The sequence below is a fragment of the Barbatula barbatula genome, assembly GCF_947034865.1.
Source record: "Barbatula barbatula genome assembly, chromosome: 5".
Lineage (NCBI taxonomy): Eukaryota > Metazoa > Chordata > Actinopteri > Cypriniformes > Nemacheilidae > Barbatula > Barbatula barbatula.
Genome location: NC_136769.1, coordinates 13,667,446 through 13,721,983, shown reverse-complemented (window position 1 = coordinate 13,721,983; position 54,538 = coordinate 13,667,446). Strand labels below are relative to the sequence as shown.

General features: G+C 38.0%; 5 protein-coding genes and 1 long non-coding RNA gene across 9 annotated transcripts; 2 read left to right on the top strand and 4 right to left on the bottom strand.

Annotated features, from left to right (window-relative positions):
• Nucleotides 1-17,004: 17,004 nt before the first annotated feature.
• Nucleotides 17,005-18,485, bottom strand: timm29 (translocase of inner mitochondrial membrane 29; the record flags this gene model as incomplete). Its single annotated transcript, XM_079456181.1, has 2 exons — nucleotides 17,005-17,988; nucleotides 18,389-18,485. The coding sequence occupies 2 exons, from the start codon at nucleotides 18,483-18,485 to the stop codon at nucleotides 17,330-17,332; spliced, it is 756 nt and encodes a 251-aa protein (XP_079312307.1). The 3' UTR covers nucleotides 17,005-17,329.
• A 371-nt stretch (nucleotides 18,486-18,856) lies between these two features.
• yipf2 (Yip1 domain family, member 2) lies at nucleotides 18,857-24,075 on the top strand. Its single transcript, XM_079456180.1, has 9 exons — nucleotides 18,857-19,100; nucleotides 19,301-19,380; nucleotides 19,454-19,590; nucleotides 19,715-19,795; nucleotides 19,958-20,045; nucleotides 20,209-20,325; nucleotides 20,400-20,566; nucleotides 20,648-20,830; nucleotides 21,145-24,075. The coding sequence occupies exons 2-9, from the start codon at nucleotides 19,350-19,352 to the stop codon at nucleotides 21,226-21,228; spliced, it is 888 nt and encodes a 295-aa protein (XP_079312306.1). The 5' UTR covers nucleotides 18,857-19,100; nucleotides 19,301-19,349; the 3' UTR covers nucleotides 21,229-24,075.
• A 3,383-nt stretch (nucleotides 24,076-27,458) lies between these two features.
• Nucleotides 27,459-38,447, bottom strand: carm1 (coactivator-associated arginine methyltransferase 1). 2 transcript variants are annotated; one of them, XM_079457302.1, is made up of 16 exons: nucleotides 38,178-38,447; nucleotides 36,103-36,228; nucleotides 35,796-35,902; nucleotides 34,608-34,712; nucleotides 34,173-34,283; nucleotides 33,723-33,900; nucleotides 33,543-33,633; nucleotides 33,358-33,439; nucleotides 31,478-31,563; nucleotides 31,265-31,354; nucleotides 29,711-29,848; nucleotides 29,521-29,610; nucleotides 29,319-29,431; nucleotides 28,954-29,052; nucleotides 28,304-28,372; nucleotides 27,459-28,153 (listed from the first exon to the last, which is right to left on the bottom strand). In XM_079457302.1, exons 1-16 carry the CDS (start codon nucleotides 38,317-38,319, stop codon nucleotides 28,014-28,016), a joined length of 1,767 nt encoding a protein of 588 aa, XP_079313428.1. In that variant the 5' UTR covers nucleotides 38,320-38,447; the 3' UTR covers nucleotides 27,459-28,013. The 2 variants fall into 2 exon arrangements, with proteins under 2 accessions (XP_079313428.1, XP_079313429.1); XM_079457303.1 differs by having other exon boundaries at nucleotides 28,972-29,052; nucleotides 38,178-38,414.
• A 92-nt stretch (nucleotides 38,448-38,539) lies between these two features.
• LOC306894616 lies at nucleotides 38,540-40,077 on the bottom strand. The gene is made up of 3 exons (XR_013786713.1): nucleotides 40,045-40,077; nucleotides 39,768-39,911; nucleotides 38,540-39,548 (listed from the first exon to the last, which is right to left on the bottom strand). It is a non-coding gene; the product is annotated as an uncharacterized lncRNA (long non-coding RNA).
• Nucleotides 40,078-41,823: 1,746 nt separating this feature from the next.
• On the top strand, nucleotides 41,824-44,633 carry clpp (caseinolytic mitochondrial matrix peptidase proteolytic subunit). The gene is made up of 7 exons (XM_079457301.1): nucleotides 41,824-41,990; nucleotides 42,331-42,432; nucleotides 42,601-42,672; nucleotides 42,758-42,854; nucleotides 43,160-43,347; nucleotides 43,429-43,534; nucleotides 43,621-44,633. The coding sequence occupies exons 1-7, from the start codon at nucleotides 41,895-41,897 to the stop codon at nucleotides 43,845-43,847; spliced, it is 888 nt and encodes a 295-aa protein (XP_079313427.1). The 5' UTR covers nucleotides 41,824-41,894; the 3' UTR covers nucleotides 43,848-44,633.
• aldh3b1 (aldehyde dehydrogenase 3 family, member B1) lies at nucleotides 44,363-48,702 on the bottom strand. Of its 3 annotated transcripts, none has more exons than XM_079457298.1 (10): nucleotides 48,375-48,702; nucleotides 47,275-47,447; nucleotides 47,053-47,163; nucleotides 46,799-46,919; nucleotides 46,636-46,721; nucleotides 46,468-46,549; nucleotides 45,988-46,380; nucleotides 45,755-45,921; nucleotides 45,574-45,673; nucleotides 44,363-45,429 (listed from the first exon to the last, which is right to left on the bottom strand). In XM_079457298.1, the coding sequence occupies exons 2-10, from the start codon at nucleotides 47,434-47,436 to the stop codon at nucleotides 45,230-45,232; spliced, it is 1,422 nt and encodes a 473-aa protein (XP_079313424.1). In that variant the 5' UTR covers nucleotides 47,437-47,447; nucleotides 48,375-48,702; the 3' UTR covers nucleotides 44,363-45,229. The 3 variants fall into 3 exon arrangements, with proteins under 3 accessions (XP_079313424.1, XP_079313426.1, XP_079313425.1); XM_079457300.1 differs by lacking the exon at nucleotides 48,375-48,702 and adding an exon at nucleotides 47,947-47,978; XM_079457299.1 differs by lacking the exon at nucleotides 48,375-48,702 and adding an exon at nucleotides 47,882-47,974.
• Between the last annotated feature and the right edge of the window lie 5,836 nt (nucleotides 48,703-54,538).

Sequence of the window (54,538 nt, the reverse complement as noted above, 5' to 3'; positions counted from 1 at the left end):
CCCGAATCCATATCAGATACGGTGGAATAATAAGCAGGTAAGTGTGAATTTGCCTGGTGCTGGAATTTCATAAATTAACAATCTTTAAACTTGGGGTTATAGTTTATGATGATAACCGTGGTGTCATCATTTTCAAAATATGGCAATATAAGGGATATTAAATCTCCCAAAAACATGGTCGCTGCACTTAATAGTGCAAAATCCAGACTCAAAACACATCTGTTTAACTTTGCATTTGATTAATGTGCCACTGTGCCTCCGACTGTTTGTACTTTATTTTATTTATTATGTATTCAAAACTATATTTTATTTTATTTTTATTCTTAACTGGTTAATTTTTATTTTTCTTATTTCTTCTAAACTATGTTATTTTATTTTTTATTCTTAACTGGTTACTTTTATTTTTCTTATTTCTTAACTGTTTTATCAAATGGATATTTTTAATAAAACCATAAACCTTGCCTAATAAAACCTTGCCTAATAAAATAATTGTCAGGATCTATGGTGAGAATAACAAGACACCCTCTTTAGTGTGATGCTGCGAGATGAATGGAAACTCCTGAGTCAGTAGTACTTACGGGATAATGCAAGATTAGAGGGACTGATGTGAAGGATTTTGTTGTGACGATAAAGATGACTTTGTGTGGAATACGCACCAGAGACTTTCATTAACCACTAGTGGTGACAATAAAAGTGATTATATTAGTTTTATTTTATTCAATTGGTATACATTTATATATACACATATTTTATATATTATAAATGCTATACACTAATTGGATATATCAGAGTTTTAGCAGAAAGTCATTGCCTGAAGTGCTCTGTAAATATATTTTTCAGGCAACTCAAAAACACACAGCCCTCTTGTCAAAGCATCATAAAATTTAAAAAGCCATAAAAAGTCTTTGGGAGGAACAATGAATCAGTGGTAAGAGGCAGTGCTTTTAAATGGAAGGGGCGTCTTTGTGCAGTGTATTTGCCAGACACACTCTTTCATTTGCAAATGTTTGTTTTGTGGTGATTGTGGTGTTGTAAACACAGAGGTAGGCTGTGCCCACCCAGCGCCTTTGACTGGCTGTGACTCTTGGCACAACCCACACAGTGGTTTTCTGAGAAAAATCATCTCCTCTTATCATACTTTCAAATCCCACACAAAACCAGAGGAACTTCATTCTGTTTTCCAGTTTTATTTATTAGCTTGTCATGGCCACACCATTTGAGCTGTGGCGAACCATAAGATGACCAGACAATTTTGGGCCCGTTAACAGACAGAAGAGACATGCACCATGCAGGGATCCCATAGTGCTTTGAAGCTGGCTATCTGTGACACCAATTTGATGTCTTTTTATTATAGGATAACCTTTACTTAATATCACCTGTATGCAGAGAAGCAATCACACTTACCAAACACTTGAGCCTTCTTTGCCTCCATGATCAATTTATGAATCTCATTACAGTTAGACAATGTTACTGTCAATTCACTGTCTGTTTAAAGCAGACCTAATTTGGTCTAGGTCCGATTTATAAATGTGCATAATATGCATTTGTTGGTTGTTAATATGAATATGTTTAATTATGTAGCAAGTTTACTTGACAGGGTGAGTGGGTTCATGAAAGACCTGTGTACCTGTCTATTTAATACAACAACCTACTTTCAAAACATGCTTATATTGTACAGACAATTTGGAGTCATTCATATATGTAAAATAAACAGACAAACTTTTTGAAAAACCTAAAGAAAAAGTGCTGCAGTTTGTGTTTAATGGGCTGAAAAGACTTGTGCCACAGACTTATTAAAGCCTTCAGTATGAACATAATTTCCAGTGGCCCGTATCAAGAAGCTGGTTTGGGTTATTACCCAGGCGTTCAGTATGAGCATACCCTGAGTTTTCGGGCTCAAGAAAGTGGATTGGTTTTGAGCAGGTTTCGTCGCCATGGTAACTTAGGCTACATGGCTAACATGCTCCAGAGCAGGTTGTATTCTGGGTTAGAGATCGCAAACCAAACCTGGACCAATCAGCTGTGAGAACCTGAAGTATATCTGTAGTCACCCCCTTCATATCTCTAGCGCTCTTAATTAAAACAAGCTTAAAGTGATAGGGAAATATTTGGCTGCTAAGTGTTTATCTGTTGTATATTTACATTTATCGATTAGAATTCAAAACACATTCATATAATTATTATATGAGTTGATAATTAATATTTATAAATTAACATTAAACAAAGCATTTCAATTAATTAACTATATTCATATAAAAACAAACTTTAATATGTAAAGCATTTAAAGGTAATGAAGTATACCTATTATATTTTGTACCTATATTAATCATTTAAATTCAGTTGATTCTGTATTGCAGTAAATGCCTTCACAAACTTTTACTGCAGCAGTGTTCGTTCCTGCCTTGTAAATTTACATTTAGTCATTTAGCAGACTTAAAAGTGTTTTAATTCATGACATTCTTTCATAACGATCTCGTCATCTTCAACGGAAAAGTCAATGTAACTGGTGTTGCTTTCCATGTTCCGTCTAATTGGCTGTATGCACGCGCCTCACAATCTCTGGATCAAACCTGGGTTGACAGAGGAAGTTTATACCAAGCGTTGTGCTACAGCTAAACCTGATCTAAACCAGGTTTGTCTTGTTTGTCAACTCAAAACTTAATCTGCAAAAACCTTGCTTCATGATAAAGGGCACAGGCCTCTCAACGTTGCTATGGTTTTCACAGCATCACCTTTAAAATTGAATAAAATGCTAAATATTGACTCCTTTTTACTACTCAGGGCTTATGGTTTGCAGATTCATTAATGTAGGTCTAATCAGATTGCAGGGCCTGTGCCAAATTGTTTAGAAACAGACTGAAAGTGATACTTACTCACAATCAGTACATCTTTACCGAGAGAAAAAGATCAGCAGAATGTACATTTCATCCCTGTAGAATGCTAATAGCAATTACATAAAAGGCCACAAGGGGGATCTAGTATTTAAGTTTGGTGTCTGAACTAAATGTGCACTCATTGAAATGGAAATTGAGAATGGCAACTTATATAATATATATGCATTTATTTTAGAACTCCAAGAGTCAGTCCGATTTGTTAAACAATCAGAAAGCTGAAAGCTGAAAACATTTGGTCAAAATCATTGCAGTATCAAATCATCACAATTTCTGCTAGCAGTTTTTCACAAATTGCTTTAGAAAATCGAATAAAAATTTGTAAAACTGTGATCATGAATATAAGCTCTTTATAATTGCCTACAATCTAAAGAAATGCATTAAATATGCATTATATATGAGCAAAATATAAAAAGGAGAAACAGACTGAAGTGATAGTTCACCCAAAAATAAAAGATTCATCATAATTTATTAATTCTCATTCAAAACCTATGACTCTTCTGTAAAACACCACATATCTTATGTTGTGTTTGGCAGAAGAAAGTCATACAGATTTGGAATGGCATGAGGCTTAATCAATTATGCAAGCAATTTCATTTTTGGGTGAACTAGCCCTTTAAGTGCAATATTACAGCTCAAAGTAGTATCACACATAAAGTGCTTCTGCAGTATTGAAGATTCTAACACAAAAATAATACATAAAGCTCAAATTCGCACCATCGACAGCCATTTAACCTCATGCTGTTCGGGATCTTTATTTGGCTGGAGGCCTACAGATAAAACTGTAGTCAGATCCTTGGCAACTGATCCCAATCTTTATTCAACCCAAAGATCACCCGGATGAAAATGATAATGACCAGATTTTTATCTGCTTTGAATGAGACTCTGGCAAATGTAGAAGTTTAAACCATGTTAACCGAAGATAGGAAAGAAAAGTTTATTTGAAGGCTTGAAGTAGGACAAATGGAACAGAGAAAAACAGATGAAAGATAATGAACTGAGAAGCGAAAGATGCTCTTGATTATCAACATAGTTTGGTGTAGTGGCCTCAACGTGCGCAGACCGGATGGGGATGTTCTGCCTTTCATCCAAAGTGTTCTCTGAGGGGAGAGAGAGGAGATAAAAAGGCCTAGGGGAGCCTGTGAAGCTGGGCTAATCTGGAGCATCAGTGAGGAAATTGAGGCCTGCTGATTACCGTGCTGCCGCCTCTCTCTCATTATCTCTTTCCTCATTTAACAGCCCTTGGCCCTCAAAGCTCCTCAGCATGAGTGGGTGAAAAAACGTTTCAACTGCATGCTTATCACGCTCTCCGTTCTGTCACATCTTGCTTTTGGTACTGCCTTTAAAAAGATGGATGGATTGGACGCTGTTGTATTTGGTGAAGACACAGTATTTTAGTATCATCACATATACACGTATATATGTCATTTTTGACACTAACCAGTAGGTGGAGGTAAGTTACCGGAAAGATCAAAATCTCCTTGCATGGATGCCTTCGCTTTGGAGTCTAATTTCATTCTGTGAAAAGGAAAAGGAGGACCGTGAACCAGACAAACCATTAACTTGACTTATGACCTTCATTATTGACTGCATTACTTTGCATGCAGCTATAGTAATGCATCAAGAACACTTGGCATCTGGCGTTGCTGAAGTTACTATGCATGTTTGATCCATAAGACCACACGGGATTCAGAGCTGTGACCCACATCTACAACAACCCGATGCCTCAGGCGGGCACAGATGCTCCAAGATGCCCAGCCAAAAGCTAGGGGAGAGAGAGGATCAGAGGATGAAAGGGGGTGGGATTTGTGTGCTGACCGTGTCAAACAGGTGGTATCTTGGCTGTCAGGTAGTAATGCTTGGCCTACTCCATATCTTCAGTCTGTTTAGTTTGAAAAGCAGCCTGTTTAAAATCTCTCTTTGTTCTCGGTTTTGGAAATATGAGACATTTACAACATAAATATGGTCTGTGGTAGTTAACGTTAAAGGATCAAGAAGTCTGTGTTTAATGAACCCAAGCAATAGAAAATCTGAGCGATGTCATCTACATCATTCGCTTATTTACCTTAATAAGATACTGTAATTCAATTTCTTTAACCAGCTAAAACGTCACACTTCACAAATCACGGTCTGCAGTGTGTGACCCAGCCCAGTAAAGGATCAATAGCTAATTCACTTCCAGTCTTTAGCAATGTTTAATCTATTGACAACTTTAAATCAAAACTGACCCATCACGTTTATCAAGGAGTCAGGTGCTTTTCACTGTAAATGGTACTTTGTTAATGTAACAGATCATAATAAGCTATGATGTCATCAAATAATACAGAAGCCACAGTAACAAATCCATTGGGTTCATTCACATCCTGCTTGTCACAATAAAAGCCTATTAAATTATACAGTAAATAGCTGTGTAATAAAACGTTTTTATGACTGGTGACCTTTATTTTGTCTTCTAATCTTAACCCCAATGTTTGTGACATTTTACAGTCATGAGTGCTGAAATGACTGTACTTAACCAGCATAAAGAGACTATGGTTGGCGGAGTGTTGGCTATATTCTCTGCTGCTTGATGATAAGACCAGCCTCTTCATTTTTATGATGGCTGGATGTGTTGTTTAAAACGTCAGTCCATGCAGTGACAGGGAGATAAATGTCTTTTTCATTGATTGATTATTTTCTCTCTTCAGAAATGATTCCATCCTTGATTTATTGCAGCACCACAGAAGAAATGTGCTTCCTGTTTAATCCCTAAGTAAATTCTTGGGGTAAATACTTGAAGTTTAATTGATTACGATGGACTGTTGGGGATTTTGTTCTGGATTTTCCAGGATTCCTTGAAATTTATTTTTGCATAGTTAACAAAACAATGTACATTTTATATTAAGGGGCAAATATATGTTTTAGAGTTGACACAGATGTGGGTTAGACTGAGAAAGCAGGTTTGTTTAAAGTATAAAGCTTTTCCACTTATTGAATCGAGGACATAAATGCATAATTAGACTGCAATGCTTAAAAATGTTTATTATATGCCCGAATAGCCTTAGGTTCAAGGTGTACTTTATAAGAAATTCAGATGCTGTGTATTACCCCATTAAATTTCTGTTTAAAGATCTAACACATTGTTATCATGAACACTATGCATCTTATAATGAACAATAGGCATTGGAAGTAAAAATGTATTTAGATCTAAACCCTAAATACTCACATGCTTTTTCAGCAAGACAGAAACCAGCAAACGTGTAATTTTCTTTCAAGGAGATGAGTGCTTGCTTTTCAGCATGCATGCCCTTCTCCCCTACTGCATGCCACAGAGGCTTTAATTTCCCCAGTAATGATAGGGAAAGGTGACGCGCAAACAGTGAAGCTCCTGACAGAAGCGTTTGTGAAGACGCCTGGTTCGAGACTAATCGTCTATAGGTAAACACCTGCAGGTGCTGTTCAAGACTGGTTCATTTTACTAAGCGTTACTGAAACTGAGATTTAGAGCTTGTGTAACCTTCTACAGGCAAAGGTTGTGTAAAAATGACACTGCAGCTTTTATTTTGAATTTGAAGACAGTGGAAAAGTATAATTTACTCTGTATTTTCATTTTAATCGGTTGGATGAGAAAGTGATGATTAAAATGTTCTTTTAAATGACCTTGTCTTTCTCAATAAGTTTTCATGTCAGGAAACCTGACAATAACAAATTTTCAGATCTACTGTTTATATAAAACAGAACATTGCGTGGAAAATCAGCAAACCATAACTTACTGTGCAACAGGGAATGCTAATTTAGAGTTTAATATTAAGCAAACAATCTAGAAAAAAATTAAAAACTAGAGGATTTCTTGATGTTTATAGGCTTGAGTAATACCCAACGAATATTTCACAGACATATGATAACAAAGTGCTTAACACAAACCTGAACATTTGTGGTTCTTGCAAAACTCTTATGAAGACATTATACAAACATCACAAAATGTATTCTTAGTATTCTTTTCAACTGCGACATTTATACAAAAATAAAAGTGCTTCAATGCCATAGATTAGAAGAACCATTTTTGGCCTATGGTTCCATTAGGGACCTTCAAATCCAAAGAACATTTCTGAAGTGGGTTCTTTATACTTAAAAAGTTAAGAAACTAATGGTTCCAATTTCAGAATCTTTGATTGAATGATTCTTTGGGGAATTAAAAAGGGGTTTAAATGGCATGGCTGTGAAGAACCTTTTGTAGCAACTTTATTTTTAAGAGTGAATACCAAACATTATTTTAATTTTATTGTTTGAAATTTAAGTGTTTAAATGTTACATCTTTAATATATATTTTTTAAGTATAGCCTAGTTCTGAGCTTAGCTACTTCCATTTGAACAACAATGAGGTTTTACACTCATCTCAGGAGATTTGTTCGATTGGTTATGTTCAGCATAACATAACATTGGTTATGTATTTTGGTATATAGAAATTAAAAAGCTTTCAATTAAAACAGAATAGGAGAGGCTTTTAAGCATCATCTTAGGGCAACTCCCATCTATTACACCAATTAGCCCTTAACTGCTTAGCTAAAGCACCACAATGTGCTGCTCATATTCTGCCTCATCCAACATATTTCTTTGCAACAGTATACATAACATATTTTGTTACACAAAATCACGTGCCCAATGGCGATAAATCGTTGACAGATTATCTTTAAATACAGATCAATGTAGACGCTTTTAAATGATTGAATACGTGATGTAATGGCATCTACTATACTTCTTTAGTCTTGTATAAAAGTGAGCAGTTGCCTCTCAACCCTAGACAAAATAGTAGTCCCTTGAAAATAATGTGAAAATGACCAAAGAGCAGCCCCTCTTGGCAATTTGTTTCTAGTGCAATTTGTTTCTAATCTTCCAATCCATATAAGAAAATTCACAAGCATGATTTCTTTAATATCTTAATTGTTTCTCCTTAAGAGCATGCCTTCTGTGCTATGCTGTCCACATGAATTGCCTGGCTGTAGTCTACTTTAGTTTAATTTGTGTATTTTTTTATTTTATTACATTTTTTAAACATATAAAAAGCCATTGTGAGAACTGAGCTAAGAAAGAGCAACATCTAAACAATAATGTTCCTTTATGATAATAAGGTTCCTTTAGAAATTGGTATGAATGTTTCCTTTGTGCCGTATAAATGTGCCGCGATGCATGTTGAGATGACCCCCGCAAGCTGCCAGCGGTATGAATTATGACTGCGTGCCTGCGATGGATCGTCTGCACTGTGCTGTGATGCAGGTCTCTGGTGCGTGTGCAGACTGGGGATGACCAAATAACTGTTCATCATCAGCACAGACAGAAGTAACAGTCCCACAGGCCTGCCCAGATATCTGTCGAAATTTCTCTCTTTCTCTCTGCCACTCTCACCCACTGTCAAGCCATTGCTCTGTTGCCATGATAATGAATACAAATCTATCATCTGACTGTGTTCACAGGCACTTTGTTTCTAGTCTCCCTTTCAAAAAACTACTTTCCGGTTGTTGCACAAGAGTGACCTGCTTTTTGTCCTCCCAATTGCTCTCTTAACTTTCATGTGGTGCTCAATCACTATAAAACCCTGTTATGAATGTTTATTATTTTCCAGCTATATTTGCACAGTTACAATAATGCCTCCAGTTTTAGACAGTCACTTGTCGCTGACAAATGTTTCTATATGCGGTGGCCGAAAGGATTAGTGTCTAGAATTCACAGGAGGCTCATATTCCTTTACCCTTGTTGCCCCTCTCTGTGGTTTGACTTAAGCCTAGGCCAGCTCAGCAGTCAAGATCTATCAGTATTCATTCATTGTGTTGGAACCAAAGACAGTCATCAGAACTCAGAGATTACATCACTGTTTAAAAAGATGAGAGGTGTAGTTTGCACCTCTGTTACACCTGGGATTTTCCTCTACAGTCCATCATTTATCTATGGCACTCTGTTTTAATGTTCTCTGATGGTCTCCTATCAGAACAATTTTTGTTGTGTGTAATGTTAAGTGCTGGTCTTTTGTGTTCAACTGCTACCAACAAGTGGCACACCAGAAACGTATCTAATGGCAGGAGTGCTATGGTTTCCAGCCTTATCTGAGATATGGAGGATGTGTGTGATGACAGGACAAAGTGTCTCCGACCTTCCCTCACCTCCCTTATGTGCCTAATGCTCACACAAAGATATCAAGAGAGGATGATTAAAGAGGGCAAAAATGACCAAATGTAATAAACAGTGAGCAAAAAAAAAACAGTTCAGCTATTTTTCAATGGGGAATGTGACAAATAGGAGAAAATGCAGTAGAAAGAAAAATAGGGTCCCTCTGAGTCAGATATGGATACTATACAAGGAGATCTTAAGAAGAATTTAAGAGACCATTTCAAAATAATTTTCTGGTTTTCTTAATTGACTATTTATAGGTATGTGATTAAATAAAATGGTAACTTTTATTGCATTTGTGAACAAGTGAAAACATAGTGAATTCTAAATAAAAATGTTTTATTTTTGTTTTACTTACTTGCAGAAAATTGAAATGGTACAAACTGGTCAAAATAAAATAAAAAGTACATTTATAAAACACAATACTAAAGTCATACATTTTAGGATCTGTTCGTTAACTAATATATGATGGAATAGGCACACATTTCATTACATTATCTTAATCTTTTACATTGACTTTGTCATTCCTGAGGTTTCTGTTCAAATTTAACCCAGATTAGTTTCTTAATTTTTTCTGTGGCTGTATATGATAAAATGTATCCAAATAGCAAAAGTTTAAGATTTCTCTCCGTGCTTGTGGAGAATTTATTTTTGAGTGGAGACGTGATGTTTCTTATAGCACTGGTCAGCAGAAAGTCAACTCACATCTCTCTGTACTGTTTACACTGGAGTTGTCAATCAGTTCTGACACTCTTCTTTACTCTGCCTTTGGACCAATCAGGTCAATCCAATTACTCGCGTCACACTCTAATGGCTAACAGTCTCACTGGCCAACACAATTAACTACAGAGGTTATGATCTGATGAAACGGAGCATACAGAAGGAATGTGTTTTTGTTTCTGCAGAATCATTTCGATGGGAATGGATTTGGTTCCCTTTTTCTCGTAGATTTTTGTCCCTAAAACAAATGAGTTAATTAATTTAGTTCTGCTCTACATTTACTTATAAGCTTCTTTATTCAGTTGTCAAATTCAGTGTTGTTTTCTCTTTCTTGTTTGTGGTTGTGTTTCATAGAAATGCTTTGTAAACTCAGAGTCATGACAGTTTCCCTGGTGATCCACTTATGAGACTCGCCATTTTTAGCTTCATACACACTCGCCTGAGGAAGAACATTCTAGTGTGAGTAATGTTGACTTTCTCTTTGTCTGTGCAGATCTCACTGGCCAATGAGCTGATGGGTCGGGTTTGTTGGCTCAAGGGTCTTCCTCTGACACTGGGGCTTCTGAATCACTTGCATTACAAATGCTTTTGAATAGATGGTCCACTTTTTAGTATTATTCACCCACATCCCCATCAGTAAGGCTGAAAAACCCCTGTAATGACACCAAACCAGAAATGTATTCCTTTTTACCCATATTACAGTTTACTGAATTTCATTCAGCTTTATTCATTATATTTTAAGTGGCCTTTTCAAACTTTTCAAAACAGTACAGTAAATCCTGTGGGTGGAAAACCAACCCACTCTCTTTCATGAGAAACCTGAGCTTGTTTTCTATTATATTCATTTGGACAGTTTCCGGGGCAGTGAAAGAGAAATGTTCTTGATAAAGATACATGAGTGACTAATTTGTAAATCAAACACAATTAAGTCATCATTTCTGTTTCATGGGACGAACAAATCTTTCCAAATATCCCCTGGTGTCTACTTTGGGAATCACTGTTGTAATGGAAGATTTTTCTGAAATGGTAAAAACAACAAAAGATTCCCAATTCTTATTTCACATGCAGTTTATTGACCACCAATGATGTACACGCATTAAGTCACACATCAAATTATGAAATGTTTCACCACCCACAGCATTAAGTCAAATGAGCCGTAGTTCTCATTCATCGTCCGGCGAGTCAAACAGGCAAAACCCACCGACAGCAATGAATGTGAATCAGGACCCAGAGCTATGACAGTAGATGCAGAATACAGTCTCTCGCTCCACTAACCAGCTGGGAGAGCTTCAGTCACCACAGCAGCCATCTTGGCCCAGCTCAGCAACAAAATGGACTCACACATGGCAGTCACAAGGTCCGTGTGGTCAGGGTGTGTTCAAGAGACAGGGTACACTCAACACTCGATGGTTTCTCTGACGTGCAAACTCACCGACAGCGTTGAATGTTCACCGTAACTCGCCTTGGTTGTTGCCATTCCACATATTCCACATTTGGACAGGTGCATACAAAAAGACACCAGCACAGAGCATAGACAGTATATCGCATTTCATGAAGTTCTGAATTTGGAATAGTCAGCAGTCTTATGTTTGTTAACATTATCAATACTGTTGAGATGGAAGTTCTGGCATGAGCACGTGGGACTGAAGGTCTGGTCATAGGCTATGCGCAAACGAGCTCTGCGTGAAGTATAGCGTGAGCTTTGTGGGGTCTATTATCTGATCGTGGGGGAAGGGAATGGAAGCTAAGAGCGAGCGGGAACGGGGGGTCGCCGACTGGAGAGAAAGAGAAAAATGGAAGGGGGAAGGAGAAATGGAAGGAGAGGGTAGAGGATTGGAGGTGGTGAGTGCATGTCTGGGCAAGGGGGTGTTGATCGATTCCAGGCTCAGCATTTCCAGACAGACTGAATGGCAAAGGTCAAAGGGTCTCATTTCCTATGAAAGAGGGGCTGTCTGAAACGCACCTCGTCCGTTTGTGGGTCTGTCGGTTTGATGCGTTCGAAACTCTCTCACGTACACATGTGCAAACAGACAGTACGATGTGGAGATCCGGTGGCAAGTTTGGAAGATCTTTTTATGGAGTGAATTGACAGCTATTCTTTTTGAAAGGGGTGAGAAGTGGTTCTGGAGGCCTTCAACAATGATCACACACCCCGTGTGGTATGCACAAAATGAGACCACCTATAGGGGTTGGATCATTTGCTTTTGAAGCTTTGGCTATATTAGCAGGAAAAAGTAATGGGTTCATATTTGTCTAACCATCGCAATGAGAGATGCGGAAAAGAGGGGGAAGGGTCTGGAAGAAAAAATAAGGCTGCCATGACAGCCCCCTCCCCCACTTGGGACTTGAACTCATGACCCTCTAGTGAATGAGTTCATAGGAGGCACAGTCAGTTTTGTGGACCCTGCAAGTTTTCGGAAAAACTTTAAAAGAATAGCCAGAAACTGAATTTCTTGGTGTGAAATACGCATTAAAAGTCAAACTTATAAAACATTTTACAAGAATCATATTGTTTCCAACAGTATACATCTTCTCTTATAATAATTTTGACATCAAAATGACATAAGACATAAAAAGCGAGTTATTAAATTGTAGCATTACAGAAGTCATAATATACACCAACACACTGACTTGACATGTCTTTTGAAGAAAATAAACTTCGTCCTAGCTAAACTGGTAAGAGTTTGATGTGAAGTTTACATTGAAGTGTATGTGTGTGTCTCTGGTTGATCATGTCAAGAAAATACAAAAGCTGGCCTGTCATTATTGTTATTGATGGAGATGTCTGCAGTAATGTGGATGGCCCTACCCTTCCCCCCCACCCCCCGTCTGGGTGACTGAGTGTATGTCTACCTGCTCCAGACTAAATCAATATTTTAATCCAATTGCCATTCACTTCCATAGGGATTGATATCACCTCAAACACACACATGCATACACAAACCATTAGGAGACCATTATGTGAAATACATAGTGACACCCTCTTTCTTCACACTAATGTTTACATCAAACAATTAGTCAAAGTTGAAAACTGATTAGAGTTATAAAAATCACTAGAAAACTGTCCCACAGACTGAAACAAGCAAACACAGGCAAACCCAACACTTATGCATGCCTTTGCAGATAATATCACATTAAAAATCTCTTGCAGTGATGTCCGACTATAAGAAACACTTGTCACATTTGTCAAATCATATTTCTACCACATTCTAATAGCGGTCTCGTGCATGACAACGCTACCTAATGGAAAATCGAATCTCCTTCGAGCACTAAAAGTCCTCTTGCATGCACTCAAACAGTCACAGTAAATCACAGGGTATACGTTTAGGGAGGTGGCAGTGGTTTGAAAAGAAAAACACACTTACTATAGTGACTCTCAAAGAGAGCTTAGATGCATACACCCAGTCTGGCTTCAGCCGTTCTCTCTCTCTCTCTCTTTCTCTCTCTCTGCTCCCCTCCATATGTCGAGCTTGGTTGTTCCACCCCAGCATTCCTCCACCTCAATCTATCCCTCGCTTTCCCCTCTTTGTGTTTCTCTCTTATCTATTTTAAAACTCGTACTCACCTTACACAGTAACATCTCTTTGTCAATTCTACGCCTCCTCTTTCTATTCTCACCTCTTCGCTGGGCTCCTCGGCTTTCACGTCCCGATGTCTTACTCTCGCTGTGTCTCTGTCCTCTAGCTGCTGTTAACTTAACTGCAGACGCTCTGGTGTGTGGGAGAGAGAGAGAAGTGCAAACCGGGACACACAGGCTGTGTCAGTTTGAATGAAAATTGTGAATGCTCTCCGCTTCCTTCGCCTACCCACCCATCCACCCTCCCTCTCGCTCTCTTTCTCTCTCTCTCTCTCTCTCTCTCTCTCCCTCACTTTTTGCTTCCTTCCCTCCTCCTTCTTCCCCTCCCTACTCTCCTGCACACTCTTTCACTCACTCTCTTTTGGGTGTCTGTATTTCCTCCCATCTTCAAACATTTTCACACTCTAGACAGACATTTATATTTTTACACTCTCTCTCTCTCTCTCTCATCTCTCTCTCTCTCTTTCCTCCACATTTAAACACACTCACATTCATGCTTTCCTCACTGCGTGCCAGACATTTAACCCTTCGCTTTCTGTGAGCCACTACCCTAAAAATAGTTTTGTGCAGCTTTGTGCTTTAGGAGTTAATGAAATGAATATTAAGAATCCTTTGTTTTTTATTCTCACACATTTCCCATTTTGGATTAGAATGCTTTCATCTTTTTACATTAAATTAAAATGAAAGCTTTCAATCTAAAAGTGGTTTGTATGCTTGATTCACTATATTCCAAATCGTCACACAACAGCTTTGGGTGAATAACAGACCAGAATGTCACTACCCTTTTAAACTGTTAGTTAAACTGTAGATTTATTATATATTTTAAAGTTACTTACAACCCAGTAAGCAAACATATGTCTCCAATATGTCTGGCTCATCTGGAAAGCATCAGGTTTTAGTTATTGTGTACAAACATCATGATCAACATCTTAAAGAGAGACGATTCTAATTCCAGAAAGACATCTGCTGCCTCCTCACAACATCAAACATTTCAAACACACAGATCAGCAAACAATCTAAAAATTACATTTTCCAAATGAAAACACACACCAAATAGGCGTCTTGAGGCGAAGTACATGTGCTACCAGAGAAGAGTTGAATGAAAGACACATAGCTTTTTCCCCACAGACAGACCACTGAACTCAGACCACTTTTACAGGCTGCATTAACGGATCCAGTGTCTGGTCGTGCTGACGAGCCTTTAACCTCTTCCTCCCCCTTATTCTCCAAACCCATTCTCTCCATCCATAGTAAAATATTGATCAGACGTAATGGGAGGGGGTGGTGGAGTTATGGTCACTGGGGTCAGCGCTGCGGCTAGACTCCCTCACCCCTTACGAATGACCCCCACCCCCTCCCAGCTTGTCCTCGGCAAACCCTGAGTCCCCCCTAGTTCTACAGCATTACCACTGATCAGTCTCAGCCAGTATATCCATATGACATTGGCAGCAGAGGATGGATAGAGTGACAGTCAATAGTCAATAGAGGACAGGTTGAGGAAAGGTGGGGGAGGCTTTGTGTCGATAGAGTTCTGGTTCGAAGGATAAATGAGGAAGGAAAGGCTAACATAGTACATGCAAGACACTATTGAGCTTTCTTTTGAGGTTTTTCTTGTATGAAAAGGATTGTTTGATATACAGGATTTCTTAAAAAGATAGCACCCCCCCCCAAAATTTTACCATCTACTTATTTTAATGTCATTACAAATTGTATTATGGAGCACAAAATGAATGGTTACTTGGGCTGTCTGTCTTGTATGTATTTTAATATTTTTACATGCTTTTGTGTTCCACAGAAAAAATAGCTGTAAAAAATGACCGTAAAAAAACTTAAACACATAAAATAATACTATTTAATTTTTAAATAAAACATTGTGAAAACATTTGAAAGGTAAAATTATATGTTTTTCATATTATTTTACATTCATCTTGTAAATGTGCAATTAATGTAAAAAATACATGAAAATTCTGTAAAATAAAATTTAACATGAGCATGAGCAAACTAAACTGATGAAATTTCATTTTGCCACGAGCTATCCCTTTAAGTAAAATCTCTATGAAATAGAGGATAAAATCCAAGAGTAATAGTTTTACCATCTTCCCAATTGCTTTGCCTTTGGAAAAAACAAGTGTGAAAATAGCAACCCAAACACAAAACATTTTTTGATAAGTAAAATTAAATGTTTTTCATATTATATTAGGACCAGTGTGTAAATTTGCAGCTAATTTCAACCATTTAACATTTTTACTGTTTCAAAAATGAAAGATCATTTAAAATAAAACTGTAAAATTTAAACTACAGTTTTTACAGTGTAGATTTGTAACATGAGGGTGAGCAAACAAAACTGATGAATTTAAATTTTGCGAACTATCCCTTAAAGTAACCTTGAATTCAAAATAAAATCTTTCATACCATGAAATATAAAGTTAAAATCCAAGAGTATTGGTTTTACCATCCTCTGATCATTTTGCGTTTGGAAAAAAAACAAGCGAAAATATCAATCCTACCTGAAAACCATTTTGGACTTCCACTCCATTGCTTTCTTCTGCGTAGTTATCTCAGATCAGTGAGCTTGAAGGCAATACAACAGGCTGGGGACAGCACTTTAAAAGCATTGGGACGCAGCAGTGGAGAATGGCTCTTGTAGACATCAGTATACTGTTAGCAAAGCTCCTCCATTTTAGCAATCAAGCAACGTTTAGGTCCCTGTGGACACTCTGATGTAGAGTGGATCAGTGCATTATGAGGATCGAGGCACATCAGATACCACTGCCCGAGGCTATAGCAACATCCTCTGACCAGCTGAAAAATCTTTAGTAATTAGATAACAATGGTGTGATCATTTCAATATAAAACAGTAAGATTGAAGTTAAAAGGGGATCATTATGATTTTAGATGGTCTTTGCCCGAGGCAAGCCAGAGGTCTTCACTCATTAATGCTCATCTCAAGTGAGGTGCATTATTTCTGACAGGCGGTTTGTAAATGCACACTAATGACATTATTATTTCAACATTGACCCCGTCATTTACGTAGCAAGGTTAAGTTACACAGATAAGCCACATGTCAAATGGGCTCCCACACATTCATTAGTGTATGTTAAGTGCTTTACATCATTAAGTGCATACTCTACTTTACTTTCACTCTTTTACAGAGACAAGCGTTCGGGCATTTACTACAGCTGCAATCCCACAGTGTTCACATTCTTTATTGCAAGAGACCTGAATGAACAATCCTCTCCAGGAGCTGAGATACCAATCAGAAAAAAAGAGCAGAATGCAGCTTCACGAGCCGGCGAATCAATACCGCCCATCTTAGAAAGGACTGCAAGGGGAGAGAGCGAGAGACTAATGGAGGAAGACAAGCCAGAGAGGAAGAGTAAAGAGATTAATCTGAAAGAGGATTTCCCTTGAAAATGAATCAAAGTTCACCACTGACATAGCAGGTCATTTAGAGGTAATGCGATTAATGGAAATAATTAGCCTTGTAAACCTTTTGAACAGGCAGAAACCACTTGAATGGATACTTATCAAAAAACTCCAATGACCTTGTATGCAGATAAAATATATAGTTATCGAGTCGGTGCATCTGCAGCATTGAGGTTACAAATTAAATGTTTCTTTATGTGCCAACAGGCCACAGACTCAAAACACTCAACCAACACTTAGATATACCTCGAGGATGACCGTGTTTTTAATTTTCATTCAGACATTTTGACTAGCTTAACACAAAACTAGGTTACATCAGTATTCAGTTATGTGGCATAAATATTTCTCCATTTGAAGAACAGCATGTCTCAATTCTTGAAGTTTTAATTCCAAATATTTCAACATATTTAGCAGAAAATAAATAAATGATATACAATGTTATACATAATTTCTTTATTGACACATTTAAATACCACTATTTACTTTTAGTTTATTAGTCAGAGCAGATAACCCATGCAATCATGTTTGTTTTGGTTCAAATGCGAAGTGTTGTACTTAATAAAAAAAAGTGTCTCTACACAGTACTGTTCATTTGTTTTCCATTAACAGACGTCTCCACCTTTGTCTGTACACTGTCTGACGCACTGCTCTCCTCCTCCATCACCACCGCCTTCCATGAGTCCTGATGCAGTTTTTCATTCCTCTCCGTTATCTCGGGTGACGGTGGAACTATAGCCACCAGTGTGGGAGGCAGATGTCTGAACTCATCTTCGTTAATATCATAATCCTTCATTTTTCGATCAAGCACCCACCAGCGTCCCGCAAAGCCCACATCCAGTACCTGTTTGGGCAACTCCGCCCAGGGCACATAAATCGCAGAACACTGTGCTTCATATAGACTGGAAACAGGGTCGTAGTCTGTGTAATAAGTCAAAGAGGCAAAGCCAAGACTGGCATAGCGCAGTCTGCCCTCGTTTCGCAGTTTCACCAGGTTCTGGATGTGCCCATCTGAGGCGCCACTGCGTATCCATGGTGACAGGAGAGCCAGGCGGTTTGAAGTTTCAAGAAGGCAGGTCTCAAAGGAAGAATCATCGGGGTTGGTGTAATAACACGCATACATTCCTCCAAGCAGACCGAAGTAGACAGAGGCTTTGAGGGGTCGATCTCGGGCCCCCAACACCACCTCACGACAAGCCTCCTTATAATCACCTAAGAGACTGCGACACCACACACCTAAAGAGAGTATCAACAGCATATTGAGGGAATGTTCGTATACTTAAAAAATGGTCACATTAAAAATATTACATTCATTGCTGTTTAGCCAGAGGAGAACTGCCTCTCCAACAGAGACTGTATTATTATACGGTACCCCATCATCTTATTGAGTTTTATATGCCCTGCAAGTAGGATTTAATCAATAAATATTGTGATTTCTAAACCTAGACCTAGAAATGATCACAATAGTTAGCGCGCGTTAGTTAGATGCACAAAGATAAGACTAGATATAGGCTAGTTTCTACATTCAGATGACAGCTTCTCTGTTCTCTGCTATGTAACAACTACACGTACATAAGAACAACTTATCAGCAGTTATGTTGAAAACACAAATATTAAAACCGTCCTTTCATCTTACCGGCACGACTATTTGTCAGTCTTTGCCACCTCGTGCCCTTGGATGTCACTGCGGCAGCTGTAGAGCACCATCTCTTCATCAACCACGAGGCGGCCATGTTAGCAGATGACCTCGTGAAAATGCGACAGTTCATAGTTCACGGGAGAAGCAGGAAGAATGTTCAGCGAAATGACAGTTTCCAGCCGAGGCTCATTGTTACAATGCTTATTGACGAAACTGATGAGCCAACATGGCAAAAGGCACAGTACCGAGAATATTATTGTTCCGATAGGGAAACAGAATGTTGCCTTTCACGTTCCGCCATGAATTGTTGTTAACCACGACTTAGAAATGATTTAAGATCTCTCATATAAATATATAAGCACATCGACATGCCTATAAAGTATAAGCAAAAATACACTTCCTTTTCAAAAGTGTCACATAAAAACAACGAATAGAATTTTAGTTCCGCCTGTGGTCCGGTCACGTGATCCTGTTTTGACGCGCCGCCGGAACCGTTCAGGTGACGTGGAGTATGGAGAAGATAATGATAAATCCGTGTGTATTTAGACGGTATCAAATCTATCATAGCTGTTATCAGACCTGTTAAGACCTTTTGAATCTCAGTTCGTCAAAAATTCTGTTAAATATCATCAGTGCTGACTAAACGAGTATTTCTTCCTGGTAACTTGTAACGTCAACATTGACACACTGCACCGCACTGTAGCACCTGGTAAGTAAATGATACAGCTGTTACGAAAAAAATATTTTTGTTTATTTCGAGATTAAACAAAGACGTTCTAACGGATAAAAATACTTCAAAAAAATAAATTAAACATCATTTTAGTAACCATAGTTTAACTAAACAATGTAAAAATGTAACATGATCCCACTTCAGGAACAGTAGTTACGTAATTTCCTTTTTCCTTACAGACAGTATTCACATGACAACCCTTTGAGAGCTCTCCTGCAGTCTTTAGTCATGGCTAGTCCTGATGATTTAAAGTTTCAGGGTAAGCTTGTCAGTATGCCCCAATGTGTGTTTTTTAATGTGTCTCCATTAATCTCCGTTCTGTATCGTTCCAGAGTTTGAAGAGGCCACAGATCTGCTATCTTCAAATCCTGGAGCATCAACCTTCAGCATATCCAATACTGGAGCCTCCTCTGGAGATGTAAGACTCGACCTGTCAGATGATGAAGGGAACCAGCAGGAGAATTCAGAGGTGTGTTGCAAAACAAAGGGAATTTGTAAAAGAGTCGTATGTAGCAGTTTATTTAACATGCCTTTAAAACAGTATATTACAGTGTTATGTTGGTCAACCGATAGTTTGTTTATTGTACCCACAGCTGCTTGGAGGTGAAAAACAAACTGGTGGTTTTTGGACTTTCGAATACTATCAGTCATTCTTCAATATAGATACAGTTCAGGTACAGGAGTAAAAAGTTTCATACTGCATGAACTGAATGATGCATCATATGGCTTTCGCACGTGGCTTTCAGAAATCTTAGTTTGCTTGGTCGTTTTCTTGGAATTTCTGCGATCGCAGTGCTGTTTATTTATACTGTTCATGATGTTTCTGTGTATTTCAGGTTCTGGATAGGATAAAAGGCTCAGTTATACCTTTGCCAGGAAGAAACTTTGTCAGACACCACATTCGAAGTAGCCCTGATTTATATGGTAACGTGTCTTATTAGTATCCTTAATCTCACACAACATGGACATCCTTTTTTTTCGTTTTACGTTATTTACATTTATTCATTTAGAAGACTTGAATGCGTTTTACTTTGCTTAATAATCAATAAACTTTCTATTTTGTGTCCTGTTGTCACTCTTCTAACAGGTCCATTCTGGATCTGTGTGACTTTAGTGTTCTCAGTGGCGATCATGGGGAACCTCTCTACCTTTCTGAGCAAGATGGGAGACCCAGACTATCACTACAGACCTCAGTTCCACAGAGGTAATTTAGACTTTATTCAGTTGTAGACATTCTCATGTCTTTCAATTACTTAAAATGCTTTATTTCTACTTTAGTCTCAATAGCCGCAGTTACTGTGTTCCTCTATGCATGGCTGGTGCCTCTCGGAGTTTGGGGATTCCTGACGTGGCGTCAAAGTGTTGAGAGGCAGATCAGTGGATATACGTTTTTAGAGACTGTGTGTGTCTATGGATACTCCCTTTTCATATATATTCCTACCTCGGTAAGTCAAGGATAAAGTAAAAAAAAGTGTCCTCAAACTAAATCATATCAAACCAACAAGACAAACTCTTTCTGTTTTAAGATATTATGGACCATTCCCTTCAACTGGATGCAGTGGCTGTTGATTGTTGTTGCCATGGTGATCTCTGGGTCAGTGTTGGTCATCACTTTCTGGCCGGCTGTTCGTGATGACACCAAACTAACAGCTTTTGCAACCATGGCAGTTATAGTGTCACTTCATGCCCTTCTGGCTATTGGCTTTAAGGTAACAATCACTGATTTCTGAGGTGCTGAAAGAACATTCTGGGTTAAGTATACTTGATCGATACTTTTATTCATGATTTAGCAAACATGCTTTGTGTGAATGGGCCTTGGCTCAATACTGCAGACCTGTTTCCTGTGTATTTTTATTTGGTTCTGTGGTATTTGATAGCGTTGCACATATGCTTACAATAGAGTTCAAGTTGCGTCTTATCCAGAATGTTCCTTAAAATCAACTGAAGTATACACACTCCTTCCTTCTAACTCGAAATGGCATTTGATTATTTTTACACCGGATGTTTTCCTCTTGCATTCCAGATGTACTTCTTCCAAACGGCAACATACACAGGATCACCACACACCGCACAAAACATTACTCCAGCCTCTAATCACACAGCATAATCTCTCTGACAAAACTGAAGAATTGAGAGGACATTGAAATGCATGATGAATGTGTAGTAATTATGATCAATGAGCAGTGGAGTTCTTCGGGTTAGTGTGCTGACACAGCAAACAGATGTAAAGTTTTACCATTCTGCAACTAATCAAGCAGATGAAATAACTTCATTTAGATCAAGTAATATCACCATAATAATTTAAATATTAATTTTGTCTTGAGTTTCGAAGGTATTTCTTAATATTAAAAAGGTTTACCTTCTAGTATTTTCCTAGTGTTATTTACTTATATTCATTTGTTACCTTAAAGTATAAAAAATAAGAAAAGATGTCTTTCATTTAAATTTTCGTTTGGAATATGTAAACTGCAAGGAACCAAAATGGATGTGTACATTGATCTGACATTACTGTGAAGTGATAAGACATAAGGTTTGCCTTATAACCCCTGACTGCTTTCCTTAAGTTCCATAGTTACTTTCTCTCATGGCTCTGTAAATTGAGAGTAAAAGTATCTGTGTTCTATATTTCCCCTTTCTTTTTCAGTTTTGTGTTTTGACACTGTAAGGTGGTAAAATCTTAGCGAAGCACCACCAACTACTCACTGGCCTAAAGGCGGAGTACAAGTTGCGTTGGGAAGGCATGCGTTCCATCTTTCCGGCGCTCTGGTTGGGCAATATTATTTGACTCCAAAAGATAAAAAGAAAAACCTTGTTGAATGATATTGTTTGTAGTTTGGTTACACTGTTCTGGACTTGTGATTTGCGTGACACCTCATTGTTTATTGCTACAAATTGTAAACTATCAGATACGTAAGATTAACACCATTTCAAAGCTATTCCATTAATGCCAACGCCATTTTCAAGTCTATGTAGGAGTGTGCTGAGGTCAATGGTGTCATATGCAGTACTAAGGTCTAGCGGCACCAATAACGAGAAACAGCCACGGTCAGACACAAAAGCAGATAATTTGTAACTCTGATCAAAGCAGTCTCTGTACTGTGATGTGCTCTACATCCGGACTAGAATTCTTCATTGATGTCATTCCTTTGGAGGAATGGAACATAATTGAGTTGAAACTACTTTTTCAAGTGCATTAGAAATGCGAGGTAGATTTGATATAGGTCTGTGGTTAACTAGTTCTTTTGGGTCGAAATGTTTTTTTTTACAAGGAGCGTTATAACAGCAGTCACCTTGTATGCTTTAGGTACATATTCTATAGTCATCATCCTCATCAAAACTTTATTAAGGACATTCACGGTCCAGAGATACGCACAAACCTACATTCACATTATCATGTATTTACATATAAACTACAATGGCAATTCTTCCACAACTTAGAAAGAACCTGACTGAACTAAGTGCTGGATTCGTCAGCTTTGCAATTATACTATTCACAGAGTCTGTGAGTCTACACATACATCTCTACAACCCAGCAGAGCAGGTAGGCACATCAACACTGACAAACATATGGCTTGCACTGCTCCATCGTGGCACTCTGAGCAGCAGCCTCAAACCGTCATTATATGCCATATTACGTTTTTGCATACTGCTCTTTCTATATCGCTGCCACGAATGGGCTATGTACATACAGGGTACAATATGACTTAATGTTGTCTTCAAAGGACCTGAAAACATATTAAATCATACGACACTGTCTGCAAATATCCCTATCATCAGACAGGTCCTCAGTTATATAATGCCCCAAGTATTTAACCTCATCACATACTTTAAGAACAGAACCAGAAAGAGAGAAATCAGGAAATTACAATTTCAAGTCCTCTTTAGTACTAATGATCATAATGTTGCTTTTTTTTGCATTATATTGGATGTCATTGTCTATACGACATTGAGAGCAAATCATCAGTAACTGTTGAAGACCACCACTATATGAGAAAAAAATCACTAGATCGTCTGCATACATCAAGTGGTTAATGGTGGTGTTACCCAACCTACAGCCTGTTCCACAATTGTTTAGCATCTTTGATAAATCATTCAATTTAAATTTTAAAAAGAAAGGGAGATAAAATGCTTCCCTGCTTGACGCCATAACATACATTAAAAGTTTCAGATACATGATTACCCCATGTTACTTACATTAAAATATGATCATACCAAAAAGCCAGAATTCTTACCAGAGATTAAGGAACCCCTCGATTATATAGCTTGCAAAACAGTTTTTCAAATCTCTTTTAAAGCAAAAATACACATAGCTGTGCCATGTTTCGGCCAAACTGGTTATCAGAAGTCAGAAAAAACGGCTATAACTTATTAAATAACGTCCTCTCAAAAGCCTTGGATTAAGTACAGGCAATAGGCTGGTAATTATCCATGCTGTTTATCTTACCAGCTTTGTCTTTAATAATAGGCACCAACATAACAGAAAAAATTGCATCAGGACTAATAAACAAATGACAACCGAAGGACAAAGTTTTCTTGCAAATGTTAAATGTTCAGCAGATATCTTATCCCTACCACATGCCTTGTTACCTTTTAAGATCATAATTGCATCATAAACTTGTGATGAGACGGACACATCTTCAATATTATCAATATCACCCACCATAAAGGGGTTACTTTTAACACAATTAAACAACTTGATAATGGTTTTGCCACATCTGAGTAATTTCCTCTACCCCACCAACACCATTAATATAAGATGTTTTGCAAATATTCATTCTTTTAATTTCTTTCCAGAAATCATTGGCATTATTCCTTACCAGTGAATCAGCCCTCATTGTATTTCCGTTTCTCTTAATGAAACGTAGGGCATATTTTAAGTTTTCTTATACTCGAATAAAGGGCCATGTCTATGTCAACCTGACTCATCCTGAACATTAAAAGCCCTTCTAGCGTCAGCGTGGAACTCTTCAACGTATTCATTCCAACCTGGCTTAGCTTTGTATGTCTTGATCTTGTACAATGGCCTGCTTGAGGCGAGTAAGGACTCGACAATATTATCATACAAGGAACACAACTCAATGCTATGTTGTGGATTCTTACAGTTTAGATCCCTACATACAGCTGTGTCTTTTGGCAAATCAATATTACCCCGACGCATATCTGACTGTTCACTGAACTTTAAAATCCTCTTCCGTCAGGTTAGACCAATCTATTTTATCTACATACATATCATTATTCACAGGCAAAAGAGTAGGTAATCTGCCTAAATTCTCAGTTATAGATAAAGGCACATGATCAGTAGTGGCAAATTCATAATTAATCCTCATGGCCTCTAGTGAATCATGTGCGTCTGCTGTACAGATGCAGTGATCTAGCCATGAGGTATATGCCACGCCTCATAAGTATAACTGTTGGCAGGTAGATAGTCTTTACTAGATCAATTCATCCCATCATCAGAGCAAAAATGTATTAAATGGTGAGGAAATAAAGAGCAGTCATCAGAAATATCTGCATTCAGATCACCCACAACAAAAAACCATGTAAATGGATGGTCCTGTATAAAAGTGTCAGAGATGAGTTAATAAGAGGATCTATAATTTCTGGGAGCATCTCTTTTATTAGATTTGTAGCTATAGGGTTTAGCATGCATGTTGTTGATTTAGATGATTTAAGGCAGTTCACCGTGATCTACAGTAGAAAAGAATTGCAATTGCTTCTTAGCGGAGCTGTAGTTGGTTGTTTGATCAGCTAGTGTAACTTCTGGTTGCATAGTTATAATTTTTTTACAACACTATAAACTATATTCATTCATCAGATTCTCATCACTTAGTCTTGCGCCAGCCGTCTATACGCAGATCTCACAGTCACAGACTCATCAGTCCTAGTCCCTGCTAATGGTCACATGCAACTCGATGCTAAAACTTACCTTTTTGGTCAACTAAGACTATTAACACTTAATTAAAAGCAACAATTATTTCTAACCAGAGGTCATGACCACTCCACAGAGATAAAAATAGACCAATCTAACCTTCACTAGTGACATGTTTATATAATCATGCCATAGTTACCTATATACGCTTTCATGTTATAATAATCATAGTCTGAGACTTACCCTATTTAGATTGGTCAGATAACAAACGGAAACTTCCATTATTAGCCTCTAAGGTCACTTAACATAGTGCCAAGATGTTAGCCAGATCTCTAGAATTCTCAGCTGGCGTGTCTTTTTGTTACACCTAGACAGGATCCTAGTCCGTCACTAACCTGAACGGGGATTTGCAGTAGCTTCACCTAAATACCCAGACCAAAATACCCTTCCTCCACACAATTTACATTGTAAAGGACTCTGTCCTGGCTCTGATCAGGCCACAAATGGGCATACACGAAGCCCCCCCCCCCCTTAAAAGTGAGCAGAACATTTTTAAACCCTCAAAGCTGTTAAGATCTGCTCCAATGCTGTGGAAAAGAGACATTTCAAATAATACCAAACATGCTTATGAAGATTCTTTGTTCATATAAGATATGGTGTTTGTCAAATCCAATTCACGGGTGAGCTTTGAAGTGCTCCAAGTTGGAATGGAGAGAAAGAGGAGAGGGGGAGAAGAAAACAGATGTGAATGTGTTAGTTGGCAATCATCGTTCATTGTTGTATGCTGTCTGAGATGCAAACTCTGTAGGGTGTTCATTGTATTGGGTGAAGCTCTGCGTTTCTCAGGATGTACCGGCCTTACAACACTGTGGAATAAAATAATGATTGTCAGGGTAAACCACCTCTTCTTGACTTTAAATTGTTATTCATTCTCAGTCAGAACATTTTATTCCTTTGCTTCACCGAATGCATACATAAAAATCACCCTTTTCAGGTCACCCCAAATCATCCCTATATTCTCATATTGCTTCACACCTGCATATCTTTTATATTCAATTTTAAAGCTGCTTTTTATCCGTACAGCGAAAATGAACACTAACACTTGGCTGTCAATACAGATCATTTTCAAGGGCATAAAAGCATCATAAGAATCTGTTGTACAGCTTTTGAATAGACACAGCCACTTTTTGAGAAGAACAGGCTGAAATGAATTTTTATTGATTATTATTAAAAGATTATCATTACTTTGAAGACCTTCAGGGAATAACTGCTATTGGTATCCAATTCTCACACAAAACTATCATATAGCTTAAGATGACTTGAATATGGTTCAAAGCTTTATTATGGTACATTTGTGTCATTCTTGGTGTGTAACACAGACAGACTGTTGTCACAAAAAACAGCTTTGATGTTCTGAAAATATATTTTTGTTAACTAAAGACAAAACAGGTGTCAAACATCATGAGGTATGTAAACTAAAGTTTCTGTGTAAACCAATCAATAGATTCCTTTACTTTTCAGGAATCAGACAATACCCATTTGTGTGACTGGTTTACAAAACAGAAACACACAAAACAACTGCCACTATAAGTAGCCACACATTTTGGAACTTCTCCAACATTTAATTTGCTCCTTTTTGTCTGTCTTTTTTGTGAAATAAAAAGTGAATTCTACATATGAGCGGACATGATTGCTTTTATCTCATGATCGCTGCTGAATCAAACCAAATGAACTAAATGTATGTGACTGGAAGCAATGCATATGCATACAACTTCAAAGTCTTTGATGGGGCTATCATGTGCCCAGTGTGGGAGGGGAAGGATGGAGAGAGGGAAGAAACGGAGTTCTAGCTAGTCAAGTTGCTCATCTTCACCTTCCTTCAACAAGTCTTACAACACGTAGAAGTTGACAAGAAAGGGATCGGGGGTGTAAACTAAGATACTGCAATTCCAAACGGTTTCCTGCTGCAGTGGTCAGCATGTCCAAAGACATCCTACTGTATTCCTTCCCCCAGAGCCGAATATCCTTCCCAGCATTCCAGAGTCCACCTTGGCTGGTAGCAGAGGGTTTGGGGCTGGTCTTTTTTCCCTGAAATCTGTCCTTATAAATTGGCTGACTAAATTAATTTGCAGTCAATTTTTAAAGGGAGTCAGATTGGCGTCATTTTGGGGTAGGGGACTGACAAACCATGCCAGAGTCATTTTAGGAAATACCAAACAACAAAACAATCTGGGACTGCACTAGTTTAAAACACACTCGATGAACACAGTCAGAAATGGAATGAAAGTGAGACAATTTCTATCTATGCTATGGTCGTCTACAGGCAGGTTCCACCAGTACCGTGCTGGTAGCCGAAACAGCATCTACAGCATTTGTCCATCTCTTCTGGTGAACAATGGGAGGTTACAAACATCTAGGTGGTCGTCTAAAGCCCATGCTGAACGAATAGAGATGCTAAGGCCAGTTGATGTCGTGTGTAACATGAAACTGAAAGCTGTTTCAATTGATCATAAATTCACATCCAGTCATTGACAGCCTTTGTGCAGCTAAAAAGGTGTGAGTTTGTGAATTAAGAGGGAACGAGTGCACATGAACGCGTTCATAAAAAAAAAGTCTTGTCCCGTTTCTCCACCCGATTCCTTTTGCGTTGGGTGTCGAGTCTCTGTTTTGTGCTTCACAGCATGCTTGCAAACAAGTGCTGCCTCCTAGTGGCTGGTTGTGGAGCAGATGCCGTGTTGTTGGTGGGGAGGGAGTATTGAAGATGAACAGATACGCACCCTGCGTGATGACGTTATAGGGTTGTGGGACGGATATGTACAAATAAAACACCAGTGAGTGTAAGAGATAGAATTTAGAATATATATATACGTATACATGTATATCTATATATATAGAGAGAGGATAAAGTGATGGTCAAGAGACTGGTGAATTGGTTTTGGTATTTTAAATTTGGCTGCGGTTGGTTTGTAGAGGGGGCAGGGTAGGGGTCGGGGTTCTGGACATGCAGAGGCCATCCGTTGGCCTTAGCTCCCGTAGTGCATGGTGTTGCTGGGGATGGCCATAGGAGACGCCATGGAGATCGCTGGGCCACCCATGGTGAACTGGTTGGTGACGGGGTAATAAGGACTGCTGCTGCTGGGACCCTGCTGGGCAGTTGTGGCCCCTGAGGAGAGAAGAAAGCAAACATCCATGTTATGTCCATGACTGATCGGACCACACACTTACATTACACTGATATAAAAATCTACATAGAAAAGAGTTTTATTGTCGTGTTTATAAACAAAACTTGTACCATGAGAGCAGGTTGACTTACCCTGGACGATTCCTGTGCTCATGATGGATCCCATTCTGGAGTGAGTGTGATTCACAATCCCTGTGTTTACTGTCGGAAGAACAGAAAACCCACTTTAATTTACAGTGAACATGTATACAAATAGCTTATGTGACAGTTTGTGATTATAAATCAAACTCGAGCACTCAGTTTACGAACTCTGTAAAAGATTTTTAGAAGAATGACTATATTAAGGTGGTCATATCTTCCTTTAATGCATTCAGCTGATGACTGAAAGTTGCGGAAAGTTACTTTCAATACAAAAACCCTGAAGATATGACCCCTTTAATATCATTAAATATGTCTAAAGGGGGGTCACACACCGGACAAGAAGCACAGCACCACGGCATATTCCACATGTGTAAGCTCAAGTTCAAAGGGTACTTCTGATGCAAGATTTTAACTTAATTTGAAGCCATTTTCTGTATAGATTTTTGAATTTCTTGTGCATGTTATTTATATGGATTACTATGAAAGCTCAATTATTTCCCACATTCCTTACGTTCTCTCCATACTACTTAATTCAACTTGCCACCAGTGTGTGAACACTATCTTAGGGTTGCAAGATAAATCCAGAACGACGCAACACTGTACTTCTCATATGTGTGTAAGTGTGAGTGTAATATCCATACGTGCATGCGTATCTGTACCAATGGGGATGAGATTGTTGTGGGAGACTGTTGAGCCACTGCCCCCAATGACAGTGCTGAGGTCATAGGCTGCAGGCATCCCTGAAATAGAGTGAGAATGAGGAGACAGAACTCAACATATTACACAACAAAACAATCCACAATGAAGGGTTGCTCAGCTCCAGTAATGTAGGGCCACTGCAAAGTTTAGATTCTAATAAACACCCCATTATGCAATATCAATTCCAAACACTTTGTTAAGATCATCAGTAGTGTTTTGGGGTAAAGGAGGTAAAGCTGGCAGGCCAATAGCTCTTTCTGTAATTGGTAAAGATACTTTCTTTTGATGTACATGTGTGCTGATGTACCTGAAACACCCATGCCTTGGCTCATGCTGTAGGTACCCCCAGAATTCCACATGTTCTCTGAGGGAGAGCTATAGTGTGATCCTGGAGGTGGGGACGGCGTGGTGCCTGTGTACCTACACAACACAACACAACCCAATATAAGCAACACATGGCTACATCCTCTTATCATTTTCCTTGGACAAAAAACAACGCGTCTACTTGCCGGAAATAGGGATTCTTGAGATCAAGTAGATTACTGGACTTGGAGCCTGTCTGGTCCACTTGGGCAACAATACTAATGTCATAGCTTTGTCTGTGAGAGGAATCATGAAGGGAAAAGCAATTATTAAAAATGTTTTCGAAAAAGGGAAGGTGCCACCTTGAGGGTTAAAAGAAGAGGTGTGTGTCTTCACCTCTTGTTGGCAATTAAAACAACGGTGCCTGACATTGTGTCTCCTGCTTTAGTGAAGAGGGGCGACTGAAGCAGACAGCGAACCTGGTACCAGTGAGTCAGGGGTTCTGTGGGAGCTGTGGAGAGCCACACAGATATCCTGTACAGACACAGACAGACAAACACCACATTTCAATTCAATTGGCTTCAGTTCAGAAGCTGTAAATTTGTATGGTCACACAAATGGAGTTCATTCACATTTATACATTATAGATCACATAAGAATCTCAAAGTATCACACTTTTTACTGTTTTTTTACACTCTGAAAATGGTTTCCATTTGTAAAAATGTTGTATTACATGTGAAGACATGAAAAATATGCCAACTGCTCAAGTGCACTTAATTCTCCCACTCATTTAATTGCAAACAATGTTGGCCGTGACAGGATACAGAGACTAATGACAGGCCGAGGAGACACCTATTCAAGATTTACTGAGATGACAGAATGAAGGGCGTATTAACTACTACCAAACAGTTTTTTATAACAGTGGTCGTAACGGACAAATTAACTTCGGTGGTTGGGAAATATATTTGATTCATATTATATTTGCGTGTAGCCACCACATGACGACTGGAAGAGAGATATAGGCCTTTTTTTAAAACATGATATCCCAAATAAATGAGGATGAAACAGCCGTCCATGTTAATGCACAAATACATCAATGAAACGACACACTACAGCATATAAAACATTTAAATAAACATCAGTTAATAATGAAAACTTTAATAATATTCGAAAATTTAAATATGAAATAAAATAACTCTTGGTGCAGTGACAACTTCAGTCAGTCGCGTATTAACCCTTACTTAACAATTCCATTTAAAACAAACTATTTAAACATACCTTGGCTTTCCAATTGAGATTGCTATAAAAAGCTACTTTTTCCTACTCGTTGATGGGAAACTAACATGTTGACATTGTGCAGATTAAGATGTGTACAGCTGCACTAAATGGGCGTTCAGAAGATGTGCACAGGAATGCAAATGAGTAGATGTCTCTATACAACCGCGGCAACCTGGACGCATTCTGTCACCAAGCAAGCGAGTTATATCGGGATTTGATTTAATGTAACTGTTTATTTCACAACAAGATCCATTGCAGAACCCGCTGAATAACCTGGGTTTAGCCGTGAAGGCCCCAAAAGAAACACATGCCAATAATTTGTGTAAATGTAAAATCTTTTAAATAAAGCCATCCAAAAATGATAGACTACAAATGTCAATCCTTATCGCAACTGTCATATTTATTACACTTATATTTGTCACAGTAATGTGCACTACCGCCGCAGTAAATCATGAGTTGTTCCTTTAATACAATTAATCAAATTCGTTGTGGATTTGGTGAGTGCTTGGTTCGTAGATTTTTTTATCATAGAATTACTTCTGAGGCCAGAGACAATGTAAATGCCGTGCAAACTGAATTCCTGTTACACTTGGTCCACATTCAGACCCTGTAAAGGGGTCCAAGTTCTTAAAAACAATTTGAGTGTGAAAACAAGGATTTTTGGGAACTTACACTGATCCCACGAATGCCACATCAAACCAGAAAGCCAATCCGTGCACAAGGCCTGAATGCATCATGTGGAATTTAAAGGGAATTTCTATCCTGCAAAGACAAAAAAGGAGGAACAAATAAATACGACAAAGACTCAGCTGACAAACTTCCTGTTGTGGTAACTTTATATCTTACATAAATTATAAAAAATCATGCATTTGGTGAAATCCATACTTGTAAAGGTCCTCTTCTTTAGCTTCTAAAAAGTTGACTGTGTATTTGACTGATTTGGCCATCAAGATCCTGATATCAAAAGTGTCCTGAAAGGAATAAGATAAACAAGAAATATTAGGATAGCATAACAGAACACTCAGTTCTGCCCGTCTAGGATGATGAAGCAGTCAAATAAATCAGGATAATAAGCTGTTAGGCCTCCTGTCACGGGCTGAGTAACGTAGACTCAGTCCTAGCTCAGAGGGCTTTCCTGCCTTGGCTTGAACTCTGAAGGCTGCTTGTACAACAGCCCTTAAAGTCAGACTTGCTCAGCAGATCAATGTCCCAGCAGTGTAACACTATTACAGACATCACAAATGTCTGCACAGCTGACTACTGCTGGATGAACGACAGCTCACAAGGTGTAAACTAAACATTTTATATACAAAATGCAGTTCTTTTAGGCTCTTCTATTAGCTCACAGAAAGTGGAAAAATAACATGTCGTGAGATTAAAATAAACAACCAAGATTATATATAGCGCTGCCACTTTACTCGAAGTTCAACATTTGTAGAGTGCTTGTATATTTAAAAACATGCTAAATAAACTTTCCTTCACATGCGCACCTTAATAAGGTACCTCTCTTACCACACACAAACAGGGAGCTCAGAAACCCAGACCACAAAATACAACCTTTCATCCCAAGCATAAAGTCAAGCACACATATTTTACATATAGCCTTCTATTACACTTTCACTGAAACTCCAAAGAGTATGCTGCCCTTCTCATATTTACCATAAACAATCACTCTGCTCTCATTTGGTCTCTATGTACTGATATGCAACTTAAGTACGTAACTAAATCCTTCACGTATTTACACCGTTGCCCATTCTACATTCTCCAGTTATCTTTGCTCCTAAATCTCTTCTCTGTATTAAACTAAATCAGGGTTGTTTTACCTTTCAGACCCAGAGAGCACATAACACTGAACGTAGGGCTACGAGACATTGAAGAAATATGCAACGCAATAATACTTAAAGTTTCTATAAATATGATATACAGTATTTCACAGAAGTGAGTAACCCCCCCTCACATTTTCAAAAACAATTTTTCTAAATGTACTATTTATAGGTTTTGGTTTAGGAAAAATTATAAATTTTTGTTTCATTGTGTGAACGACTAAAAAGTTTTTTCCAGATTTCAAATAAAAATATGCAAGCGTTTATAGGTTTTTTCTTTGTGTGGGTTTTCATTGTTCAGCACCAATGCACAAGTTAATAGGTCATCTCAATCATTGTGAATGTTGTATGAAGTTTTGACAGAAACTACAGAAAATACACAGGTCATTCATACAATTTTGTGGACATTAATAAATGAAGATATTCGATATTGACACAAGGAAAGTGCAACTGCTGGCATCTAGAATGAGTTTTATCAGCATTTTATAGTTCATAGCAAAGGGCTCTCTCAACTTACAATTTACAGTTCGACAATGAATAGCACTTCATATACAGGTCGCAACCCTCAAAATCCTCTACAGAGCCCCGGCACATAAATCCCAATTTAACTCCTGGACACATTACATCCAGAAATGGTGATTAAAGGAAAATGTGCAATGGCCTGTTAATTTTCCACCATAGCTGTCAATTTATAGTATCTCAATGAGCTAAAATATCACAAAAACTAAATAACTACTTTGTTGTGTTCTCCACCCCCAGCAGTTCCTTTACTTGCATAAAAACTACACCCCATGCAGTTCCCTGCTTAAGATCAGTGTCTGTAAAAAATAAAATTAAGCTTGTGTTTTGGCTCTCTGCCTCATAAACATCACAAACCGTGGCTAACGATAAACAGCCAAAATCACACACCCAATAAACCAGTTATTGAATTTTCTTTCATACCACAATAGGCTGTCTGAAGTATTCATCCACTGCAGCTCCTCTCAGCGCAGACAAATCCACACCATGAAAAGACGGCTGGTACCTGAAAAACAGGAAAATCTTCTGTCAGCGTTGGCTCAAAAGACATCAGAAGGCCTAAAAACTATGCACACTACCAGTCTCCCGAATCTCCACAAAGTGCTCACCAGAAATTGGCTTTAGTGAACTGCTCCATGTAAAGCTGCTCGTCTGTGAAAGGGGCGAGGTGAACGTCTCCAATGGTAGGGAACATTTTGCCTGTAAACACAGCAGAGGTTAGAGACGGGCAGAACGCAAAATTTGTACAACTATATTTTATTGAATAAACCCTTGTTTCTCTCACATACCGTTGGGCTTGAGGAATTTCTTGGCATGCAGGTAACTTTCCAGCATTCTTTCATTAAACAGCATGTAGCCCATGGGCTCAGAGATGATAATGTCCACCTGCTCAGGCAGAGAAACCTCCTCCACTTTTCCAGGAATCACCAAAACACGCTCAGATAGCCTGTTACTGTTCACAAGAACCTGCGGATGCACGATAAATGTATATCATCACTGGTTTTAAAGAACGGAGGCTAAGTGTCATCTTATTACCCACATGTCTGTTATAAAGCTGAATGTCAAGATAAGCGATTACAAATTTATGCTAGCAGCTAAGCAATACAAATGGCCTGCAAAAGAAGTATTCTGTAACATTGGAACTTGCATCATCCACTCACCCTTCACCTTCTTAGTTTATTTATTTAATATTTGAGCCAATTTGATAATGTTTTTAGCTTTATGTGGATCTGTCATACCTCTGCATGTTGAGCCATGGTGCTGGCCTCCACAGCATAGATTTTACGAGCACCAGCCTGAGCAGCAAAAAACGACAGAATCCCAGAACCGCAACCTACGTCCAACACCACCTGAGAAAAATTGCAATCAAAATTGTTTGAGCTAGCCAATTTCAATTCAAAGTCCTCTCACAACTTTAAAAATGTTCATTTAAAAATGTAAACTCAAGTGCTTCTGGATTGTAGTGAGTGTTCAAATGTACAATATTTGGGTCTAAACAAGATTAAAGTGTCAAGATATCCTCAATTAATGAGGCTTTTAAAGAACAAGAACCCAATAAGCTACCCATAAAGAGCAACTCAGCAACTATTTAATTAAATATTTGTGCATTTGCAAATACATCTACAAGTGGAAGTTCGTTCAGAACAGCCGGAGATGTTTTAATGGTACAGTACTTTGTCTTTGAAATCAGTATGGTTCTGGAGGATGGCTCGTTGATATGTTCCAGTTCGGACGTAATCCTGCATCATGTTTTGTTGCTGAGAGAGGTAGCCATAAAACTGAAACAAAGATAACAAGTGTCAAATATTTCCCTTAGAATATTACCTTGTTTAGCAGACTGTCTGCATTTACATGAATCCATTAATAAGTTGTAAAAATTTTTCACTCTCGGAAACCTGAAGCAAACATAGGCTGTTTTCACACATTCTGTTCTGTTCTAACATAACGTGTCATCATCATTTTTTCAGAAAACAAATGTCTTTTAACAAATTAAGGTTATTGACCATTGCTGTGTGTTAAAATAGACAAGAATTGTAAAAATGGAAATAAGTTTTAATTGATGTTCATTTAGATATTCTCAAAAAACGATAGAACGAAGGAATCTTCAGACTTGACAAACATACAGTAGTACATGCATAAAAGTTTCTTCGGGTGTATTTTTTTTGCACTATTCAATCAAATGCGGATGCGTCTGAAGCAGTTCCTGTCTAATTGCAACCACAGGCCCACACACGTCAAAAAATCATCCCAATCGCCTCTTCTGTTGTGTATCTCCTCTTTGCCATGTTTTGATGGCAAATTTTATTAGAGCGCTCCACGAAAACAGCAGCTCCGTAACTACCCGTTCATATTCAACCAATGAAGCTCTCCAAGAAAACAATTCAGCGATTGGCTGACAGAACGCAAGACATTACCGTTATGGTACCGTTACATATATATACCATATATGTTCAAAAAGCACAGTTTGTCTTTTAGGAGCAATTCAAATTTTTGATAGCAAAAATGGTTGCAGTTATGGTAAAATGAATACGCCTGATAGAATGTGTAGTCGACGACACGTCCAGTTTAAAATGGTTAGATACAACCATTCTGATAAATCAAAACACACTTGGTTGGCTATTAAAAGCCATAAAAGGAATTCAAAAGAGTAAAATGTTGAATGAACTTCAACAAGTATCAAAATGTTGGTTTATTTTCATAGCATTCAACATAAATACACAGGTCCACAGTTGTTTGTCAGAGGTTGATCAAGTGGTCAATCACAAAGGCCATGTACGTTCTTGCGTTTCATCTGTGTCGATTCATCTGAACTGATTCATCAACTGATTACTTTGCATATGAATGTCAAAAGCCAAACACACCTGGAAATACTGTACAGCTGAGGACTCCTCGGTCCTCTCATTAAAGACAGATCTTTCGCCACCATGTCCACGACAATTCTTCAGGAGGTTATAGAACGACGAAAAATCTGTTCAACACAAACCCATTAGGAAACGGGACCACACTCTACATAGCATTTCCTTTTTATGAATTTCTTCAAAAGTACCATGCTTGCACATGACAAGTATTAAATGGTCTTATTCGTATTGTATACTACGACTTCTTAATATACAGAATCTGTTCTCATTTTAATTATGTTGTGCAAACAAACAGTATAAGAGTTTTTACCTGCTGGAGATGCAAACTGGAGGAGGACACTGTTACAGCCCAAAGTAACGATGAAGGATTGTTTCCCAACACGGCTGCATTCTGTCTCACTTGAAACTGAACACTTAAACACACACGTCTCCTCATCTGTTGAGAAAAACACACATGCACAGATGTCCATATTGACATGATAATGATTTTATAAAGTTGTTACAAACATGACTGTTGCCTGAAACACTTTTAATAGTGGTGCCTTCCCTTCACGAGACTACTGATTATGCTATTCAACAAAGGACCTTAATATTTGCAAAAAGTTTCAATTGAGTATTTTAAAACCAATGCCAACGACAGTGCACATTTAACGTCAACAGAATGCATATGCATATGGTTAATTATCACAGCCACATCACCTGATCATGTTTTCACAGATTTCAGGTGGTTACGTTATATCTTTAAGGTTGCTAGGGAACATCATCCTGCAAATCAAACTTCACAATGACCATTCAGAGAATTTTGCATTGGATGGTGCCACGCCACCTCCCCTTACCACCACCGCTACCGTAAACAGCAGTGCAGGATTTAGGGATTACGTCATTTATTTTCCCAGTTGTCGAGGGATTATTTTTTCATAGATTATGTTGGTCTTCATTTATATAATTGAGCTGAAAGCAATACAACCTCTAACACATCTGAAGAAAACAGCACAACAAAGGGCATGACTGGAGGATTGACAGTCTGAGATTTCGATATAGGATTAATGATTGGCATCCGGTGTCTCTAAATGAAAGATTTGCTCTTTGGGGTCCTACAAATCCTTTGAAACTAAACTACTTAACACCAAGGTAAAGAAACAACAGGTTTCCCTCAATTAAAAAGCGAAAGAGCAACAAAATTGTTTTTGCCATTGGCAGAACATGAAATCTGGAAGAGAAGCTCAATTACACCTCAATGTAACATTTGTGAGCTCATTCACGTGTGCTTATCATGCACAAAATATCCTCATCTGTCTAACCGGTATGCAATTTTTATTTCTTTTCAACATTGCTTTAGCATGTATAATCTGCAAAGCTAAGGAGTTGAGCAATAAAAACTTTTCAAAAGATATAAGTCCATTCAAACGCAGTTGCATCTGTTTGAGTGAAGACATTCATCTCATCCGCGGGGCATCAGCAGCATGGGCTCTGAACAAAAGCCCTGAGCGATGAATGAACATGCGGGACACTGGGGAGATGGAGGCGGGGGACCCGCTATTGTTCCCCGCAAAACAAAGATGAATGGCCAAACGGCGCTAGCATAAAAACACCGTATTTTCATTTCACACCAGTCTGACAATATAGTAATAGCATAGTACAGTGTAGTAAAGTGGAAAGGCGATGCATAACTGTGAGGCTGCGATGTGCGCAATTCATCAAGTAAACTCAACATCCATTCAACCCACCGACCAATAGACGTTAAATGAATGTAATGCAACGTAAAATTCTAAGCTTGCACAAAGAAAACATGTGCTGAATAACAGAGCTATCTTGAGATACCTCGAGCACTTTTTGAGCTTTATCGTAGGCTTTCATAGTAAGACTGAGGATCAGACTGCGGCTAACTTTATACGCGCCAATCCATATTCCCAATGCGTATCCCTGTCCTGCTACAAGTACGTCCGTAAAGAAACGTTACAACAACATCATCAACGGGACATGTGTTGACCTCTTTCTGAATATCAGACGGTAAAAACACAGTCCTCACTCATTGTTGAAATGTTACAGCTCGTGATAGTTAGCTGTGTGGCAGCTAACTGTAAGCAGCTTAACACACTACAAAGTGTTTATCGATGCTAACAGGCTACGATCAACGTGGTTTGTGCCGTGCGTGATCAAACCAGACCCCTGCCTCCAACAACTTCACGTTTAAGACAGCACAGGTTAGACTTAAAAGCAGCATTTGAGATAAGAACTTAAAACGTGCTGATCCAGCGTTCACGCGCGAACGGGCTGCTCAACATATATACACGCCGCACACACATCACCCTCATTTGGCTAAGCTAGGGTATCCCGCTCAGCTGAGGCCGGATACAAAGTCTTTAAAAGTCAGTATATACTCACTGTTTGAGAGGCTTATCAAAGCCGCATCTTGGGTGGTTTTAATCTCCAGTCGCAAGGGCTGCTGCTCTGAATGTCGCTGTATGTCTCCATTGGCGTCTCCGATGGAGAGGAGGCGCACGCCTGAGAACACGGACACCGCCATCTTCGATCTGGGGAGAGGCAAACCGGCAGCTCGCAGCGGCTCAGATCTCCCCTGGAGTCAGTGGTCAAGATAGGCCTGACTTACTACTGCCTCCACATGGCCACATCTTTTTTTTCCTAGCTCAGTTCAATCCCCAAGCGCAAAAACAATGCACACAAGTTTAGTAAAATCCTAGACAAATATAAAAACAGTGTAATAGATATTATGTAAGGAAACGTGTGAGATTGAAAACGTTTTATTGCAGGTGTAGAGCAGGCACAGCACAAATATAACAGGAGACGCATCTCTCCTAAGGCACAGATGTTCACAATGTTCAGAATTTACCAAACAGCTATGAAGTAGTAACCCATTACAAAAAAGTATCAACACAGCAAAATACAACCATTTTGTTGTTGCTTATTGTTACAACTGTAAATCTGTATAACAATATTACAACAATATATTACATTAACATACAATTTTTGATGACTGTTAGTTACTATGGCATATTGTAAAGCAAGTTGCTGTTATCATATTTTAGCTCTTTTTTGCAAAAAGGCAGATATTGGTCCTGTAAGCACGCAGAAAAAAAACAAGACATGCGTGAGGTAAACAGGGTGAAAAGGTTACATCCAGTGGTCGACTGATAAAGTTATAAAATGAAATAAACACACACGGTTAAAGAGTATAGGCAAAACAGACCAGCTGGTACACTTAGAATTATTCTTATTATACTTATTATTTGGTGTTCTAGTTCAAACAGTAAAGACAGAGAAAGGCAGCACCATTTAACCAACACAGGTACAATTCAAAACTTTTGTCTCTTTTGTTAACACTGTTATGTGTAACCTACGAAACTCCAAAACGATGCAGAAACAGACTAAGGAAAATACAGTTAGAGAAAGTAGTACCACTTACAATATTCAGAACAGTTTAATATATATATATATCAGAAAGACAGCATTGATCTTTATCAAAAAGAACCTGAGATTCAAGTTATATTTTTCCTTCAATACAGCTAACTGGTTTATACATTTAAATATCTTAATTACATGTTAATTAATTACAGATTCATGGCAACAACAGTCCACGTATAAGCCTAATTGGATTGTGAAAAAACATTGCTTCGTTCACTTTTTTCGTGTGTAATGATATTCAAATAGACTTGGCTATCCTGTCAAAGATTTTGCATATCAGCTGTCACTTTGCCAATGGTCCTTTATGCATGTTTGTAAAGAAGGGACAGTTCACTGGAAAATAAAAATGCTGTAGTCAGTAATTCACTCTCGAGTTGTTCCACCGAAGACAGAAAAATATATTGGAAAGAATGTCTAAAACCAAGCAGTTCTTGGCCACCATTGAGAAAATGTGATGGTAGTCAAAAGTGCCCCAGAACTGTTTGCTACATTCAAAATATATATTTTTTGTGTTCAACAGAACAAAATATTTTACAAAGCAATTTTTCCTACCATGGTAGTCAATGTTGTCCAATAACTGTCTGGTTACAAGGATTCTTCAAAATATAATGGGTAAACGAAGACAGAATTAACATTTTTGGGTGAACTGTCCCTTTGAACAGTTGAACTGAGCACTCTTATTTCCTCCTGTGTCTCCTAAAGTTGAATTACCATGAGCTTTAATGTTTGGACATGCATCTATGTTAAACAATATATTTGAATGGTTTTCTTCATTAATCACATTATTTAATGTGCGAGATTTCAAATAATGTTTTTTGCAAATATACACCTGTCACATGTAGTGTAAAAGTAGTGAAGATCCAGCTGTGCTGCGAAAAGCACCAAGTAATAGGATTTTGGGCACAATTCAACGTTGTAATGAAAAAAACTAAATGTAAAAGAGGAATGCTCAGAAGATTCTCCAGATTCTTTATGTTGACCCCTTGGGAAGAGAGAGAGAGATGTTCATATTCCTGTTCAGGATAAACAAAATAATTCCACAAAAATGTATCAGAGCTGACTGTTAATAATACCTCAGAACAGTGCACAAGATTTAGGGGGTCGGAAGGGGTTGTCGCTGGATGGCACCCCCATAAGAAGTGGGTCCTTATTGGCATTTTGCAAACAGAATGCTTTAAGATCAACTGCACTTTGAGAAACCTAAGGAAATAAAAACTTGTGGGTAAACAAGTGAACAACTTGCTCCGGTCTCATTTTCGCGTTAGACACTCAATAAACAGATAAAATGGTTTGAGGCGGATATATTTACTGGAAAGCATGACAGTCATAAGAATCACGGGGTATTTCTTTAATCCGTGGTTAATGTAAGAACAGATTCAAAAACTGTGTTTTGGGGACAGTGGTAATGTGGTTACTAATAAGGATTTGGATTTTTCGGGCAACAATTGCGCCACTGTCTCGCGATCAACAAAGAGTTCCACTGTCGCGCGCCTGAACGAGTTTTTATCTAGTAAGTTATAACTACACGAGGAATAGTTTTAAGCATTTGTGCTGTGGCATGAATATAATACACCACAAAATACAAAGATGCGGTAACATTACTACTGGTTGACAACGTTCAATGAATCAGTTTACAAGCAAGTTGTCATCCACAAACTTGCTTGCATGGCGTAGCCATGAAACCAGATGGCTAAAAACGACGGCGATTGAGGTCTTTACAGGCCACGACTGTCATGGAAAGCGAACAGTTGTAATCCATTACACTTTATTTGTATGAACTATGCTGTAAAAGCTCACATCAAACGTAGGATAGACAGTACACGGATTGTAGCAAGAAACAGAATGGCCAGAGACTGACACCAGTGAGCAAGAAACAAGTCTGTCAAGGCACACCCTGTTCACTGTTCGCAAACATTTCCGATCTTTTGGTTTATTTTCGTTAACTCACCTTAACTCTTGGGATGCTTGCTTCGAATCGCAGTTGCTTTACGGTTTTCTGCAGGAGCACCAGGCTGCTGTTTGCGCTGTTATTTGACATCTCTTCTGACAGAAAGGAGAAAGTTTTCAACAATGTCAAATCAAGAGTGACTTCGTATTGTAACAACCATCTCAATGGCGCCCCTGTCGTACGTGAAGCGTCATTGCGATCACCCGTTGCATTTCCTTATCGTTTCCTTACGTAAATAAACGAAATATAATTAAAGAAATCATATTACATTCCATAATAACGACAACCATTTTACAATACACTCGTTCTTTCTTCTCAAGATTAGAATAAATAAAATGTACACGCAGATATGCTAAAAAGACTAATGTAAACAAGTTCCTACGCGTTAATGCTATTAAATTATTATCATTGCTTTTTAGAATGCTTTTAATGCATCCATTAGATCTAAAGAATATTTTTTTATTGAACATATTGAACAAAATATACATATGCAATGGCACTGAAAGGTGTAAATAAACAAGCAAGGCGAAAGAAAAGCAAATACAAAGTAGCCTACCAAAAATTACATGTGTTCTGAGAAAATAGAAAAAAATGAAAGAAAGAAATGTTATAAGTGGGGGTCGCCTCAGTCCTAAAAATGTCTTATTATTTCGATCTAAGGAATACTTGACTTGAAGTGAATTGCGCCATCTAGCGCTCACGCGCAGTCTTCATACGTTGGGTTACATCATATGACAGCGGAGCTGCTTCACGGTCACGCTGCCGAAGATCACATCCGGGTGAACAGGGGTCGTAAGGGTTTGCTCAACAGAAACATGTTATTGCAAGTGAGTATTAAACTGCCTCCTGTACATAAAATATGAAATTATAAAATTGTGCTGATCATGTAACAAATCGAAACAACGTTCACTACAGTTGCAATGATGTTAACTGATCAAAATTCTAATTACAGTGCAACTATATATTTGCCAGCAAGTTTGCAGTTCAAATGGTTTAAATATTTGCCGCAAAATTTGAGTTTTCTACAGTTTTCCTTCTGCTAACACTTTACATAGTGTCAGAGTCTTATTTGATCTGTTTATGTGTAATTATAATGGTAGAGTATACTTAACACGTACAAAATGGGAGAGTTGCTGTCTTAACCATCGACCGTTGTTGTTTTTATAGAGGGTCTTACAATGTGGCGCTACTACACTCAAAGGGATCCGTTCCATTCACCAGACTGCGCTATGGAGAAGTCCTCTTATACCCATCGTCGTGGAGCAGACGGTAAGGGCAAATTGGTTGGTCTTGCTTTGTTTCAACCTAGTTAGTGGGGAGCTGTAGAGCCCTTATCATCTATAAAACAACATTTGATTGACTCGCGTAAATATAATAAATGATACATATGAAAGTTGAGAGCTACCTCAAGTCATCGCAACATCTGGTCTGTTTCAGGGACGAGGAGAGCGTGCATATGACATCTACTCAAGACTACTCAGAGAGAGAATCATTTGTGTTATGGGTCCAGTAAGTAAAATACTAGGAAAAACTGGATCAAAATGTGTGTGTTTCCCCTCATTGTGTAAATATTTTGTTTAATAATTTTATCTAGATTGATGACTCTGTGGCCTCTCTGGTTATTGCTCAGCTTCTTTTTCTCCAGTCGGAGAGCAATAATAAAGCTATTCACATGTACATCAACAGCCCTGGTGAGTGAGTCTTTTCACCAAAAAAGTTTGTCTACATCATCACTACTATTTTTATGACATATTGCTTATTTTGATGACATATCGCTTATTGCACCCTGAATTCTTTTTAAGTCGCTTTGGATAAAAGCGTCTGCTAAATGACTAAATGTAAATGTTATAGTAGTGTATGTGAAAAAAACTCAAAGTCTCCATATTGAAATGCTATAAAATGGACAATTATCTTCCGAAATTGATTTTCAAGATGAATTTTGATGCTTTGTTCACATGCCTTCTCCTTGTTGTCCTTTATTTTAAATCTATTATAGGTGGTGTAGTTACAGCTGGACTTGCAATCTACGACACTATGCAGTATATCTTAAATCCCATCTCTACCTGGTGCGTTGGCCAGGCTGCCAGTATGGGCAGTTTGCTCCTGGCATCAGGAACCGCGGGCATGAGGCATTCCCTGCCCAATGCCAGAATCATGGTGCACCAGCCTTCTGGAGGTGCAAGGGTAAGAATTAATTTAGGATCCACTTAACAGAAAATCATAACTATGCAAAAAATGAAAATAAATACATATCTATAACTACAGGGGCAAGCAACAGATATTGCAATCCAGGCAGAGGAGATTCTCAAGCTGAAAAGACAGATCAACATTATTTATTCAAAACACACAGGCCAGCCTTTGGAGACTATAAGTAACTGCCTTTTTAAGTTTTACGTGCAATTTTTTATGGGTTCCTGTCTTCATGAAATTTAAGTTTTGTTTGTTGTCCTCACGTAGACAGTGTGATGGAGAGAGACAGGTACATGAGTCCGATTGAAGCTCAGGATTTCGGGATCATCGACAAGGTCCTTGTTCATCCTCCACAGGCTGGCCAGGATGAGCCAGAACTTGTTCAAAAAGAACCCGCCAGTCCTGCGAGCACCTCCGCCTCCACTCAGCCACAAGCCTCAGAGCCAGGCCAACCTGGCAGCAACCCCACCTCCTCCTACAAACCTGAACCCTGAAATAGACTTCATGCAGGAGCAAACAACTGTGTTTCTGGTTCAGTGTTTCTGATGAGATGTATCCGAGAGGACAGTCTTCTGAACAAGCATCTGAACCCTGTGACCTGCCTTTTGTATTGATTAGTCTCACTAGGTCTATGCTTGCGAAACCGTACCGGAATCTGGACCTCACAAATGCAAATTAGAGGAACGTGGAAGACCTCATATGTTTTTCAAAAATATCTTTAGCAGGATGAGAATACAAGATTCCCGTGCAGGGTTTGATGTCTGTACTTGGAAAGTGTGTGTGCATATATTTATGTCACATAAATATAATATGGGTTGTTAATCTACTTTTCCGTTTTAATATAATCACTGTCAAAATTGTCAAGAAAACATTTTATAGATAATGATTCAAATAAATCATCTCATAAAAGTAGCTGCTTTCTCTATCAAGAAAAAATGTACTAAAATGTATAATATATTAAACAGAACTATTAAGATGATCACAAGATAAATAATTTACGGCTAGAAGTAGGATGTTTGTCAGACTTTATTTTTGTACTTTACCTTGGTGAAAATAACATAAAATACACACATACAATACTTCTTTATATTTTCAACAATAAAAAACACCATACTAACGGACCCGTATGGCATGTAGAACAAAGTAAAATATTACGTATCCAAACATAAATCTACAAATGCCAACTTTTATCCCTCTATGGACACAATGAAGCTTGAGTCGCCATTGGCTAGTACAATTTTTATTTTACTTGCCAGACATTACATAAAATGCATAAACGCAAATGAACACATACGCGATCTGAATTTTTCTTTGTTTCCATATTAATTTAATCAATCATTGCTTAGCAAATGCTAGTATTTTACATTACTTGCCAGACTTTTTAGAGGAAATGCATAAACAATGCAAATGAACAAAAGAAAATGCCATTTTCATCCAAAGTAAAGAAAGAAAACCATTTGATGTAATGCCCCAATTCTCTTCACACATCAAGACATTTAGTGCGTAAGAAAAGGCTACAGATGGCGCTCTTGGCTAAAAGAAGCCGTACTATCAAGGCAAGTTGATATGTAATGTTAGATAACACACTTGGACGATCCATTTATTGACTCTGATTCTGACAGTTCAGATGCTTACCTGTATATATTTTAATCAACAGAGTATTTACACATTAGCAGAATCATGAAAGATAAATTATTTCTAGTAAATATATATTTTAGTGTGCATGTCTCAATGCTGCCGTCTAGTGGAAAATTGAAATATGTGCACGGAGTCAGTTTAATATATCTTGATATTATTGGAAATCCCAGGACAACCTTCTGACCAAACCTCAGACTGTCATGCTTTTTTAATTTTTCTTAATGGAAGTGACTGCCCCTCACATAACGGAGCATCCCCCCCATCCCTTTTTCTTGGCAGTGGTGGCCCAGCGCAGCCAGCTGAGATTGCTCTCTGTGTAGGGGGGGTTGCGCAACACGTTGACGCGTTCCAGTACCCATCCCCTCAGCATGCAGCCGCGCTTGTGACTGAACGTCTCAAAACCCCAGCGGCCGTGATAGTTGCCCATCCCGCTGGCACCTGTATCAACATGCACAAAAGACAATTTTTTCTCAGATCTCTTCCAATTGCAGAATTATTTGCCTATAGGAAGGTCAGTTTGCATGTGCTGTAGTTGTAACTTAAAGAAATGGATTTATACTGTATGTGCGCTGGTTCACTTACCCACTCCTCCAAACGGTAAACCAGGAAGAGACATGTGAACTATCCCATCATTAGAACAGAAGCCTCCACTGCTGGTTCTCTCAAGAACTGTGGTCACAACCTTGAAGAAAAACATAAGCATCCATGTATCTCAGACTTAACATTTTAAATAAGTTCCTCCTCATAGATTTTATTTACATACCTGAGACTCATCTGAAAACACATAAAGTGCAAGTGGCTTTTCTCTTTCATTGATGAAATTGATTGCTTCATCGAGAGACTTTATAGTCAGAATAGGGAGGATGGGGCCAAAAATTTCCTCTTGCATTAGAGCATCAGATTCCTGCACATCAACGACCACTGTGGGGGCTTAAGAGAGAAAGAGTCAATAGCAGACCTCTAAGCAAATTTTTCAAGGCACTGCATACTACTCACCAATGTACTTCTCTTCTTTGACACTCTGTCCTCCGATCACCACCTTCCCCTCAGAACTCTTCAGCATCTCAACCAATCGGTTCCAGTGCCTGTCTGTCACAATCCGACCCATATCCTGGCTTTGCTGGGGCTCAGATCCATAAAAGCTCTCCAGAGCCTCTTTAATAAACGGTAGCAATAGATCCCTTGTCTCAGCAGTGCATACAACATAATCTGGAGCCACACAGCTCTGCCCTACATTGAAAAACTTGGCCCACACCAGCCTCTTAGCAGCAGCTTTCATGTCTAGATGGCCATATAACAAGCAAGGACACTTGCCACCAAGCTCCAGAGTTACCGGGGTCAGGTGCACAGCAGCAGCTTGGAGGATGCAACGAGCCACAGATTGAGAGCCTGAAGGAGAGAGAAGGTGATGTTGAAGCAAATAAAAATATGTCAGGTTTTATTCAATCCATTATTGACAACAATGACAACTCCTACCTGTGTAGAATATATGATCAAATCGGTTCTCCAGCAATGACTTGGTCTCCTCTGGTCCACCACAAACGACAGTATAACAGTCCTCCAAGAAAAAAACAAAAGGCACACATAAGCCAATTTATAAAAGAAAATTATCAAAAAGACTCACAGTGGAAACAGCAGGATTACCTTTGACAGATATTTGGGAATGAGTCCAGCAAGAAGTTTTTCAGTTGACTGACTTATTTCTGACGGTTTGAGTATCGCACAGTTACCTGATAAAAAGACACCAAGTTAAACACAGTGTAGATTTGTCATATAAGGACACTATGACAATAAATCATATATTCACCTGCAGCAATGGCACCTATCAAAGGTAATACAATGAGCTGTAGAGGATAGTTCCACGCTCCAATAATCAACACAACACCTAACGGTTCCGTGCGTACGAAACAGTCATCTAGCATTGTTGCCTGAAATGCAAATACAATAACACAGGTTTCTTTTTTATTCTGCATTTTTCTAAACAGATTTGCAGCAGAGGGCAATGGATGATGGGTGCATATGTTTATAATGCAGCGAAATGATTTCAAGTGTGAATCTCACCAGGTTTGTGCCCACGTAACTGGGCTGCATCCAGGTGTGCAAGTTACTGATCGTGTGGCACAGGTCATTCACCACCATATGAATCTCTGAGAGTACCGCCTCAAACTTGGGCTGTCAGAAAGAAGAAATAAATGCATCAATGGAAACGTGAGTCAAAATTTAAGAAGCGACTTAAAATGTAGGCCTAAAAGGCTACTCGTGGACCTGCCCGCTTGTTTATACCTTAGCGAGGTCTTTATGTAGTGCTTCTACAATCTGCTCTTCATTGTCTTCAAGCATTGACAGCACGGCCTCAAGCTGAGTTTGACGAAAATGGACCGGAAGAGTCACTCCTGAGCGGAAAGCGCCCCGCAGCCTCTCCACCACCTGTTTGTGGCTCTCCATTGTGAACAAGCCTGTTTGACATAGGGTTGAGTAGAGAACATGTTCATTTCCTTATTCGTTTACAGAGGATTTTGAGGGATGCTGAGAAATCATAGAGACAATCATACTGAGACGATCCTTATGCGTTTATTACTAGAAGTAGGCGAGCCTGTAAGGGTCTTTAAGGAATAAAGCAGGGATAGTCTGTAAACCAATGTGTTTAATTCCTCCAAACAAAGTTCTCCACTAGACATTTAAAACATCAGTCACGTTACGTTTTCTGCTTTAATAAAAATAATTGCAAACTACAGCATATTATTGTTTAAACCCGTTAATTTAGTATCTGACAAAACATCCGCACCAGCAATTTATATTAATAAAGTAGCTTGATAACTAGAATTATTGATCGTAATATTAAAACATCTTGCCAGGTTAAAACAAACAAAAAAACGTTAAAAGGCATTACATTTCAGATACCCCAGTCAGTTGTACATTTTGAGAATTGTTATTTAGATCACTTGTAACGTTTACCCGACAAATGACGAAACACTTCCGGGCTGTTAAGCCTCGCCCATTTTAGACGTTTTCATTGTTTATTTATCGAATACTAAACGTCTTTCTACACAAAGTTTGATACAATTTAGACAAAAGATTCCCTTAAAATAAATCGGTTTCTACTCTTAAGCATAGAGAGAAAAAGTAGAGCTCGTTGGCATATGTCAGATACAAATGTTCAAGTTAGCCTATGCATAAATATCACAACAGATTTATGTTTACTTTCTGCTAGCCGACAAACCAATAACTCTGCAATATAGAACGGGAAATGAAGGAGAGCTTCTGAAACAAACAAAACATAGTTGGTTTCAAAACATTTGTTTACCACGGATCAGTGGTTTATTTGAATGCTGTTAATGCAAGCGATGCATGTTCTACAAAGGCAAGATAATCTTTAAACTTACCTTTTATCAAAAATAAAATCACACGTCAAACGTCTGGATTTCACTGTTGAACTGTATTTGACTGTAGCACATGAAGACAATAAAAGAGTTCCGGGTTTTTTCCTTTATTATTCAGCAAATTCAAGTTTGTCGGGTTTGACATTAGCCCAGACTGACCTGCTTGAAAAACCTGCTATTGCCTTAAATTTATTCCCCCCCCCCAAAATGTAAACGAAAGAACTTAACGTATCATCAGTAAAAGAGCAAATTACCAGTTAAGCTGCTTTTCGCATATACATTTTTTATTTATTAAATAAGGTATTAATGCACGCAACATGCGTTTCTATCAAACGGGGACGACACAGCTGATCATATTTATATGAAATGAAAGTAAAAAAAGAACTACATACAAATATAGTGATACAATAACTGGAGTTTAAATATTGTTTTCTTATAGCGTGATATCATTCTATTTTCCAGTAATACATTTGTTAATGTACAGGTGCAGACTGCAGCTGTTCATGTTTTGATTAACAAAATGAGTCAGTTTAACGCTTGAAAGGTTCAGTAGTTTCATATGGTCGTTTCGCTGGGCTGAACTTAGTCTTTAGGTTTATATTTTTATCCCCCTGTGTAGGAATAGTTTCAGACTTTGCCCCAGGGAATTTACATTTGAACCAAGAGCTGTCGTCTTTTTTTAATTTCTTGCTATATGTACATGTTTAGTGTTATTGTCCTATCAAATACTTTGAAACATAATTTATTGTATCATATTTTAAATGCTGTTTTGCTGTTCCTGTTGAACATAAATGAGTTCATCTGGTTTCATTAAATAACATCAGTTATGCATCTTATAGGTGTCTCATTTTTCATGCACGCTGGAGTAAGAATATCATGCCCAGATGCAACAAGAAAGTATTTTGGTGTCTTTTTGCATGATTTCACCATTCAAATTTCATATAACCTTCCATCTCTAATACTTTAATGCATCTTATCCTGGTTAGATGATTTCTTAAAGATGTCATGCTTCTAAAATCAGTGGTCTCGTACTCAGTTGCTAGAAGGTCACATATAGAGTTTAGCTCTAACCAGCTCCGACCAATACTTGCTTGGACATTTCTGGTGATCCTGAAGGCCTTGAATAGCTGGGTGTGTTTATTTAGGGTTAGAGAGAAACTATGCAGACCTGTAGGCCTCCAGGAATTGAGTTTGAGGCCAGTTTTCTAAATGTAATCCAATAGGACTCAGTTGTGCATTTTCAGACTTAATAATACTAAATAATACAAAAAAGTGACTGCCTTCTATGACCTACGCACACATGTTAAACTCAGCCTTCTCTGTACGGACTATTATCAAACCTTAAGATTTCCATGGTCTTCCCAAAACTTTGATTAGGAAAAAACTAATTTCTATTGTATTATACAGTATGTGATCCTGTAAATGTGATTTATTTTGAAAACCCCTTAATACATTGCATTGTGGTTATCATAATTGTAACTGCTTAAGGTCATCACAGTGGTCGTCTTGCGTAACCCTTCATGCAAATTCAATACTTTTCAATATTTAAAAAAAAGTTTTCTGCTCTCTGAAAAAATAACATTGACATATGCAATATTGCTCCTGCTTCTCTGGAGTTTTATTTCACAACAAGCGCATTTGGAAGGACTCATAATTTAGACATTACTGCTTAGAACAGGTATTGCAGTATAATGTTATAGTACGGTAAATGTACAGTAAGTAATAGTGTAATAATTCGGCAGCAAAATTATTTAATAATATTCACAACAATATACTCTGCCGCTCCACATATACTCTAATACTTGTTTTGTGCTGAATGAATTACACGACGGAAAACTGGGAAAAAAACAACGATGAAGATGATCGTCCCAATGATGGCAAAAATGTTGGCAGTAAGAGCACAGCAGCCAAACCTTCTGGCACCAGCAACATCTCTACTAATCTTGCGATTTAGTGCCTGTGAATACACAAATATAATTTTTCACAATGACTTTTCAGAAATGGCGTTAATGTACTGTAAGTGAATCCATTAAAGCAGATACATTTTTACTCTAGACATGTATACAGTATCTGAGGATTATAATAATATATTGCAGCTCTCTTGAAATTAAACAAAACAAATAGTTTGTGTCTTTAATAATATTTTTATGGTTGCAATTTTTTTACCTTTAAGGAGCATATTAGAGCAGATGTACCCAGAAACATGAAGTTGCAGAAGGTGACGGTGCATACAGAGCACCGAATGTAGTCATTCACCTTTATTTTGACTAGGCGATTACCTTTGCCCTGTTGCGGGACTCTCTGGTTCACCTTTCTATTTGTTCTGCGAGCCCTATTCTCAGTCTCAAATTCCACATCCGGAATTTCAATTTCTTCCATCTCCATTTCTTCCATCTCCATTTCTTCCATTTCAATTTCTTCCATTTCAATTTCTGGAATTTCAATATCCGGAATTTCAATATCCGGAATTTCAATAACTGGAATTTCAATCTCAAATCCTTCCATTTCAGACTTCAATGAGCAATATAATTATTTCCTATATTGGATTAATGACCAGTAGACAAAATGTATGTCATAGAAAGTCCTTCTGACTTACTTTTATAAGTGAATGGGCAGGAAACCCACAGTCCAAACCCATAAGCCATGGTCTCTTAAACCATGTGTTCAATAACCTCTTTAGTTACTGACCTGTTTTGTAGTGAACAATATATGCACACATCAAAGGTTCCTATACTGCAATGTAATTCAAATGCATGTATTTAAACAAGTAGTGGAAAATTATTAATTGTTGACTCTTTATGTTCCGTATACATAATTATATCACATTATGAAAGCAATTGATGAAAAAACTGCTAATGCTTTGGTACATTTGATTATGTACGGTCTGCTCTTTCCTATATAATCAGTAATTTATGTAATGTTCATCAAAATATATTACACTGATTCTCTCTTAAATAGACTTAACTGACTTATCATCAGTATTATTATTTGTTAAATGCGAATTGGTTAAACCAGTTATCATATTTTCGATACATTTCAAATTGAATTTTATAGAGCCATTTTTAGATTCAACTATGACTTGCGATTCAACTTAAATGTTGGAAGAACGTTCCCAGCTAACATAAGTCAGCATCATGGTGATCAGTGTTTCCTTGAGTTGGACTCTTGTCCCTTGAATCTTGTGTATTAGATTAATTGCGTGTTGTAACTCTTTGTATTTGATGTACTGTTGCAACACACTGAAAAATCTAACACATGAGAGTCAAGGGACAAACTCAACTCAAGGAAACAGTGATCACCATGATAGTGACTTTTATTAACTGGGCACGTTCTTAACATTAACATCATATTAGCATTAAAAAATGGACACGTTGTATGTTTTTAAAACGTTTTCAAAAATATGAAGAACCTCGATATAAAAAAAAGTTGAAATACAGACAAAGTGCATCCATGAGCATTTGTAATGGTGACTAAAACGGTCTCTTAAATTAACAATTTCAAGGATGATTTAAGAAATTAAACCAACCAAGTGCTCTGTGCAAATTTTTTATTTCCTCCTTGATGTGAAAGAGTGGTATATCAACAGATATAAACAGATCACGCTAGCTCAGCTTAAGTTTTAAATCATGTTTTAGTCACTTGTATACTGTATATTCAGCAGCTACTGCACTTACTGGATACGACAGGCTGCAGGAAAACATCTGGAACTGATTGGAAAGATTTCTTATGATAGTAGCACATAGTGATAAACTGAAAAGCACATTTCAAGTTACTAGGGACATTTCAAGCAACACAATGACTCTACAAGGACACAGCTGTTTATTACTGTTTCTGAGAGTCACAGTGATCTACACCACAAGAACGTCTATTCAAAAACATTTCTTACGTACAGTTCCATTCCAATATAATTTGCATATCGCCAATGGCCCCACACTGTGAAGTTTTCAACCCTTAACAAAATACTTAGTCAAGTCAGTTTTATTTATATAGCGCTTTTTACAATTTTCATTGTTACAAAGGAGCTGTACAAGAAAAGATTGACTATAAAGAAAATATAAAAGGTTATGCAAGTCAAAACACAGGTCAAATATCAGACACACTATAAATTCTTATATGCATTGTTGATTAAATAAGACTATAAAATTCTAGCAGCCCCCCCGACCAGGCAAGCAGTGCAAAACAGTATGCAAACTCCATTGGAGGAGAAAAAAACCTCAGAGGGAAATCAGGCCTGATTCCAGTTCCCCTCTGGCAAAAGCTGTAGCCTCTGCACAAGCTCGACAGTGCTTGCACAACAAGGCAAAATAAAAAAAATTAGATTTAAGATTATCATCAATAATCTAATAGCGGCTGAAGTTTTGTAGAGTCGCCACATCCTTTGTCTAGCTCTATCATCACAGCATTTGTCAGGTCTGGGTATGGATTGTGCCCTGCCCCCTTAGTAGCACCAGGATACCCTGGTGCTTATAGCACAATATCAATACCCTGAAAGAGAACCATTTCTATAATATTATCATCACTTCCTGCTTTGTTTATAGACTTGCCCTACATCAGATCAAACTAAGCAGGAAACCCACATTTAATTGGTGTTAGTGGATATGTAGATGGCTTTCTCTCTATATGTTAAAAATATGAATGTGGTAACACAGGACATTTTAGACACACACACACTCATATACACATGCACAAACACGCACACACACACACATCTGAGGATTTATAAATTTTTACGAGCGAGAAACACCTAAAATGTTGTCACAAACAATAACACTCACAATGTTTTTGGGCAGACACACACAAACATTCATACATACTGGTGATGTTTTATATTGTGCTGTGTAAAGTAAACACTAGCATAGGCCCATTCACAAGAGTCAACTAAAGGTAGATGTTTTTTTTTGCAACAGCCTTTTTTATTTGGATTTCATTGTGGTTGGGTGAATTGTCATATTTTTGTTTTAACATTTTGTGCTTTTATAGGCTTGGTTAGCTATGTGGCACAAACATTTTAAAATGATGATTTAGAAAATTGTGGATTAAAAAAACAGTGTAGCACAGTTTTCAAATTGAAAGAAAAATTTAGTAGAATCTAGGTGGATAGTCGGTACAGTAATAAATCTTTTTTAAATTACTGAACGAGATATTCACAGTCATAATATTGCAGTTCTGTTAATGTTACACCAGGAGGCGCATAAACATTTACGTGCTTCTCATTTTAGGATAAGCAGAATTACAATGGTTATTTATTCATATTATTAACTTGCTCATATTACTTTCTTTAGTAAAAGACAAGCACAAAAATCCATACTTGTTCCTTTCTGTGAAGTCAGTAATAAACCAAATATAAAGCATTTAAACCTTATTGGAATATTACAAGATAATGCCCTTATATTTTGATCATAAAATGTTAGACATATAGGCATGTTAATCAAAATAATAAAAAGGTGTTTCATATGCAAACAGTGGGCATGAGTCAGTAAACAGTACATTCCTCAAGAGAGAGGGAAGAACCTATGCATATTCAAAACTGTCCTAAAACACATCATGATCTCTTATCTTGTTGTGTTGCTTTTAGCAATTTTAAGTTAAGTTATTTTTCTGATAATTGCTGCAGATTTTTATAAAGCATGTGAACATATATCTGAAAGCCCATTCATTGTTACAAAGCCCCTTCATTGAATATTCATTTGAACTTTCTCTTGACTGTTCGACCTGGTGGCTCTCTGACTATCTGAGTCTCTTATTCACTTGACTATGGTACAGGCTGGATCCGTCAGCCTCCAGGAAAAGCTCTGGAGTGGATTGGGGTGATCTATTGGAATGTAAACTTAGACTACAAAGATTAATTTAAAAGCAAGTTCTCCATCACCAGCGATACATCTAGTAAAGCAGTGACATTGCAAGGAATAAATATGTAAGCTCAGGAGACAGAAGTGTATTATTGTGCCAGATGACAGATGACAGATGACAGATGACAGCATCCCTGTACAAAAATCATTTTGATAATTCATCCATAATAATAATAATTGATATGATTGTGGAATGTAGAATAGAATTGTAATGCAGTTGACAATACACTGACTGTATACTCATGTACTGTAATTTACTGTTCATTCATTAATTTACTAAGGACATTTTAAGTTTACGGTTGAAAAACAGACACAGGA

Excerpts from the sequence above, each read along its gene's own strand:
- yipf2 (XM_079456180.1), top strand. The coding sequence starts at position 19,350 with ATGGCTAGTCCTGATGATTTAAAGTTTCAGG. Across the intron at positions 20,046-20,208 it reads AAGTAGCCCTGATTTATATG|GTCCATTCTGGATCTGTGTG; the intron begins GTAACGTGTCTT and ends CTCTTCTAACAG. Across the intron at positions 20,567-20,647 it reads TCATATATATTCCTACCTCG|ATATTATGGACCATTCCCTT; the intron begins GTAAGTCAAGGA and ends TTCTGTTTTAAG.
- carm1 (XM_079457302.1), bottom strand. The coding sequence starts at position 38,319 with ATGGCGGTGTCCGTGTTCTCAGGCGTGCGCCTCCTCTCCATCGGAGAC. Across the intron at positions 31,564-33,357 it reads ACTTCAGACAGCCTATTGTG|GACACTTTTGATATCAGGAT; the intron begins GTATGAAAGAAA and ends TATTCCTTTCAG. Across the intron at positions 29,611-29,710 it reads GTTTTAATTGCCAACAAGAG|ACAAAGCTATGACATTAGTA; the intron begins GTGAAGACACAC and ends TTCCTCTCACAG.
- clpp (XM_079457301.1), top strand. The coding sequence starts at position 41,895 with ATGACAGCGGAGCTGCTTCACGGTCACGCTGCCGAAGATCACATCCGG. Across the intron at positions 41,991-42,330 it reads ACAGAAACATGTTATTGCAA|AGGGTCTTACAATGTGGCGC; the intron begins GTGAGTATTAAA and ends TTGTTTTTATAG. Across the intron at positions 42,855-43,159 it reads CATGTACATCAACAGCCCTG|GTGGTGTAGTTACAGCTGGA; the intron begins GTGAGTGAGTCT and ends AATCTATTATAG.
- aldh3b1 (XM_079457298.1), bottom strand. The coding sequence starts at position 47,436 with ATGGAGAGCCACAAACAGGTGGTGGAGAGGCTGCGGGGCGCTTTCCGC. Across the intron at positions 47,164-47,274 it reads TACATAAAGACCTCGCTAAG|CCCAAGTTTGAGGCGGTACT; the intron begins GTATAAACAAGC and ends TCTTTCTGACAG. Across the intron at positions 45,674-45,754 it reads TGTTTTCAGATGAGTCTCAG|GTTGTGACCACAGTTCTTGA; the intron begins GTATGTAAATAA and ends TTTTTCTTCAAG.